Here is a 72,089-nt window from a genome sequence, read left to right as displayed (position 1 = left end):
CCACTGTTGGAAACCCGAGATAGAAAAATTATGCAGTTTTGTAAAATATGATGTATTGTTGACATATTCAAATTGTTATCGAGAAAGATAGGTGTCCCCACATAGGACCTGGAACTGGGAGTGATAGGGAAGTGGTAGCTCTCTCTTGCTCAATGGACTTTGGGGTCTATCACTATATAGGGGGTGATTCTCACCCTGGCGGGCGGCGGAGGCCGCCCGCCAGAGTTCCCCCCTCCAAAATACCGCTCCGCGGTCGCAAGACCGCTGAGGGTATTTTGGGTTTTGCACTGGGCTGGCGGGCGACCGCCAAAAGGCCACCCGCCAGCCCAGTGCAAAACAGCCTTCCCACTAGGACGCCGGCTCAGAATTGAGCCGGCAGAGTGGGAAGGTGCGACGGGTGCAGTGGCACCCGTCGCGTATTTCAGTGTCTGCAAAGCAGACACTGAAATACAAAGTGGGGCCCTCTTACGGGGGCCCCTGCAGTGCCCATGCCATTGGCATGGGCACTGCAGGGGCCCCCAGGGGCCCCACAACACCCCATACCGCCATCCTGTTCCTGGCGGCTCTCTGCCGCCAGGAACAGGATGGCGGTATGGGGTGTCAGAATGGAGGATTCTACAGGGCAGCGGAAAACCGGCGGGAGACCGCCGGTTTTCCCTTTCTGACCGCGGCTGAACCGCCGCGGTCAGAATGCCCTGCGGGGCACCGCCAGCTTGTTGGCGGTGCTCCCGCAAACCCTGGCCCCGGCGGTCCATGACCGCCGGAGTCAGAATGACCCCCATAGTCTCAATCAGCACCATGTAGAATAACAAGTGTCCCGCTGCTCTGCTTTTGTGAATGTGGGGTGTGTGTGCAAGTGAGCATGAGTGTGTCTGGCGGGCCGGTGAAAGTGCATGCAGCTATTCTTTTATGGTTGTCCAGTGTTGTGCAAAATTTTAGGTGTGCGTGAGGAGTTTGAATTGGCTGCATTTGTGAACAGGGAGGAAGTGGAGTGGAGCTCTCTGAGATGAGTTGAGATATGAGAGCGGCATGGAAGGTTGAGTATGAATGCTCATCCTTTCCCAAAGATATTCAAAGTTGCTCCTGTGCACTAGTGTGCATTACTCTGCTTCAAGAGGGGGGGTCTAGGAGTGGTACATGGGTGTTCCCATGCAGCCATCCATGGGTTTTCATGCAAATCCCTATCTACAAATGTTTGTTGACAGGAATTTGTGCCAAAATCTTACCATTCTGGAGGCAGGCATAACAAGTAGAAATGTTTTCATTTTTTCAACATTTTTCCTTTTTGCCTGCATGCCACATTGTCCAGCACGTATACAAAGCAAGTAAAGTGCTAAAGGATAGTTTTTGTCCTTTAAGAGTCCCCTTCCAGTACAAAAAGTATTCCTTACAGAACTCACACACCCCTGCACAATGGCTCAGGGGTGTGTGCATTGGAGCATAGCAGCGTAAAGTGCGTCAGCGCAGGGAGAGAGGAAAACTCTCTTAGAATATACGGTATATACCGTGCTGTTTTGCGCTCTTCTTTTCATGCATTGCGCTGCCGCACACTTAGCATGAATTACGCTGCTTATATTTTTCGTACATCTGGGCCTATACAACATATGATAATTTGTCTTGCACACTTTCTGCAGGGTGCAGCATATTGAGTACTTTCACAAAACATCTCTTTGGCTCGCTTTTTTCCCGCTCTCATTAATAGTCTGCTGCTGGTTTATGAACTACCACATTGTCTGTACTAAATAAAAACATTAGGGCAGCTTGCCAATAACGGTAGCGAGTCTTATGATCTAAATACAATATATGCCATTGGTTGAATAATATATTACTGCACAGGGACACGGATACAGGCGGCATTTTCAGACACTATTTCATCTAATGTTTGCTAACAACACTTCGCCTGGTACCTCCCCTGACTCCGTGCCAGTTTCGTTATTGAAAATTCTCTCAAGCAACCGGCTCTCTTGAACCGTTTGGCAAATGGTCAAAGAACTATTCGCCTTGTTTAAAAACGTTACACTAAATATTGGAGTGCAAATTAAAGATACAGTCGCACAGTTATACCAAGACTTGTAGGCGGGCTTGATACACACTGTTCACAGTGCATTGTAGGCAATCGTTTATTTTGTTCAGAAAGGTAACTTTACAGGTTGACAAGCTGTGTTAATGGGTAAAATATTTACCCTTTTTGAGACACTCCGCAAAAGGTTATGTAGTTTTCGCCCATTGTTTAAAGCCCCAATGTGTATCTGTCTTTCTTTTGAATTATAGGACACAGTATGTTTTAATGGTTCTATTATTTTAGTGTACATTATGTTCTCCGAGGCCCTCTTCACAAGTTGGGCGGAATAGGGTGGGGTATTTATAGAATGAGTACATACCTTTACCCCAAGATGTGGTATTTACAGCAGGTGGTATATAACTTGTATTGCTAGTTTTTTTTAGCTGGAAAATAAGGCATAACATACAGAATTGGATTATTAACACACGTGTTTTGCCTTTTTGACGAGCCCTTTTCTCCGAATAAATTTCAGCAGGTTTGACTGCTGAATCAATCAGGGGACGATTGTGTAGATGTGATAATTATCACACTACACGTAATTCCCATCACTGTGCAAGCTCTTGTTTGTTGTTGGGATTGGAATTTAGCCATGTAATGAGGGACTAAGTATTATATGGTATTCAAGTAATGTTGTATAAGAAGCACTGGCAAACCAAATATATCTCAGCTCTAAAAGTTTGAGCTACAGACTTTGTCAATGCTTGTTTATAAGCTGCATGCAAATACATGCCTCATGACACATGTAAATGCCTGGTTGACAATGGTGAAATGAGTTGTCTATTAAAGTCTATTAAAGAAATGCAGGATGACCATGTATAATCTATAGAGAGATCTAACATGGAAGATGAGCCTGTGCAAACCAACTTAAAAAAGAAGCAAACAAGTTGTTAAATTGAAATACAAAAAAATCTATGTAAAACACGAAGTAAGACAGAGAGTGAGATAGTGAGAATCGGCAGCGGGATAGGGAGAAATTAGTAAAAGTATAGCATATAGTGATAAAGAAAGAAGAAGGGGGCAAGCAAAGAAACACATGCACGTGCTCTTAAATTGAGTTCTAAATGTTAAAGAACAAATAGTCCCATCAAATCAGCATAGGCAGGATCTGAGAAATACATGCACCTGGGTGCAACAAACACAAGAATAGGAAAGAAAACCAGTGAACCACAAATAGACACTTAAACAAGGAAACAAAAATACCATTAATGAGCAAAGGGTTGACCCACACCCCACGCTTAGTAAATGTATGCTTTCTTAGAAGGCAACTAAAGCAGCCTGTAAGCGACATCTAAAAATGAATCAATATGATCTGAATTATGAAAGGAAAAAAAGGGGGAGGAATGTTTACTGGGGAACTGCATTTGCTCAAGAATTTTGGTTCTACCAGCAAACAAAAATGCAATGTTGCATCCGCGTGGCAACAGAGTCTTTACTATACTCCTTTATAGGAAATTATATCCAAACACAATCTTGCTACATGATGAAGCACAAACTGGTGCAGCAGAAAGGATTCACACACTGACTGGATTTTTTATTAGGTTAAGAAAAAAAGCAACACCACAAAATAAAACGATGGACGGAGAACCCCCAGTCACAGATCTGGGTTTAATCCATTGTCATTTTCACCCCAGTTTAGACCTAGCCATATGTAAATCAGTCTTGACCCCACTCCCGATGAGAACAGTCCAGCCTGAACTGCAAAGACAGGTTCTCCATGGACTGGAAACAAGTATCCTGGGACCGGTTTCAAGGTATCATCCCTCATTAGCCAGGCTAGCTTGAATCCAGCGGCGCATTGAGCAAAGGACCTATGTCACAGCATACCCCAGCCATTTTGGGCGCACATAGCAACAACACAAAATAAAATGATGGATGGAGTGTTGAAACGTTTAAAACACTCACCCCCAGTCAGAGATCTAGGTTTACTCCATAGCTATTTTGTTCACCACGTCCCCCCAGTTTGGACCCACCCATACGCAAATCTGTCTTGACCCTGCTCTCCATAGGGACAGCCCAGCCTGAACTGCCAGGCCAGGTCCTCATGGACTGGAAACAAGTATTCTGGGACCGGTTTCAGAGTATCACCACTCATCAGTCAGCCTAGCTTGAAACCAGTGGTGCAACGAGCAAGGGACTCATGTCTGGGCATATCATAGCCACTTAGGGCGCACATAGCATCACCGCAAAATAAAATGATGGACAGAGTGTTGAAACTTTTCAAACACTCTTTCCCAGTCACAGATCTGGGTTTAAACCACTGTTACTTTAATGACCACATCACTCCAATTTGGACCCAGCCATATGCAAATCAGTCTTGACCTTGCTCGCCATTGGAACAGTCCAGCCCAAACTGCCATGCCATATCCTCCCTTGACACGAAACAAGCATCCTAGGGCCAGTTTCAAGGTATAACCCCTCATCAGCCAGACTAACTTGAATCCTGTGGCTCAATGAGGAAGGGATCGACGTCGGGGCATACACTAGCCACTTAAGGTGCACATTGCAACACCACAAGATGAAATGATGGAAAGAGTGTTGAAACTTTTCAAACACATACCACCCATTCACAGATCTGGATTTAATCCTTTGCTAATTAGCTCACGGTGTCCCACCCCTGATGGGAACAGTCCAGCCTGAACTGCCAAGACAGGTCCCCACTGGACGGGAAAAAAGCATTTTGGGACTGATTTCGGGGTATCAACTCCTTATCAGCAGGCTATCTTGAAGCCAGTGGTGCAACAAGCAAGGGACCCACGTCATATCCTTGCCACATAGGGCACACATAGCAACACTACAAAATACAAGTGTTGGAACTTTTGAAACACTCAATACCATTCACAGATCTGGGTTTAATCTATTGTTATTTCGCTCGCGACGTCACACCAGTTGGGACCCAGCCATATGCAAATCAATCTTGACCCTGCTCCCGATGGGAACAGTCCACCCGAACAGTCATGCAAGGTCGTCCCTGCACCAGAAACAATCACTCTGGGACCTCTTTCAAGGTATAACCCCTCATCAGCCAGACTAAATTGAATCCAGCGGCGCAATGAGCAAGGGATCCACATCTGGGCATACCCTAGTCATTTGAGGTGCACATGGCATCACTACAAAAATAAATGATGGACAGAGTGTTCAAACTTTTTAAAAACTCACCCCCAGTCACAGATCTGGGTTTAATACATTGTTATTTTGCTCACCACATTACCCCAGTTTGCTCCCAGCCATATGCTAATTAGTCTTGACCCTGCTCCAGATGGGAATGGTTCAGCCTGAACTGCCAAGACAGGTGCTCCAAGAACTGGAAACAAGCATCCTCAGACTGGTTTCAGCGTAACACCTCCTCATCAACCAGGATAGTTTGATCCAGTGGTGCAGAAGCAAGGGACCCATGTGTGGGCGTACCCTAGCCACTTAGGGCACACATAGCAGCACCACAAAATAAAATGATGGACAAAGTGTTGAAACTTTTCAAAAACTCCCCCCAGTCAGAGATCTGGGTTTAATCCATCATTATTTTCCTCACTACATTACCCCAGTATGGGCTCAGCCATAGGCAAATCAGGCTTGACCCTGCTCCCCATTGGAACAGTTCAGCCTGAACTGCCAAGCCAGGTCCTCCCTGGACCAGAAACAAGCATCCTGGGACCTGTTTCAGGGTATCATCCCTCATAAGCCAGGCTAGCTTGATTCCAGAGGCGTAACAAGCAAGGGACCCACACCTGGGCATACCATAGCCACTTAGGGTGCACATTGTAACAACACAAAATAAACTGATGGATAGAGTGTTGAAACTTTTTAAACACTCACCCCAGTCCGAGATCTGGGTTTAATCTATTGTTATTTTGCTTGCCACGTCACTTAGTCTGGACCCAGTCAAAAGCAAGTCAGTCTTGACCCTGCTCCCCATGGGAACAGCCCAGCCCGAATTGCCAAGCAAGGTCTTTCCTGGACTGGAAACAAGCATCCTGCGACCAGTTTCAGGGTATCACCCCTCATCAGCCAGGCTTCCTTGAATCTTGTGGCGCAACGAGCCGGTGACCCACGTATGGGCATGCCATAGCCTCTTAGGACGCACAAAGCAACACCACAAAATAAAATGATGGACGAAGTGTTGACACTTTTCAAACACTCATCCCCAGTCACAGATCTGGGTTTCATCCATGGTTATTTTGCTCACCCCATCATTCCAGTTTGGACCCAGCCATATGCAAATCAGTCATGACCCTGCTCACCATGAGAACAGTCCAACCCGAACTGCCATGCTAGGTCCTTCCTGCACCGGATACAAGCATCCTGGGACCGATTTCAAGGTATCACCCCTCATCATCCAGACTTCCTTGAATCCCGTGGCACAATGAGCAAGGGATCCACATCTGGGCATACCCTAGTCATTTGGGGTGCACATGGCATCACCACAAAATAAAATGATGGACAGAGTGTTCAAACGTCTCAAAAACTCACCCCTAGTCACAGGTCTGGGTTTAATCCAGTGGTATTTTGCTCACCACATCACCCCAGTTTGGACCCAGCCATATACAAATCAGTCTTGACCCTGCTCCTGATGTGAACAGTCCAGCCTGAACTGCCAAGCCAGGTCCTCCAATGACCGGAAACATGCGTCCTGAGACCAGTTTCAGGATATTACCCCCTCATTAGCCAGGCTAGCTTGAATCCAGAGGTGCAAAAAGCAAGAGACCCACCCTTGGGCATACCCTAGCTACTTACGGTGCACATAGTAACAACACAAAATAAACTGATGAAAGAAGTGTTGAAACTTTAAAAACACTCACCCCCAGTCCAAGATCTGAGTTTAATCTATTGTTATTTTGCTTGCCACGTCACTCGGTCTGGACCCAGTCAAAAGCAAGTCAGTCTTGACCCTGCTCCCCATGGGAACAGTCCAGCCCGAATTGCCAAGCAAGGTCCTTCCTGAACTGGAAACAAGCATCCTGCGACCAGTTTCAGGGTATCACCCCTCATCAGCCAGGCTACCTTGAATCTTGTGGCGCAATGAGCAGCTGACCCACGTATGGGCATCCCATAGCCTCTTAGGACGCACATAGCAACACCACAAAATAAAATGATGGACGAAGTGTTGACACTTTTCAAACACTCATCCCCAGTCACAGATCTGGGTTTCATCCATGGTTATTTTGCTCGCCCCATCACTCTAGTTTGGACCCAGCAATATGCAAATCAGTCATGACCCTGCTCATCATGAGAACAGTCCAACCCGAACTGCCATGCCAGGTCCTTCCTGGACCGGATACAAGAATCCTGGGACCGATTTCAAGGTATCACCCCTCATCAGCCAAACTACTCAAAAACTCACTCCTAGTCACAGATCTGGGTTTAATCCAGTGGTATTTTGCTCACCACATCGCCCCAATTTGGACCCAGCCATATACAATTCAGTCTTGACCCTGCTCCCAATGTGAACAGTCCAGCCTGAACTGCCAAGCCAGGTCCTCCAATGACTGGAAGCAAGCATCCTGAGACCAGTTTCAGGATATCTCCCCCTCATCAGCCAGGCTAGCTTGAATCCAGAGGCGCAACAAGCAAGGGACCCACACCTGGGCATACCCTAGCCACTTAGGGCACACAAAGCAACAATGCAAAATAAAATGATGGATGGAGTGTTGAAACTTTTAAAACACTCACCCTCAGTCAGAGATCTGGGTTTAATCCATTGTTATTTTGCTCGCCATGTCACCGCAGTTTGGACCCAGCCATATGCAAATCTGCCTTGATCCTGCTCTCCATGGAAACAGTCCAGTCTGAACTGCCAGGCCCTCATGGACCGGAAACAAGTATCCTGGGACTGGTTTCAGGGTATCACCACTCATCAGTCAGGCTAGCTTGAATCCAGTGGTCCAACGAGCAAAAGACTCACGTCTGGGTATACCCCAGCCACTTAGGGTGCACATAGCAACAACACCAGATAAAACGATGGGCGGAGTGTTGAAACTTTTAAAACACTCACCCCCAGTCAGAGATCTGGTTATAATCCAATGTTATTTTGTTCGTCACTTCACCCCGGTCTGGACCCATTCATATGCAAATCATTCTTGACCCTGCGCCCCATAGGAATAGTCGAGCCCAAACTGCAAAGCCAGGTCCTCCCTTAACTGGAAACAAGCATCCTGTGATCAGTTTCAGGGTATCACTCCTCATCAGCCAGGCTAGCTTGAATCCAGTGGCTCAATGAGCAAGAGACCCACATTAGAGCATACCATAGTCACGTAGGGTGCACATAGCAACAGCACCAAATAAAATGAAGGGCGGAGTGTTGAAACTTTTCAAACACTCATTCCCAGTCACAGATCTGGGTTTAAACCATTGAACATTTACTCACCACATCACCTCAATTTGAACCCAGCCATGTGCAAATCAGTCTTGACCCTGCTCCACATGGGAAAAGTCCAGCCCTAACTGCCATGCCAGGTCCTCCCTGGTCCGGAAACAAGCATCCTTGGACCGCTTTCAAGGTATAACCCCCCATCAGCCAGAGTTACTTGAATCCAGTGGTGCAATGAGGAAGGGATCCATTGTCTGGGCATACCCTAGCCACTTAAGTTGTATATGGCAACACCACAAAATAAAATGATGGACAGAGTTTTGAAACTTTTCAAACACACACCCTCCAGTCACAGATCTGGGTTTAATCCATTGCTATTTTGTTCACCATGTCACCCCAGTTTGCACCCAGCTAGATGCTAATTAGTCTTGACCTTGCTCCTGATGGGAACAGTCCAGCCTGTACTGCCAAGCCAGGTCCTCCCTGGGTGAGAAACTAGCATCCAGAGACCGGTTTCAGGGTATCACCGCTCATCAGCCAGGCTAACTTGAAACCAGTAGCACAATGAGCAAAGGACCCAAGTCTAAGCATAGCCTAGCCACTTAGGGCACACATAGCAACAACACAATATAAAATTTTGGACAGAGTATTGAAACGTTTCCAAACACTCACCCACAGGGAGAGGTCTAGGTTTTATCCATTGTTATTTTGCTAGCCACGTCACTCCAGTTTGTACCCAGCCATATGCAAACCAGTCTTATCTCTACTCCCCATTGGAACGGTCCAGCCCAAACTTCCTAGCCAGGTCCTCAATGGACTGGAAAGAAGCATCCTTGGACCGGCTTTAAGGTATTGCCTTCATCAGTCAGTCTAGCTTAAATCCAGTGGCGCAATGAGCAAGGGACCGATGTCTGGGGATACCCGTACCACTTAGGGCACACATAAGAACACCGCAAAAAGAAAATGATGGACGGAGTATTGAAACACTCACACTTAGTCACTGATCTGGGTTTCATAAATTTTTATTTCGCTTGCCACATTATCCCAGTTTGGACTCCATGATATGGAAATCAGTCTTGACCCCGCTCGCTATGAAAACAGTTCCGCCCAAACTGCCAGACCAATTCCTCCTTGGACCAGGAAAAAGCATCCTGGGACTGGATTCAAGGGATCACCCCTCATCGGCCAGGCTAGCTTGAAATCCAGAGGCATAATGAGCAAGGAACCCACGTCTGGGCATACCCTACCCACTTAGGGCACAGATAGCAACACCACAAAATAAAATGATGGATGGAGTATTGAAACTTTTTTTCACTCACTCCCAGTCACAGATCTGGGTTTAATCCATTGTTATTTTGCTCACCTGGTCACTCCAGTTTGGACCCAGCTGTATGAAATCAGTCTTGACCCTGCTCCCGATGGGAACAGTCAAGCCCGAACTGCCAAGTCAGGTCCTCCCTGGACCGGAAACGAGCATTGTGGGACTGATTTCAGGGTATCACCCCTCATTAGCCAGGCTAGTTTAAATCCAGTGATGCAACATGCAAGGGACGTACATTTAGGCATACCTTAGCTCTTTAGAGCGCATACAACACAACACAAAATAAAATTATGGACAGAGTTTTGAAACTTTTCAAACACTCCCCCCCCAGTCAGAGATCGGGTTTAATCCATTGTTAATTTGTTTGCCACGTCACTCAAGTTTGGACCCATCTGTATGCAAATCAGTCTTAACCATTCTCCCAGTAGGAACAGTCCAGCCTGAGCTGTCAAGCCAGGCCCTCCCTGGACCGGAAACATGCATCATGGGACTGGTTTCAAGGTACCACCCCTCATCAGTCAGGTTAGTTTGAATCCAGAGACATAATGAGCTAGGGATTCACATCTGGGCATATCCTAGCCACTTAGGGCACACACAGTCATGGATCTGGGTTTTATCCATTGTTATTTTGCTCACCACGTTATCCGAGTTTAGACCCAGCCATATGCAAATCTGTCTTGGCTCTGCTCCTGATGGGAACAATCCAGCCTGAACTGCCAAGCCAGGTCCTCCTTGGACTGGAAACAAGCATAGTGAGACCGGTTTTAGGGTTTTGCCTCCTCATCAGCCAGGCTAGCTTGAATCCCGTGGTGCTACAATCAAGGGACCCAAATCTGGGCATAACCTATCCACTTAGGGCACACACAGCATCACCACAAAATAAAATGATGGACAGAGTGTTGAAACTTTTCAAACACTCTTTCCCAGTCACAGATCTGGGTTTAAACCACTGTTACTTTACTCACCACATCACTCCAATTTGGACCCAGCCATATGAAAATCAGTCTTGACCTTGCTCGCCATTGGAACAGCCCAGCCCAAACTGCCATGCCATATCCTCCCTTGACACGAAACAAGCATCCTAGGGCCAGTTTCAAGGTATAACCCCTCATCAGCCAGACTAACTTGAATCTTGTGGCTCAATGAGGAAGGGATCAACGTCAGGGCGTACACTAGCCACTTAAGGTGCACATTGCAACACCACAAGATGAAATGATGGAGAGAGTGTTGAAACTTTTCAAACACATACCACCCATTCACAGATCTAGATTTAATCCTTTGCTATTTAGCTCACGGTGTCACCCCAGTTTTCACCCAGATATATGCTAATTACTCTTGACCCTGCTCTTGATGGGAATAGTTCAGCCTGAACTGCCAAGCCAGGTCATCCCTGGACTGTAAACAAGCGTCCTGAGACCAGTTTCAGGGTAACACCTCCTCATCAGCCAGGCTAGCTTGAATCCAGAAGTGCAACAAGCAATGGACCCATGCCTGGGCATACCCTTACCACTTAGGGGGCACATAGCAACGACACAAAATAAAATGATGGATGGAGTGTTGGAACTTTTAAAACACTCACCCCCAGTCAGAGATCTGGGTTTAATCTATTGTTATTTTGCTTGCCACGTCACTCCAGTCTGGACCTAGTCAAAAGCAAGTCACTCTTCACCTGCTTATCATGGGAACAATCCAGCTCGAATTGCCAAGCAAGGTCCTTCCTGGACTGAAAACAAGTATCCCATGTCCAGTTTCAGGGTATCACCCCTCATCAGCCAGGCTAGCTTGAATCTTGTGGTCCAATGAGCAGGTGACCACGTATGGGCATGCCATGGCCACTTAGTATGCACACAGCAACACCACAAAATAAAATGATGAACAAAGTGTTGAAACTTTTCAAACACTCATCCCCAGACACAGATCTGGGTTTCATCAATGGTTATTTCGCTCGCCCTTTCATTCCAGTTTAGACCCAGCCATATGCCAATCAATCTTGACCCTGCTCACCATGGGAACAGTCCAGCCCGAACTGCCATGCCAGGTCCTTCCTGGACTGTAAACAACCATCCTGGAACCGATTTCAAGGTATCACCACTCATCAGCCTGACTACCCTGAATCCAGTGGCACAATGCGCAAGGTATCCACATCTGGGCATACCCTAGTCACTTAAGGCCTCACCATAAAATAAAATGATGGACAGGGTGTTCAAACTTTTCAAAAACTGGCCCACAGTCAGAGATCTGGTTTTAATCCAGTGGTATTTTGCTCACCACATCACCGCAGTTTGTCCCCAGTCATATGCAAATCAGTCTTGACCCTGCTCCCGATGTAAACAGTCCAGCCTGAACTGCCAAGCCAGGTCCTCCAAGGACCGGTAACAAGCCCCCTGAGACCAGTTTCAGGGTATCACCCCCTCATCAGCCAGCCAAACTAGCTTGAACCCAGAGGCGCATCAAGCAAGGGCCCCACACCTGGGCGTACCCTAGCCATTTAGGGTGCATATAGCAACAACACAAAATAAAATGATGGATGGAGTGGTGAAACTTTTAAAACACTCACCCCCAGTCAGAGATCTGGGTTTACTCCATCGTTATTTTGCTTGCCACATCCCCCCAGTTAAGACCCAGCCATATGCAAATCTGTCTTGACCCTGCTCCTGATGGGAACAGTCTAGCATGCACTGCCAAGACAGGTCCCCACTGGACGGGAAAAAAGCATTTTGGGACTGATTTCAGGGTATCAACTCCTTATCAGCAGGCTATCTTGAATCCAGTGGTGCAACAAGCAACGGACCCACGTCATATCCTTGCCACATAGGGCACACATAGCAACACTACAAAATACAATGATGGACAGAGTGTTGGAACTTTTGAAACACTCAATACCATTCACAGATCTGGGTTTAATCTATTGTTATTTTGCTCGCGACGTCACACCAGTTGGGACCCAGCCATATGCAAATCAATCTTGACCCTGCTCCCGATGGGAACAGTCCACCCGAACAGTCATGCAAGGTCCTCCCTGCACCAGAAACAATCACTCTGGGACCTCTTTCAAGGTATAACCCCTCATCAGCCAGACTAAATTGAATCCAGCGGCGCAATGAGCAAGGGATCCACATCTGGGCATACCCTAGTCATTTGAGGTGCACATGGCATCACAACAAAAATAAATGATGGACAGAGTGTTCAAACTTTTTAAAAACTCACCCCCAGTCACAGATCTGGGTTTAATACATTGTTATTTTGCTCACCACATTACCCCAGTTTGCTCCCAGCCATATGCTAATTAGTCTTGACCCTGCTCCCGATGGGAATGGTTCAGCCTGAACTGCCAAGACAGGTGCTCCAAGAACTGGAAACAAGCATCCTCAGACTGGTTTCAGCGTAACACCTCCTCATCAACCAGGATAGTTTGATCCAGTGGTGCAGAAGCAAGGGACCCATGTGTGGGCGTACCCTAGCCACTTAGGGCACACATAGCAGCACCACAAAATAAAATGATGGACAAAGTGTTGAAACTTTTCAAAAACTCCCCCCAGTCAGAGATCTGGGTTTAATCCATCATTATTTTCCTCACTACATTACCCCAGTATGGGCTCAGCCATAGGCAAATCAGGCTTGACCCTGCTCCCCATGGGAACAGTTCAGCCTGAACTGCCAAGCCAGGTCCTCCCTGGACCAGAAACAAGCATCCTGGGACCTGTTTCAGGGTATCATCCCTCATAAGCCAGGCTAGCTTGATTCCAGAGGCGTAACAAGCAAGAGACCCACACCTGGGCATACCATAGCCACTTAGGGTGCACATTGTAACAACACAAAATAAACTGATGGATAGAGTGTTGAAACTTTTAAAACACTCACCCCAGTTCGAGATCTGGGTTTAATCTATTGTTATTTTGCTTGCCACGTCACTTAGTCTGGACCCAGTCAAAAGCAAGTCAGTCTTGACCCTGCTCCCCATGGGAACAGCCCAGCCCGAATTGCCAAGCAAGGTCCTTCCTGAACTGGAAACAAGCATCCTGCGACCAGTTTCAGGGTATCACCCCTCATCAGCCAGGCTACCTTGAATCTTGTGGCGCAATGAGCAGCTGACCCACGTATGGGCATCCCATAGCCTCTTAGGACGCACATAGCAACACCACAAAATAAAATGATGGACGAAGTGTTGACACTTTTCAAACACTCATCCCCAGTCACAGATCTGGGTTTCATCCATGGTTATTTTGCTCGCCCCATCACTCTAGTTTGGACCCAGCCATATGCAAATCAGTCATGACCCTGCTCATCATGAGAACAGTCCAACCCGAACTGCCATGCCAGGTCCTTCCTGGACCGGATACAAGAATCCTGGGACAGATTTCAAGGTATCACCCCTCCTCAGCCAAACTACTCAAAAACCCACTCCTAGTCACAGATCTGGGTTTAATCCAGTGGTATTTTGCTCACCACATCGCCCCAAGTTGGACCCAGCCATATACAATTCAGTCTTGACCCTGCTCCCAATGTGAACAGTCCAGCCTGAACTGCCAAGCCAGGTCCTCCAATGACTGGAAGCAAGCATCCTGAGACCAGTTTCAGGATATCACCCCCTCATCAGCCAGGCTAGCTTGAATCCAGAGGCGCAACAAGCAAGGGACCCACACCTGGGCATACCCTAGCCACTTAGGGCACACAAAGCAACAATACAAAATAAAATGATGGATGGAGTGTTGAAACTTTTAAAACACTCACCCTCAGTCAGAGATCTGGGTTTAATCCATTGTTATTTTGCTCGCCATGTCACCGCAGTTTGGACCCAGCCATATGCAAATCTGCCTTGATCCTGCTCTCCATGGAAACAGTTCAGTCCGAACTGCCAGGCACTCATGGACCGGAAACAAGTATCCTGGGACTGGTTTCAGGGTATCACCACTCATCAGTCAGGCTAGCTTGAATCCAGTGGTCCAACGAGCAAAAGACTCACGTCTGGGCATACCCCAGCGACTTAGGGTGCACATAGCAACAACACCAGATAAAACGATGGGCGGAGTGTTGAAACTTTTAAAACTCTCACCCCCAGTCAGAGATCTGGGTATAATCCAATGTTATTTTGTTCGTCACTTCACCCCGGTCTGGACCCATTCATATGCAAATCATTCTTGACCCTGCGCCCCATGGGAATAGTCGAGCCCAAACTGCAAAGCCAGGTCCTCCCTTAACTGGAAACAAGCATCCTGTGATCAGTTTCAGGGTATCACTCCTCATCAGCCAGGCTAGCTTGAATCCAGTGGCTCAACGAGCAAGAGACCCACATTAGAGCATACCATAGTCACGTAGGGTGCACATAGCAACAGCACCAAATAAAATGAAGGGCGGAGTGTTGAAACTTTTCAAACAGTCATTCCCAGTCACAGATCTGGGTTTAAACCATTGAACATTTACTCACCACATCACCCCAATTTGAACCCAGCCATGTGCAAATCAGTCTTGACCCTGCTCCACATGGGAAAAGTCCAGCCCTAACTGCCATGCCAGGTCCTCCCTGGTCCGGAAACAAGCATCCTTGGACCGCTTTCAAGGTATAACCCCCCATCAGCCAGAGTTACTTGAATCCAGTGGTGCAATGAGGAAGGGATCCATTGTCTGGGCATACCCTAGCCACTTAAGTTGTATATGGCAACATCACAAAATAAAATGATGGACAGAGTTTTGAAACTTTTCAAACACACACCCTCCAGTCACAGATCTGGGTTTAATCCATTGCTATTTTGTTCACCATGTCACCCCAGTTTGCACCCAGCTAGATGCTAATTAGTCTTGACCTTGCTCCTGATGGGAACAGTCCAGCCTGTACTGCCAAGCCAGGTCCTCCCTGGGTGAGAAACAAGCATCCAGAGACCGGTTTCAGGGTATCACCGCTCATCAGCCAGGCTAACTTGAAACCAGTAGCACAATGAGCAAAGGACCCAAGTCTAAGCATAGCCTAGCCACTTAGGGCACACATAGCAACAACACAATATCAAATATTGGACAGAGTATTGAAACGTTTCCAAACACTCACCCACAGGGAGAGGTCTAGGTTTTATCCATTGTTATTTTGCTAGCCACGTCACTCCAGTTTGTACCCAGCCATATGCAAACCAGTCTTATCTCTACTCCCCATTGGAACGGTCCAGCCCAAACTTCCTAGCCAGGTCCTCAATGGACTGGAAAGAAGCATCCTTGGACCGGCTTTAAGGTATTGCCTTCATCAGTCAGTCTAGCTTAAATCCAGTGGCGCAATGAGCAAGGGACCGATGTCTGGGGATACCCGTACCACTTAGGGCACACATAAGAACACCGCAAAAAAAAATGATGGACGGAGTATTGAAACACTCACACTTAGTCACTGATCTGGGTTTCATCAATTTTTATTTCGCTTGCCACATTATCCCAGTTTGGACTCCATGATATGGAAATCAGTCTTGACCCTGCTCGCTATGAAAACAGTTCCGCCCAAACTGCCAGACCAATTCCTCCTTGGACCAGGAAAAAGCATCCTGGGACTGGATTCAAGGGATCACCCCTCATCGGCCAGGCTAGCTTGAAATCCAGAGGCATAATGAGCAAGGAACCCACGTCTGGGCATACCCTACCCACTTAGGGCACAGATAGCAACACCACAAAATAAAATGATGGATGGAGTATTGAAACTTTTTTTCACTCACTCTCAGTCACAGATCTGGGTTTAATCCATTGTTATTTTGCTCACCTGGTCACTCCAGTTTGGACCCAGCTGTATGAAATCAGTCTTGACCCTGCTCCCGATGGGAACAGTCAAGCCCGAACTGCCAAGTCAGGTCCTCCCTGGACCGGAAACGAGCATTGTGGGACTGATTTCAGGGTATCACCCCTCATTAGCCAGGCTAGTTTAAATGCAGTGATGCAACATGCAAGGGACGTACATTTAGGCATACCTTAGCTCTTTAGAGCGCATACAACACAACACAAAATAAAATTATGGACAGAGTTTTTAAACTTTTCAAACACTCCCCCCCAGTCAGAGATCGGGTTTAATCCATCGTTAATTTGTTTGCCACGTCACTCAAGTTTGGACCCATCTGTATGCAAATCAGTCTTAACCATTCTCCCCGTAGGAACAGTCCAGCCTGAGCTGCCAAGCCAGGCCCTCCCTGGACCGGAAACATGCATCATGGGACTGGTTTCAAGGTACCACCCCTCATCAGTCAGGTTAGTTTGAATCCAGAGACATAATGAGCTAGGGATTCACATCTGGGCATATCCTAGCCACTTAGGGCACACACAGTCATGGATCTGGGTTTTATCCATTGTTATTTTGCTCACCACGTTATCCGAGTTTAGACCCAGCCATATGCAAATCTGTCTTGGCTCTGCTCCTGATGGGAACAGTCCAGCCTGAACTGCCAAGCCAGGTCCTCCTTGGACTGGAAACAAGCATAGTGAGACCGGTTTTAGGGTTTCACCTCCTCATCAGCCAGGCTAGCTTGAATCCAGTGGTGCTACAATCAAGGGACCCAAATCTGGGCATAACCTATCCACTTAGGGCACACATAGCAACACCACAAAATAAAACGATGGACAGAGTGTTAAAACTTTTCAAACACTCACCCCTAGTCAGAGATCTGGGTTTAATGCACCATTATTTTGCTTACCACGTCACATTAGTTTGGACCTGCCCATATGGAAATCAGTCTTAAACCTGTTCCCGATGGGAACTGTCCAGCCTGAACGGCCAAGCCAGGGTCCGTCTGGACTGGAAACAAGCATTCTGGGACCAGTTTCAAGGTATTAACCCCTTATCATCCATGCTGGCTTGAATACAGTGGTGCAACAAGCAAAGGACTCACGTCTGGGCATACCCTAGCCACTTAGGGCACACATAGCAACACTACAAAAAATGATAGACAGAGTGTTGGAACTTTTCAAATCCTCAATGCCAGTCGCAGATCTAGTTTTAATCCATTGTTATTTTGCTTGCCACGTCACCCAGTTGGGACCCAGCCATATGCAAATCAGTCTTGATTCTGCTCCCCATGGTAACAGTCCAGCCAGAACTGCCAAGCCAGGTCCTCCCTGGACTGGAACGAAGCATAATTGGACCAGTTTTAGGGTATCACCCCACATCAGTCAGGATAGCTTGAATGCAGTGGCTCAATGAGCAAGGGACCCATGTCTGGACATATCCTCACCACTTAGGGCACACGTAGCAACACCACAAAATAAAATGATGGCTGGAGTATTGAAGCTTTTCAAACACTCACTCTGTCACTGATCTGGGTTCAACCCATCTTCATTTTGCTTGCTACATCACCCCAGTTTGGACCCTGCCACATGGAAATCAGCCATGTACCTGCTCCACATGAGAACTGTTCCATCCAAACTGCTGTACCAGGTCCTCCCTGCACCCCGCATGGTGAGCAAAAGAACGATGGATTAAACCCAGATCTATGACTGGGGGTGAGTGCTTGACAATGTTCAGCATTCCGTCCATCACTTGTTGTTTTTGCTTTGTCGCCCTAAGTGGGAAGGGTATGCCCAGACGTGGGTCCCGTGCTTCCCATGCCACTGGATTCAAGCTAGCCTGGCTGATGAGGGGTGAAACCCCGAAACCGGTCCCAGGATGCTTGTTTCCGGTCCAGTGAGGACCTGGCTTGGCATTTCGGTCTGGACTGTTCCCATGGGGAACAGGGTCAAGACTGATTTGCATATGGCTGGGTCCAAACTGGGGTGGCATGGTGAGCAAAAGAACGATGGATTAAACCCAGATGTATGACTGGGGGTGAGTGCTTGACAATGTTCAGCATTCCGTCCATCACTTGTTGTTTTTGCTTTGTCGCCCTAAGTGGGAAGGGTATGCCCAGACGTGGGTCCCGTGTTTCCCATGCCACTGGATTCAAGCTAGCCTGGCTGATGAGGGGTGAAACCCCGAAACCGGTCCCAGGATGCTTGTTTCCGGTCCAGTGAGGACCTGGCTTGGCATTTCGGTCTGGACTGTTCCCATGGGGAACAGGGTCAAGACTGATTTGCATATGGCTGGGTCCAAACTGGGGTGGCATGGTGAGCAAAAGAACGATGGATTAAACCCAGATCTATGACTGGGGGTGAGTGCTTGACAATGTTCAGCATTCCGTCCATCACTTGTTGTTTTTGCTTTGTCGCCCTAAGTGGGAAGGGTATGCCCAGACGTGGGTCCCGTGCTTCCCATGCCACTGGATTCAAGCTAGCCTGGCTGATGAGGGGTGAAACCCCGAAACCGGTCCCAGGATGCTTGTTTCCGGTCCAGTGAGGACCTGGCTTGGCATTTCGGTCTGGACTGTTCCCATGGGGAACAGGGTCAAGACTGATTTGCATATGGCTGGGTCCAAACTGGGGTGGCATGGTGAGCAAAAGAACGATGGATTAAACCCAGATCTATGACTGGGGGTGAGTGCTTGACAATGTTCAGCATTCCGTCCATCACTTGTTGTTTTTGCTTTGTCGCCCTAAGTGGGAAGGGTATGCCCAGACGCGGGTCCCGTGCTTCCCATGCCACTGGATTCAAGCTAGCCTGGCTGATGAGGGGTGAAACCCCGAAACCGGCCCCAGGATGCTTGTTTCCGGTCCAGTGAGGACCTGGCTTGGCATTTCGGTCTGGACTGTTCCCATGGGGAACAGGGTCAAGACTGATTTGCATATGGCTGGGTCCAAACTGGGGTGGCATGGTGAGCAAAAGAACGATGGATTAAACCCAGATCTATGACTGGGGGTGAGTGCTTGACAATGTTCAGCATTCCGTCCATCACTTGTTGTTTTTGCCAGGTCCTCCCTGGACCAGAAACAAGCATCCTGGGACCGGTTTCAAGGTATCACACCTCATCAGCCAGGTTAGCTTGAATCCACTGGTGCAACAAGGAAGGGCCCCTCATCTGAGCATACCCTAGCACTTAGGGCACACATAGCAACACCACAAAATAAAATGATGGATGGAGTGTTGACATTTTTCAAACACTCAACCCTAGGCACAGATCTGAGTTTAATCCATTGTTTTTTTGCTCGCCACATTACCCCAGTGACAGTGCGAGAAAACAGTGTTTGCTAGCAAACAGTGTCTGGCTAGGGCACTGGCACCAAAATATGGGTACGAGTAGGGAGCCAGGCGCTACTTAGATATTTTCATAGCCTATGGAAGGAATCTATTTGGTGTCTGACACACAGAATTGCGGTCACAAACATGTATAGTGTTTATAGGTTGTTCAGAATTCAACAATACTCAGAGCCATAAACCAAACTGTGGCTTACAACAGTGGTTTCCACACTGTGGTTCGGGGATCCCTGGGGGTCCCGAAGTCTCCTCAGGAGGTGTGCAACTGCTTAGAAAATTGAATAATATTAACAGATTAGGTCCCCAGCTTTCAGTAATGATTCAGTGGGTGTCCCTGAGTTCCAGTAATGATAAAGTGGGGGTCCACAGAAGTCAAAAGGTTGGGAACCACTGGCTTACAGTGTTTTCCCACTTTGTACTGACCATGCATCACTTATTATTTAAACTTCCAAATAATATAACTTAATTTTGAATCAAAAATAAATACCCAAGAATCTAAGTTTAGGAATACAACATCTTTTGAACCATTCAGAACTTTGGATTACCTGCAATGCCGGGTGATTGCAGACACTAGCATATAACAGGAAACCAAAATATCTGGCAATGTATTGGATAATAACAAGTTTAATAATGATTATGTGTTCCCACACTTCTCTCCATTACAATAAGACCAAACAAGTGTAAATGGTCCTGTCATCTAGGGCAAGGAAGGCCCAATCTCACAACCATGGAGTACTCAAGAAAGACTCCTGAAATTAGTTAGTTTTTTCGGATGTGGGTAGCTAGAGTATTTTGGTGTGGGGGGGAACAGAACCAAGGGAACTATTCCAACCCCATACTCTTCTGAAACAATAGACCTAGGGGAGTCCAGGGAGGTGTGGCTTGTATAGATGCTAACAGTTTTTCATATCCAGAATACCTTGAAAACCTAAAGTTTTGATTAAAAAAACAGAATATCCTCACATTTCTTTAATATAAAGTTCAGAAATTTGTGATGAACAACAGGAATCCCACCATCCTGTGCTCGCACATGTCTACCAATAAAAGCAGTACCTCAAATGTACAGACAGGACTACTGTAATAGAAAACAACAGGCCAAAACTGCCACTATGTGACGTCAGTGCAATGTTGATTTGGTCTTCATAGAGTCAAAGATATGTCCAATTCCTCTCATGTGAAATAGGCACATGTGGATTTCCATTTTTACTAGGAAAAGTGATGGAATATTGGATAGTCGGACTTTCATCATTTGCCATAAGTTCTTGGGTTTTCTGTCACAGAAAGAAAAATTGTATTTCTTTTAACCATCCTCTGACATTTGGAGGGCATTCTGAGTAATCATATGCGCCTAGATTTGTAGAAGCCACATCAACCTCGATTCAACCTTTTAGAAATATCTCAAGAGCTTAGTTTTCTTTGGATGCTGGCCGACTCCGGGTCCAAATGTTTTAGACATTCATTTTGGAGTCTAGACTGTGTATCTCTGCTAAAACTAATTGAAAACCCGCATTTGTCTGGTACCCTACACTTAGGAAATCATAGGGAACATAGATTTGGGTAGGGACATCTTTCTGTGTGGGAAAGACTGAAGGGAATTACTATGTTCTGGGAAAAGAAATCTGAAAATCTGCTAAACTTTATGTTCAAAGAATTGTCCTATATAGCTACTCAGGGAATGTGGGATGTCTGGCACTCAGCGACAGAAAGCTTAGGATGTGTAGATGTTAAATATATACAATTGGTTTTCATGCAGCCCATGAATGATACATGTGGCCAAAAAACACAAGTACCATAAGCCAACAGTTTCCTTTCAGCTGCTTTTCAAATTTGTCGAATGCACTGTGGCCACTTTATCAGCCTGTGGGTATCTCATCCATTAAAAAAAAAAAAAAAAAAAAAATGTGATAAACGTCATGTTCTACCAGCCAGCAAGTTCACGCAAGGAGGACTTGGCTTGCATAAATAGATAATTTTGGTTGTACTGAATTAGAAAATATACAGGGGCAGATTTAATTTAAGAGCCCCTACCGCCACCTTAGCGCTACTATAGTGCAATTTTTTTTACGCTATGGCGGCTCTAAAGTGGCATTTTCCCTGTGCCATATTTGCAAAGTGTCTCAATACATGCATTGTGCCACTTTGTAAACCCTTGTGTGCCACATTATGCCTGCACCAGGCATAATGTATGCAAGGGGGGCCTTCCCCCGTTAGGGGGGCCGAAAAAATGGCACAAGGAAATCTATGAGATTTCCTTGCGCCATTTTCTTCGGCACTTTTAACGCCTGCTCAGAGCAGGCATTAAAAGGGGTGTTAAGGGGCACAAGGAAAATGGCACTGCACTAGGCGCAGCACCACTTTTCTTAAATCTGCCCCATAGTTTTATACTTTCATTTTAGTCTTGATTCTGATATCTCCTATCAAATTAACCACCCACTATAACAGTGATTCTGCCACAATTTAGTGGGCTGTGGTAATATTACAGCCTTAGAACCAGCTGTAGCGGGCTCTACCAGCTATTAAAAGCCTGCTCCGCGTTAAATGCCCGAGCCGAAGGCGAGGGCATTTAACAAGGGAAAGGGCCTTTAATAGCCGGTAGAGCCCGCTACGGCGGGTTCTAAGGCTATTAGAACATTCTGCCACTCAGGGAAGAATGTTCTATTAAATAAAACAAATTGCGCACGGAGCCCGAGGGGATTAAAATCCCCTCGGGCTCCGTGAGGCTTTGTTCACAGCTGTTGCTATGAACAAAGCGAACATTGGAATGTTGGCGCTGCTGGCTTTTACCGGCCAGTAAAAGCCTGCAGCACTCCATTGTTTTCAATGGAGCTGCCAACGTTCTAATGTTCTAATAAATAGTACATTATATTTTCAGACCGCAAAGAGATACAGATGTGGAGTTTGCACCAAAACGTAGCCTTGAATATGCTGAAAAACCATAAAGTTTGTATTGGTGCACAAAGAGACCAGCGCTGTAAAGGTGTTTAAACAAAATTCCACCGCCTATTTTTAGAAAGTTCTGGCACTGAGGGACTAGTCTTTATTTGTTAAAGTATACTGTATTGGTCCAGAAGGGTATTTTCCTAAACAATTTTAAGCTATTGATTTTGAGGAGCAGACTCAGTGTAGGAAAGCTGAAAGATGCAGCATTGGAGTGTCATTCAGTCCAGACTGAAAATGTGGTAGTAAGATGTGTGCATCATTGGGAACTCACATTTGTTGACACCACATTGAAAGTGACAATTCCTTTGGTGAAAATCCTTTGGTGCAAGATCCACATGAGTAACACCTTCATAAGCACAAATGACACCTAAGCGCACAAAGATATTTAGGTGCAAAGTTTGCAGGAGTGTGGTTTCACAGTGAGGTGCAAATTCACTCAATACGGTGAGAAAATGCAGTATTGAGATATCATATTATGTTCAAAAGGCATTAAATACATATCAGTGAAAAATCACCATTAGCGCAACATCAGTATGAATGTGCAAAACTCTTAGGACACAGGTCAAATTAAGATGCACGGAGCTTTTTTCTTGTCGCAAACGGCCCGATTTGCAGAATTGTCCCGTTTGCGACAAGAAAAAAGCATTTTGGTATGTACAAATACTATTTTGTGATTCGGTAATCTATTTACGTAATCGCAAAATAGGTTTGCGAGTCACAGTTAGAAAGGGGTGTAACCTTCCTAATTGCGAGTTGCAGTGCGAAGTATGATTGTTTTGTGACTGTGAATGCGGCCACAAAACAATCGCAGTTAGCACCAATTTCAAATTGGTGCTAACCCATTCATCCCCATAGGACCCTTTCCCCTTTGTGAATGGTAGCGAAAATATTTTATTGGAGCAGGCAGTGGTCACACGGATCACTGCCTGCTCTGAAAAAATGAAAAGAAAACTTTTCATTTTTGTTTTTGAAATGAACCCCGTTTTCCTCTAAGGAAAACAGGCTGCATTTAAAAAAAAAAAAAGTTTTATTTAAAAACAGTCACAGACATGGTGGTCTGCTGTCCCCAGCAGGCCCCCATCACTGTGAGTGCAGCCATTGCCAATGGGGTCGCAAATTGCGACCTACCTCATGCTTATTAATGAGGTAGGTCATTTGTGACCCCATTGGGAAGTACACTGTTGTACATATGGTTTTGCGGCTCGCACATAAGTCACAATTTGCAAGTCGCAAAACTCTGGGTCGTACATCAGGCCCTAAGCTCTAAAATCACCAGTGGTGCAAAATAAACTGCATTATGATAGTAAAATGTAGGAGCAAAATCAAATTTAAGATTCAAAATCAGCTGTGGTGTGGAAACATTTTTAGGATCATTGATCATTTAGAGTCTGATCTGGACGGGAGTCTGATCGCCCAATGAATCCTCCATCCTCTTCATTTACTGAAAGCCAGCAACATAAAGCGCTGCTTTGGTTGCAGAGGTAATGGTTTTTTAAAAGAGAATTCTTGAGAAACGGGTGACCCAATTTGGAAGCGATTTGCAAAGTGCGACAGTGAGACGCACATGAAGGAGTACATCTATGTAGCAGTAGCTTGAGTGCCTCCCACACAGCGGCTGATGCAATCGTCATTTGTGTAAATGCACAATTTACAAAGGCCACCCCCCTGTCCCGTGCTTACAAGTAGAGTTCATCAGGGTCAGCTATGTAAGAGGCCAGGCGTTGATAGCCTTTCAAGTGCATCCTGATAGACATTTTGATGCAGGGGCATAAAGTGCTCTCAACTACCAGTTCAACTCTACTATTCAAGTGCTCTTCAGATCTCCTAAGCAAAGTTGAGTCCAAATGCAGAGCACTGAGGGGTCAGCTTTGGTTACGGGGAGCTTCATTCTTAAAAGATGTCAGACATTTGCAGCATCGGGTTTCTGACCTCACATGGGCGTAGATCTGGAGAATTATTGGAATTTGCAACCATTTTCCAGGTAACAATAGAAAAGCTGCAACTGTCACAGATTTCCAGGCCTACTCATGGGAAACGTTTCTGAATTCCATTCTGAATGAGAGAATATACTCGCTTATTATGCATGCAAAAAGAAACGTGAAAACCACTAGATCGTCCTGATCCTTTTATTTGTTTTGTTTGTGCGTGTAGTAATTAGAGGTGAAGACGTGGCATATTTTTATTTTTGTTATATACATATGTTAAATAAATATAATTTTGCCCATACCAGCTTTGCATTGTAAGTGTAAATAATATATACATACAAGGCCAATCCACTGGTCCGTCATTCCATGCCCGATAAATTAAGTACCATTACATTATGGTAAGACTTATTATTTATAGCGCTTAAAAAATGTCGAAAGTACACTGTATCAAAATTAAAGTTTTTTTTATAAATGGACACCGAATCGTACCAAGAGGACTGCAGTGTTTTGGACTTGCAGAGCCTTCTCGTTCATGCATTAGTGCAGCAGTATCTTCTAACCAGATGACATTTTCATAATAGCTATTTCTTCCTATCCCTGCATCTCTCACGCATAGTTGTGTAGCAGAAGCTGAGACAAGCATACACTAACGGGCGATTTACTGCAACATTTGTCTAAAGATAGCTATAAAGATGTCAGACTGTTTGTGTAACTGAAATGTGTACTCCTTTCGGCTCTCACACATTGGAGCCTCACCATCCATACACCAAAAACCTGGAAACAAACAAAAATCTAACATCCTTTCAAAGAAGGTAAATTAAGTAACACACACATTGGATTATAGCAACATCTGTCCATCACAGCGCTTTGAGACCTTAAAATGAATTACCAAACGCAATATACCAACATGTTTAATTGTAGTATTACTATTATCTTGATTTTCATCAATACAAATAATAAAAATATAGAGATATATTAGGGGGACTGTGAATAGCTCACGCCACACACTCTGCATAACCCTCCTCCTCCAGCCCAAATTAAAAAGTAAAAAACTTGGGCCCATATTTATACTTTTTTAGCGCTGCATTTGCGTAATTTTATAACACAAAAGCGGTGCAAACTTGCAAAATACAATTGTATTTTGTAAGTTTGCGACGTTTTTGCATCAAAAAGCGGCGCAAGTGCAGTGCTAAAAAAGTATAAATATGGGTCTTGATCTTCTGTCACCCACCAGCCTCAGTGCAATCCCACCCCCTCCCAGCACAAAACTGAGCTACGCTGAGGGCAAAGAGCCAGCACCCTGTGGACTGAGGTGGGCGTAACTCACATAATTTTCTGTTGTGAAAATACTTGAAATTACAGCAAAATTATGCAAGATTACACCAAATTACGCTAGGCCAGAACCCAGCAGTTAGCACGATGCTTTCAGTGCAAAATGCACCCTGATGTCCCAGAAAATAGTGCTTAATGCAACAGAACATGAACAGCAGCATCCAGCAGCCACGCATGATCGCTAAGGTCCCTGCTTCTGTGCTCCTGCAGTAGTTTTTTTGCCCCAAATGACTCGTTATCACATGAGTGGGTGTAATCACATAATTTTCAGTAATTCTGCATCGCAAAAGTAACGCAGAGTTACCAAAATTACTCCAGCCTAATGAAAGATTTGACCAGGCCTAGACAGTAGCTCTGTGAGAGATGCATATCAGCTTGGCTCAATTATCCCTCTCAGCACATGTCTGAGACCTGACCTGACACAGGAGAATGCCGTTTGAGCAGGTAAAGCACTGCTCATGTTCTTCAATGTTTTTTATGTCTAATGAGATCTGGGAAACGGGGTTGAGGCTGCCAAACACCATTCCACTGCCAAGCTCAGATCTCTGGAGACCAAGGGTGAGCGAAGGGATAAAGGGGAAGTGAGCTCTGCCCCTGTTGATGTAAAAACACCTCCAGATAGGAATAAGCTCACAATCTAATAGAACAGCCAGGCTGCTGTTGTGCCTGAGAAGAATCCATATCATTTGCAGTGCATGGACTCGTCACCCCTCCCCATGCACTTCCATAGAAAGCACTCCTTAGAAATCCCATTGACCCTCGTTTGATCTGTTCCTGCCACAGGCACTAGGCCCAACCACACAAGTGGGGTAATGTTTTATCAGAAAAAGTGGCGGAACATTGGGTGGTTGGAATCTTGTGTGCAAGTAAACTACCTGATTTTATGAAAGTTTGAGGTTTGCATGGCATTATGGGTATAACAACTTTGTGGGATTCAAGCAAGGTACAACACACTGGACTCTGCCGGGTGTCTAGTTTTCACAAATGTTAACCAGTGGTAAGGTGTTTGTGCTCTCTCCTAGACACACAATACATTTGGTCTGTACCTAATTGGCACATTCAATTTACTTATAAGTCCCTAGTAAATGGTAAAACATGTACCCATATAAATTAAATTCTACTAGTGGCTCTGCAGCACTCATTGTGCACCCACTAAAGTATCACTGTGAAAATGTCTCAGGCCTATAACTACAGTCTGTAGTAAAGTTTTAAACTGTTATTGTCACAGTAGGGCCTGGAGGCTCAGAGGACAGGGTGCATGGTATTTAAAAGGAAGAAAATGTGTGTTTAGGTCTGAATTGTCTGGACAATGAAAAATCCCCAAAGTCGTTTTTTACTGTGGTAAGACTATTTTTCACATAGACCAACAAAGGGCTACACTTAAAAAGTGATAACCCCCATTTGGGAACATACAGAGAAATGCTTCTTCGGGTTTTGAGTTGTAATTTAAAATTCTCTTTAATGGTAAAGTCAGATTTTCAGTTAGTATTCTTAAAATGCTACTTTTAGAAATTGTGCATTTTTCTGCCTTTCTGATCCTGTCCAGGGTCACATGGCTGTGGTATTTTCTGTATTCCTTCCAGATTTGGTTTCAGAAAGGCCTTGGGTGTGTGGCAGGATGTTCTTTCCCGAGCAGGATGTCACTGACTGCTGCACACAGCCATTCCTGAGTTTCTAAGGGTTGTTTCTTGTCCTCTAAGGGATGCCTTCCCTGCCATTGACAAATGCAGCTCACACCTAGGCCTGTACACCCTTTTGTACTATAGAATGTTTGGTGCCAAACCAGGAAAGGGGAAAGGTTTGGGGGGAAGGTTAGACAAAGGGGGAATCCCCAACCACATTCTGGCATCAGTTATAATAATGGCACCTTCAGAACCTCTCATCACAAGACTCTTGGACCACTGGAAAATTCAGAAGCCTTACTGTTTGAAGAAGGAAGACTGGATGTGCTTGCCTGAGCCCAGGCTTCCTAGAAGTGACTCTTGGGGCCAGTTGCTCTACCTCCTGATTGAGCTACCAGGATATAACAAGCTTCCAGAGGCCTTCCTTCAACTGCCCAGTTGGACCACCAGGACCTTCCTAGGATCCGCTGCCGACCTCTGCTGGAGTGATTCCGAAATCTAGGAGGTTCCCCCAGGTCATGAACCCTTGTCTGGCATCTAAGTATTCTCCTCCTGAGCTCCAGGTAATAATGTAGAAGTTTTGGTCTTCTTGCACCAGACATGGACTGCTCACACCAAGAAGTGACCGTCCACAATACTCAACAATGTGAAACTCCAGGGACGACCTGCTCTTTGCGGCAACCACCAGCGACATCAACAACTGCTGTGTCTTCCACCAAAGGGAAGCTCCAGTGATGACCTGCATTTAAGGCCAAACAGTGACTGCCCACATTGATTGCTAACATCATGCTCCAGGGGAGACTGACTCTTCGTGCCAACAATGTCCTCCTTATGGCTTCCACCAATGTGAAGTTCTAGTTAAGACCCCTTGGGTGGACTTAGATTTTCAGAAGATAAACCCCTGACTGTGGCAAACCTGGTTCCCTGCATCTGACGAGCGCTTCATCACGGTTGACCTGCACTGGTGACTTTGACTCAGTCCAGTGTGAACAGATACTTATGAGTTGTGCTTTGTGCTTTTTGTCACTATTTTCACCTAGAACATAAAAAAAAACCTCAGAACTCCCATTTTAGTTTTTGGATGTTTGTTGTTTTGGTGTTATTTTATTTATTACATTTTACTCTATTTTTTTTTTAACTGGTTTAGGATTTTCTTTGTGTTGTGTTTTCACCTTATTAGTGTCTGACCGGTACATAAATACTTTACACATTGCCTCTAAGTTAAGCCTGACTGGTTTGGTGCAAAGCTACTAGAGGGTCAAGAATGGGTTTATTTGGTTATTTTCTTGGTTCAACCTGCCAAGGATTGTGTTTATTATTTGTATGGGGCTCTCAGCCCTCCAAAATAATAACCCAATCTCTTACAATACCCATTTTTCATTCATATTGTTTAACCATATGAATTTCTGTATAGTCAGTGCTCAATGAAAAAAAAAATCATTATAAGGTGCAGCTCAGTGTTGGCTCTGGTCATCACATGTATATGGGGAATCTACAAACCCTATATATGACTGTGACCAGAAAGGTCTGTTGGACATAATGTTATATTGTTTTTGTTTATCAGCCATCGTTGCACGAATTCACAGATGAAAATGTAGTCACAAATGGCTGTTTTTCATACTAATAATCATTATCGTTTTATTTCAACAGTTCGGGCCTCATTACGAGTTTGGCGGTCTTAACCACCTAACGTGTGCTTGTGGTCGGACCGCCACACTCCTGGCAGGCTGACCACCAGATTACAATCCTGGTGGTCGGACCGGCAAGAGACCACCACCACCACTAGGGTCATCGATCCTGATGGGGTGGCGGTGGTCCAAGTCGTGGTCAGCCATGGCGGTGCCCACAGCAACACCGCTATGCTGTTCACAACTTCACTTTCTGCCAGCATTTCCATGGCGGTGAAAGTGCCATGGAAAGGCTTGCAGAAAGCCAGTGCTGCCCCCTCCCTGTCAGCAACCTCAGAATGCGCACTGTCTGCTGTGCAGACAGTGCGCATTCCGAGGATGCTGGTGTGCGCCAGCATTGGCCTTGGTACTTTAAGGGAGCCGAGGCCAATGCTGTCACACTGTTTCTGCCAGGCTGACTGGTCGAAATGTCATAATACGGTGTTTCCGCCAGTCAGCCCAGTGGAAAAATCATAATACGATGGCGGTGAGCCGCATCCCTGCTGGCTTGGCGGTCCGACGGTCGTGGAGGCCAAACCCATGATGAAACCCTTGGTTTTTCTGGGATACCTTGAAGGATCTGAACTAATGGCCCTGGTATGTGGACTTTCTGCCACATTTATTTTTCTGACGGCCATTTTGCCGCCTGCACTGCAGGACCTAATTAAACAGTGCTGCACTTGAGGGTGGTGAGATGTTCATGGGCAATGTGGGCAGTGGAACAGGGACATAGGGATGCACCCCCATAAAAAAAACACATTCTCTGCGGGCCACACACCAGGGTTGAAAGTGTGTTGGTGTTTACCGTGGTGGTGAAATGTCAGCTAATCAAATGATCGCTTGCTCAATCCACAATTTGACTACTTTTCAAAAATTCTTTTAAAAAAATGGGGATCAAGGTGAATTGAAACCGCACCTTCTTCCTTTATTATATATATACAATTTATGGCACTTTTCGGTGCACGGGTCGTGAGGGCCAACCCCCTAGACCTCAAATAGCCATGGGCTCATAACATTGAAAAGGAGACCCAGCACATCGAAGTGTCCATTGATATGCACAAAATTATCACATTTCTTTAAAAATCACATAATTCAGTAGAGTTCTGATGAAAACTTTTTGTTCTTTATTTATCCACAATGACAATATCTAATCCATCATAGCCAACGCGTTTCGTCCAAACGGACTTCTTCAGGGCTATAAAACATATACAAATACATAAAATATCAATCAATATAATATTCTATATACATCCTCCACCCATATTAAATATAAAATGCTGTGAAAAGATAAAAATCATCAATAATTACCATCATGGTAATTTTTTATTTTATTAGAGAAATTAAACTAATGACTTAACTTATAGAAAAATATAAATAGAGGGAAAAAGGCTAAAATATTTTTTTTTTTTTTTTTTTTAAATTAATTGCAATAATTTCCAACATTGTCAGTTTTTTATTTATTTCTTCATTTCCTTCACCCTCACTTCCTCCAAAACTACCTATGTCATCTTACTATGTATTTTATTTTATTTTAAACTCTTCATTTTTAGATATATAGATTTTTTTATTAAAAAAATATATATATATCTCAAATGTTGTAAAATATTTTTGTAAACAAATGTGTTTATTAATATAGCAATTGCATATATGTTACTTCCTACTAAGAGATAAACTTTATCCTCCACATTTAACTTAATTTTGGTTATCAATTAGTTTTAATTACAAACAACTCCAAATTTCAAAGATTTATTTTGTATTCTTCTGATTCTCATCTTTCAATCTTTCCAACACTATTCCATTTCCATTGGAAGTAAGGCTACTATCATTTTTTTATTGTCAATTGATCATCTACTAGGACAAAATAAAGATGGTACACACTATTACAGAAGAAACATCAACCCATACCTCATAATTGCAGTATGTAACGCGCTCCACGGCAGAATGCCATCCGATCTCCTGACAATGAAACCGATTGTGTTCTCACACATCGTTTTTATACTTGCACTAACCATTTCCACTTGAAGCAAACTGAAACACTTCCTTTTGAGATGTGTAACGGTGGCGGCCATTTTGAAATGGCACTTGGACCACACTTTTATATAAGCTTTGCACTGACGATTTCATATATATTATCATTTGGTCGCCCACCAAAACAAAATAGACTGTGCCTACAATAACACATGGCAAAAATGACAATTATTACACCAGAAACACTGATCCATACCTCACACTTGCAGCATATAATACACTCACCATGCTAATAAAATCTCATTTTTTAGCATGTGATGATGGCAGCCATTTTGAAGAAGCACCTTTTGCCATATATTTATATGAACTCTACATTAACGGGTTAAATATATGTTGTTATTTTAAAAAATGTATAGCTTTCTGGAATCACCCATCGATTATGCACCTGTTTCCACCACAAGCTTAGAGTAGGCTGAACCAACAAACATTAGGAAAACCAGATTGCCTCTTTGAAGAATGCAAAAACAGTTGAAAAAAACTGTTTTTGATACAACTTTTATATCCCCAGAATGCGGGGAAAAAAAGAAACACGTTTGACATGGGTACCTTATGTAAAAAAAAACTTTATGACGGTGTAAGCGCAAAGTACACTAAGTCAAAATAAGGGCTTCACATTCTGGGGAAGAGAGGCTTAGCAGCCAAGGGTTTAAAGCAAGGTTTGAGTCTACATATGGTAGGACCTGGCTGTTAGAAAGAGTTTTATTTTGCATGCTAAGAATGCATGCATTTGGAGACTTTTGGCATGAGTTGGGCTTCAGGAAGATTTGTTATTTTAAGTATTTTTAGGCATTGGTAAAGTATAATAGAGTCTAGTAGATTGTACCATGGCTTCTGTCAGCTGTGCCACCCTTCCATTGTGCTATTTGCCTTTGCTTCTTGAGACAGGGTGCTGCTGTTGAGTTCCACTATGGTTGGTATCTGTGGCATGATCGGTGGAGGAGACCAACTCAAGTACCTTTAAAATACTCCATAAGTGTAGCTAGCTTTGTTTCATTATGTTGGTTTAAGAGGATTCCTTTAGCATGTCATAATGTTTAGTGGCTTAAGTTACAAGGATGTATGCTGAAACCATTAGCTTTTTTATTTCATGTGCACAGTTTAGGATAATTTCATATTCTATACTCAGGGTTGATTTCTGACGGTTCCTCCATCTGCTCTGGTTAAAATGATAGTAGCACTCCTGACTTGCAGCGTATATATAGATTTAAAGTATGATTGACACCATTGCCTGCTTGAAATATATGGTGATTATTTGTGGGTTATAGTTGTGAGCTTCCTGTTTTATATGTGGTAACATTTCATTGTAAGTTGTACTTTGTTAGTTAGCAGTGCATTTAGTAAATTGATATTGTATTTTGATATTGACCATGTATTGTTTTTAGATGGCTGAATGGTAGAGGGCACAACTTAAAAGTTCCATAGGTCAACCATGTCTTACATTGCATTACGGTTAGTAAATTGCCATTGGTAGCATCAATGATAATTCTTTTATTTTTATTGAGGTTATCATCTAATTAACATATATATTTTTGTTTGTTTAGTTGGGGTAGTTCTATTTGTTTATATTATCTATGTGCTACTGGTGTTTCCTTCACTTTCCTTTGTGTTCTGGCAATTAACCTTTTTTAGGTATTGTATGCCAGGGAGTGTGTCTGTGGACTGCTAAGGAGCATTTGGTATGATATTTTAAGTATTGTTCCAGTTGGTTTTCATGAGCTTGTGCTGGCTTCTTTCAGGTCCTATAACATATTTCTAAATTCTCTTTCAGTATTGTCAATGGAATGGTTATGTTGTCTAACACTTTCTACTATTTTAGTGGTATCCCTGCCATAACCTGCAATCAAATAATGTTTGGTGCATTTCCACTGTGTTTTCTAATTGTTGGTGCTCTCCTTTCTATAAGCGTATCTTCTACAATTTAATAGCAGCTACCCTTTTTGGGATTTGATGTATTTTGTTGTTTTTTACATTTTCTCTGTGGATTTTAATGTATAAGAAATGTAGAATATTTTTTTTTAAAGTAATATGTTATTAAACTTAATATTACATTTGTACATTGAAGCTGCACATTTTAACTTACATTCTCAAGGTTTTCTTTACTCTGTTATAGTTGTTGGTTTTTGTTTTGCAGGTCTGTTTGATGTAGGTTTTTGGCAACATTTTCAACTGATGACTTGAACAATTTCTTAGTTGTCTCAGTCTATTTTTTAATCATTTTATAATTTCAATTTTGGTTAGGAATTGTTTGTTTTTATTCATTTTTACATATGTTAAAGTGTTCATCTTACTTTAATTTTAGTTGTGTGCTTTAGTTTCAATACTTACTTTCAAGGTGGCCTTTTTGTATTTTGAGTAAGCTGGTGTCTGTGCCTTTGCTTTCTTTTTCTTTTAGCGTTTTATTTCTTATTTGACAGGGTGCATCGGAAATAAATGCTTAGGATAGATTTAATTATTTGCTATCTAAGCAGTGTTTTATTGTTTCATTTAGCTGGCATTTATTGTGAAACTTACTTTGTTTGCAGTATCCAATGGCTCTTTGAAGCAAAATAGTCTTCTTTTGAAGAGTTGCAATCTAGTGGAGGGACGCTGTTCTGCTGTAATTGTTATTCAGGATGCATTTTTTGTGCATTTTTAGAGCTTTTTCATACTGTTTTGTTAATTGGAGAAGTATTCGTACTTGTTAACTTATTTAAGATTAATTTGATAGTTTGTATGGATGCAAGTTCGAATTTTTTTTCTACATTTATTGTAAACACTAATGTTTTCATTATATATTTATTGCACATTAGTTTTGTTTTGACATATTTTTATAAGTGTATACATATTACAGATAATGTTGTTTTATTTAGAATTATGTCGATTTTTCAATGTTCAATATTTTGGTTGTTGTGATTCTTATTCTGTTTCTTTAATTGTAAAGCTTTGGTGATTTTTGGCATATCTTTATTTTTGTTTTCAATATTATTGTACTTTTGACATTGTTTATCAATATTTATGTCAGCGCACCTAGGGAAACCTACCAAACCTGTGCATTTCTGAAAACTAGAGACCTAGGGGAATCCAAGGAGGGGTGACTTGTGGGGCGCGGACCAGGTTCTGTTACCCAGAATCCTTTGCAAACCTCAAAATTTGGCTAAAAAAACACATGTTCCTCACATTTCTGTGGCAAAAAGTTCTCGAATCTGAGAGGAGCCACACATTTCCTTCCACCCAGCGTTCCCCCAAGTCTCCCGATAAAAATGATACCTCACTTGTGTGGGTAGGCCTAGCGTCTGCGACAGGAAACGCCCCAAAGCGCAACGTGGACACATCCAAATTTTTGGAAGAAAACAGAGGTGTTTTTTGCGAAGTGCCTACCTGTAGATTTTGGCCTCTAGCTCAGCCGGCACCTAGGGAAACCTACCAAACCTGTGCATTTCTGAAAACTAGAGACCTAGGGGAATCCAAGGAGGGGTGACTTGCAGGGCTCGGACCAGGTTTTGTTACCCAGAATCCTTTGCAAACCTCAAAATTTGGCTAAAAAAACACATGTTCCTCACATTTCTGTGGCAGAAAGTTCGCAAATCTGAGAGGAGCCACGAATTTCCTTACACCCAGCCTTCCCCCAAGTCTCCCGATAAAAATGATACCTCACTTGTGTGGGTAGGCCTAGCGCCCGCGACAGGAAACGCCCCAAAGCGCAACATGGACACATCCAAATTTTTGGAAGAAAACAGAGGTGTTTTTTGCGAAGTGCCTACCTGTAGATTTTGGCCTCTAGCTCAGCCGGCACCTAGGGAAACCTACCAAACCTGTGCATTTCTGAAAACTAGAGACGTAGGGGAATCCAAGGAGGGGTGACTTGCGGGGCTCGGACCAGGTTCTGTTACCCAGAATCCTTTGCAAACCTCAACATTTGGCTAAAAAAACACATGTTCCTCACATTTCTGTGGCAGAAAGTTCTGGAATCTGAGAGGAGCCACAAATTTCCTTCAACCCAGCCTTCCCCCAAGTCTCCCGATAAAAATGATACCTCACTTGTGTGGGTAGGCCTAGCGCCCGCGACAGGAAACGCCCCAAAGCGCAACGTGGACACATCCAAATTTTTGGAAGAAAACAGAGGTGTTTTTTGCGAAGTGCCTACCTGTAGATTTTGGCATCTAGCTCAGCCGGCACCTGGGGAAACCTACCAAACCTGTGCATTTCTGAAAACTAGAGACCTAGGGGAATCCAAGGAGGGGTGACTTGCGGGGCTCGGACCAGGTTCTGTTACCCAGAATCCTTTGCAAACCTCAAAATTTGGCTAAAAAAACACATGTTCCTCACATTTCTGTGGCAGAAAGTTCGCGAATCTGAGAGGAGCCACGAATTTCCTTCCACCCAGCCTTCCCCCAAGTCTCCCGATAAAAATGAGACCTCACTTGTGTGGGTAGGCCTAGCGCCTGCGACAGGAAACGCCCCAAAGCGCAACGTGGACACATCCAAATTTTTGGAAGAAAACAGAGGTGTTTTTTGCGAAGTGCCTACCTGTAGATTTTGGCCTCTAGCTCAGCCGGCACCTAGGGAAACCTACCAAACCTGTGCATTTCTGAAAACTAGAGACCTAGGGGAATCCAAGGAGGGGTGACTTGCGGGGCTCGAACCAGGTTCTGTTACCCAGAATCCTTTGCAAACCTCAAAATTTGGCTAAAAAAAACACATGTTCCTCACATTTCTGTGGCAGAAAGTTCGCAAATCTGAGAGGAGCCACGAATTTCCTTCCACCCAGCGTTCCCCCAAGTCTCCCGATAAAAATGATACCTCACTTGTGTGGGTAGGCCTAGCGCCCGCGACAGGAAACGCCCCAAAGCGCAACATGGACACATCCAAATGTTTGGAAGAAAACAGAGGTGTTTTTTGCGAAGTGCCTACCTGTAGATTTTGGCCTCTAGCTCAGCCGGCACCTAGGGAAACCTACCAAACCTGTGCATTTCTGAAAACTAGAGACCTAGGGGAATCCAAGGAGGGGTGACTTGTGGGGCTCGGACCAGGTTCTGTTACCCAGAATCCTTTGCAAACATCAAAATTTGGCTAAAAAAACACATGTTCCTCACATTTCTGTGGCAGAAAGTTCTGGAATCTGAGAGGAGCCACAAATTTCCTTCAACCCAGCCTTCCCCCAAGTCTCCCGATAAAAATGATACCTCACTTGTGTGGGTAGGCCTAGCGCCCGCGACAGGAAACGCCCCAAAGCGCAACGTGGACACATCCAAATTTTTGGAAGAAAACAGAGGTGTTTTTTGCGAAGTGCCTACCTGTAGATTTTGGCCTCTAGCTCAGCCGGCACCTAAGGAAACCTACCAAACCTGTGCATTTCTGAAAACTAGAGACCTAGGGGAATCCAAAGAGGGGTGACTTGTGGGGCTCGGACCAGGTTCTGTTACCCAGAATCCTTTGCAAACCTCAAAATTTGGGTAAAAAAAAACACATGTTCCTCACATTTCTGTGGCAGAAAGTTCGGGAATCTGAGAGGAGCCACAAATTTCCTTCCACCCAGCGTTCCCCCAAGTCTCCCGATAAAAATGATACCTTACTTGTGTGGGTAGGCCTAGCGCCCGCGACAGGAAACGCCCCAAAGCGCAACGTGGACACATCCAAATTTTTGGAAGAAAACAGAGGTGTTTTTTGCGAAGTGCCTACCTGTAGATTTTGGCCTCTAGCTCAGCCGGCACCTAGGGAAACCTACCAAACCTGTGCATTTCTGAAAACTAGAGACCTAGGGGAATCCAAGGAGGGGTGACTTGTGGGGCTCGGACCAGGTTCTGTTACCCAGAATCCTTTGCAAACATCAAAATTTGGCTAAAAAAACACATGTTCCTCACATTTCTGTGGCAGAAAGTTCTGGAATCTGAGAGGAGCCACAAATTTCCTTCAACCCAGCCTTCCCCCAAGTCTCCCGATAAAAATGATACCTCACTTGTGTGGGTAGGCCTAGCGCCCGCGACAGGAAACGCCCCAAAGCGCAACGTGGACACATCCAAATTTTTGGAAGAAAACAGAGGTGTTTTTTGCGAAGTGCCTACCTGTAGATTTTGGCCTCTAGCTCAGCCGGCACCTAAGGAAACCTACCAAACCTGTTCATTTCTGAAAACTAGAGACCTAGGGGAATCCAAAGAGGGGTGACTTGTGGGGCTCGGACCAGGTTCTGTTACCCAGAATCCTTTGCAAACCTCAAAATTTGGGTAAAAAAAAACACATGTTCCTCACATTTCTGTGGCAGAAAGTTCGGGAATCTGAGAGGAGCCACAAATTTCCTTCCACCCAGCGTTCCCCCAAGTCTCCCGATAAAAATGATACCTTACTTGTGTGGGTAGGCCTAGCGCCCGCGACAGGAAACGCCCCAAAGCGCAACGTGGACACATCCAAATTTTTGGAAGAAAACAGAGGTGTTTTTTGCGAAGTGCCTACCTGTAGATTTTGGCCTCTAGCTCAGCCGGCACCTAGGGAAACCTACCAAACCTGTGCATTTCTGAAAACTAGAGACCTAGGGGAATCCATGGAGGGGTGACTTGCGGGGCTCGGACCAGGTTCTGTTACCGAGAATCCTTTGCAAACCTCAAAATTTGGGTAAAAAAAACACATGTTCCTCACATTTCTGTGGCAGAAAGTTCGGGAATCTGAGAGGAGCGACAAATTTCCTTCCACCCAGCGTTCCCCCAAGTCTCCCGATAAAAATGATACCTTACTTGTGTGGGTAGGCCTAGCGCCCGCGACAGGAAACGCCCCAAAGCGCAAAGTGGACACATCCCAATTTTTGGAAGAAAACAGAGGTGTTTTTTGCGAAGTGCCTAACTGTAGATTTTGGCCTCTAGCTCAGCCGGCACCTAGGGAAACCTACCAAACCTGTGCATTTCTGAAAACTAGAGACCTAGGGGAATCCAAGGAGGGGTGAGTTGCGGGGCTCGGACCAGGTTCTGTTACCCAGAATCCTTTGCAAACCTCAAAATTTGGGTAAAAAAAACACATGTTCCTCACATTTCTGTGGCAGAAAGTTCGGGAATCTGAGAGGAGCCACAAATTTCCTTCCACCCAGCGTTCCCCCAAGTCTCCCGATAAAAATGATACCTTACTTGTGTGGGTAGGCCTAGCGCTCGCGACAGGAAACGGCCCAAAGGTCAACGTGGACACATCCAAATTTTTGGAAGAAAACAGAGGTGTTTTTTGCGAAGTGCCTACCTGTAGATTTTGGCCTCTAGCTCAGCCGGCACCTAGGGAAACCTACCAAACCTGTGCATTTCTGAAAACTAGAGACCTAGGGGAATCCAAGGAGGGGTGACTTGCGGGGCTCGGACCAGGTTATGTTACCCAGAATCCTTTGCAAACCTCAAAATTTGGCTAAAAAAACACATGTTCCTCACATTTCTGTGGCAAAAAGTTCTGGAATCTGAGAGGAGCCACAAATTTCCTTCCACCCAGCGTTCCCCCAAGTCTCCCGATAAAAATGATACCTCACTTGTGTGGGTAGGCCTAGCGCCTGCGACAGGAAACGCCCCAAAGCGCAACGTGGACACATCCAAATTTTTGGAAGAAAACAGAGGTGTTTTTTGCGAAGTGCCTACCTGTTGATTTTGGCCTCTAGCTCAGCCGGCACCTAGGGAAACCTACCGAACCTGTGCATTTCTGAAAACTAGAGACCTAGGGGAATCCAAGGAGGGGTGACTTGTGGGGCTCGGACCAGGTTCTGTTACCCAGAATCCTTTGCAAACATCAAAATTTGGCTAAAAAAACACATGTTCCTCACATTTCTGTGGCAGAAAGTTCTGGAATCTGAGAGGAGCCACTAATTTCCTTCCACCCAGCCTTCCCCCAAGTCTCCCGATAAAAATGATACCTCACTTGTGTGGGTAGGCCTAGCGCCCGCGACAGGAAACGCCCCAAAGCGCAACGTGGACACATCCAAATTTTTGGAAGAAAACAGAGGGGTTTTTTGCGAAGTGCCTACCTGTAGATTTTGGCATCTAGCTCAGCCGGCACCTAGGGAAACCTACCAAACCTGTGCATTTCTGAAAACTAGAGACCTAGGGGAATCCAAGGAGGGGTGACTTGTGGTGCTCGGACCAGGTTCTGTTACCCAGAATCCTTTGCAAACCTCAAAATTTGGCTAAAAAAACACATGTTCCTCACATTTCTGTGGCAGAAAGTTCTGGAATCTGAGAGGAGCCACACATTGCCTTCCACCCAGCCTTCCCCCAAGTCTCCCGATAAAAATGATACCTCACTTGTGTGGGTAGGCGTAGCGCCCGCGACAGGAAACGCCCCAAAGCGCAACGTGGACACATCCAAATTTTTGGAAGAAAACAGAGGTGTTTTTTGCGAAGTGCCTACCTGTAGATTTTGGCATCTAGCTCAGCCGGCACCTAGGGAAACCTACCAAACCTGTGCATTTCTGAAAACTAGAGACCTAGGGGAATCCAAGGAGGGGTGACTTGCGGGGCTCGGACCAGGTTCTGTTACCCAGAATCCTTTGCAAACCTCAAAATTTGGGTAAAAAAAACACATTTTCCTCACATTTCTGTGGCAGAAAGTTCGGGAATCTGAGAGGAGCCACAAATTTCCTTCCACCCAGCGTTCCCCCAAGTCTCCCGATAAAAATGATACCTTACTTGTGTGGGTAGGCCTAGCGCCCGCGACAGGAAACGCCCCAAAGCGCAACGTGGACACATCCAAATTTTTGGAAGAAAACAGAGGTGTTTTTTGCGAAGTGCCTACCTGTAGATTTTGGCCTCTAGCTCAGCCGGCACCTAGGGAAACCTACCAAACCTGTGCATTTCTGAAAACTAGAGACCTAGGGGAATCCAAGGAGGGGTGACTTGCGGGGCTCGGACCAGGTTCTGTTACCGAGAATCCTTTGCAAACCTCAAAATTTGGGTAAAAAAAACACATGTTCCTCACATTTCTGTGGCAGAAAGTTCGGGAATCTGAGAGGAGCCACAAATTTCCTTCCACCCAGCGTTCCCCCAAGTCTCCCGATAAAAATGATACCTTACTTGTGTGGGTAGGCCTAGCGCCCGCGACAGGAAACGCCCCAAAGCGCAAAGTGGACACATCCAAATTTTTGGAAGAAAACAGAGGTGTTTTTTGCGAAGTGCCTAACTGTAGATTTTGGCCTCTAGCTCAGCCGGCACCTAGGGAAACCTACCAAACCTGTGCATTTCTGAAAACTAGAGACCTAGGGGAATCCAAGGAGGGGTGACTTGCGGGGCTCGGACCAGGTTCTGTTACCCAGAATCCTTTGCAAACCTCAAAATTTGGGTAAAAAAAACACATGTTCCTCACATTTCTGTGGCAGAAAGTTCGGGAATCTGAGAGGAGCCACAAATTTCCTTCCACCCAGCGTTCCCCCCAGTCTCCCGATAAAAATGATACCTTACTTGTGTGGGTAGGCCTAGCGCTCGCGACAGGAAACGCCCCAAAGCGCAACGTGGACACATCCAAATTTTTGGAAGAAAACAGAGGTGTTTTTTGCGAAGTGCCTACCTGTAGATTTTGGCCTCTAGCTCAGCCGGCACCTAGGGAAACCTACCAAACCTGTGCATTTCTGAAAACTAGAGACCTAGGGGAATCCAAGGAGGGGTGACTTGCGGGGCTCGGACCAGGTTCTGTTACCCAGAATCCTTTGCATACCTCAAAATTTGGCTAAAAAAACACATGTTCCTCACATTTCTGTGGCAAAAAGTTCTGGAATCTGAGAGGAGCCACAAATTTCCTTCCACCCATCGTTCCCCCAAGTCTCCCGATAAAAATGATACCTCACTTGTGTGGGTAGGCCTAGCGCCTGCGACAGGAAACGCCCCAAAGCGCAACGTGGACACATCCAAATTTTTGGAAGAAAACAGAGGTGTTTTTTGCGAAGTGCCTACCTGTTGATTTTGGCCTCTAGCTCAGCCGGCACCTAGGGAAACCTACCGAACCTGTGCATGTCTGAAAACTAGAGACCTAGGGGAATCCAAGGAGGGGTGACTTGTGGGGCTCGGACCAGGTTCTGTTACCCAGAATCCTTTGCAAATATCAAAATTTGGCTAAAAAAACACATGTTCCTCACATTTCTGTGGCAGAAAGTTCTGGAATCTGAGAGGAGCCACTAATTTCCTTCCACCCAGCCTTCCCCCAAGTCTCCCGATAAAAATGATACCTCACTTGTGTGGGTAGGCCTAGCGCCCGCGACAGGAAACGCCCCAAAGCGCAACGTGGACACATCCAAATTTTTGGAAGAAAACAGAGGTGTTTTTTGCGAAGTGCCTACCTGTAGATTTTGGCATCTAGCTCAGCCGGCACCTAGGGAAACCTACCAAACCTGTGCATTTCTGAAAACTAGAGACCTAGGGGAATCCAAGGAGGGGTCACTTGTGGTGCTCGGACCAGGTTCTGTTACCCAGAATCCTTTGCAAACCTCAAAATTTGGCTAAAAAAACACATGTTCCTCACATTTCTGTGGCAGAAAGTTCTGGAATCTGAGAGGAGCCACACATTGCCTTCCACCCAGCCTTCTCCCAAGTCTCCCGATAAAAATGATACCTCACTTGTGTGGGTAGGCGTAGCGCCCGCGACAGGAAACGCCCCAAAGCGCAACGTGGACACATCCAAATTTTTGGAAGAAAACAGAGGTGTTTTTTGCGAAGTGCCTACCTGTAGATTTTGGCATCTAGCTCAGCCGGCACCTAGGGAAACCTACCAAACCTGTGCATTTCTGAAAACTAGAGAACTAGGGGAATCCAAGGAGGGGTGACTTGCGGGGTTCGGACCAGGTTCTGTTACCCAGAATCCTTTGCAAACCTCAAAATTTGGCTAAAAAAACACATGTTCCTAACATTTCTGTGGCAGAAAGTCCTGGAATCTGAGAGGAGCCACAAATTTCCTTCCACCCAGCGTTCCCCCAAGTCTCCCGATAAAAATGATACCTCACTTGTGTGGGTAGGCCTAGCGCCCGCGACAGGAAACGCCCCAAAGCGCAACGTGGACACATCCAAATTTTTGGAAGAAAACAGAGGTGTTTTTTGTGAAGTGCCTACCTGTAGATTTTGGCCTCTAGCTCAGCCGGCACCTAGGGAAACCTACCAAACCTGTGCATTTCTGTAAACTAGAGACCTAGGGGAATCCAAGGAGGGGTGACTTGTGGGGCTCGGACCAGGTTTTGTTACCCAGAATCCTTTGCAAACCTCAAAATTTGGCTAAAAACACACATGTTCCTCACATTTCTGTGGCAGAAAGTTCTGGAATCTGAGAGGAGCCACAAATTTCCTTCCACCCAGCGTTCCCCCAAGTCTCCTGATAAAAATGATACCTCACTTGTGTGGGTAGGCCTAGCGCCCGCGACAGGAAAGCACAAGCACAAAGCACAACGTGGACACATCCAAATTTTTGGAAGAAAACAGAGGTGTTTTTTGCGAAGTGCCTACCTGTAGATTTTAGCCTCTAGCTCAGCAGGCACCTAGGGAAACCTACAAAACCTGTGCATTTCTGAAAACTAGAGACCTAGGAGAATCCAAGGAGGGGTGACTTGCGGGGCTCGGACCAGGTTCTGTTACCCAGAATCCTTTGGAAACCTCAAAATTTGGCTAAAAAAACAAATGCTCCTCACATTTCTGTGGCAGAAAGTTCGGGAATCTGAGACGAGCCACAAATTTCCTTCCACCCAGCGTTCCCCCAAGTCTCCCGATAAAAATGATACCTTACTTGTGTGGGTAGGCCTAGCGCCCGCGACAGGAAACGCCCCAAAGCGCAACGTGGACACATCCAAATTTTTGGAAGAAAACAGAGGTGTTTTTTGCGAAGTGCCTACCTGTAGATTTTGGCCTCTAGCTCAGCCGGCACCTAGGGAAACCTACCAAACCTGTGCATTTCTGAAAACTAGAGACCTAGGGGAATCCAAGGAGGGGTGACTTGCGGGGCTCGGACCAGGTTCTGTTACCCAGAATCCTTTGCAAACCTCAAAATTTGGCTAAAAAAACACATGTTCCTCACATTTCTGTGGCAGAAAGTTCGCAAATCTGAGAGGAGCCACGAATTTCCTTCCACCCAGCGTTCCCCCAAGTCTCCCGATAAAAATGATACCTCACTTGTGTGGGTAGGCCTAGCGCCCGCGACAGGAAACGCCCCAAAGCGCAACATGGACACATCCAAATTTTTGGAAGAAAACAGAGGTGTTTTTTACGAAGTGCCTACCTGTAGATTTTGGCCTCTAGCTCAGCCGTCACCTAGGGAAACCTACCAAACCTGTGCATTTCTGAAAACTAGAGACCTAGGGGAATCCAAGGAGGGGTGACTTGTGGGGCTCGGACCAGGTTCTGTTACCCAGAATCCTTTGCAAACATCAAAATTTGGCTAAAAAAACACATGTTCCTCACATTTCTGTGGCAGAAAGTTCTGGAATCTGAGAGGAGCCACAAATTTCCTTCAACCCAGCCTTCCCCTAAGTCTCCCGATAAAAATGATACCTCACTTGTGTGGGTAGGCCTAGCGCCCGCGACAGGAAACGCCCCAAAGCGCAACGTGGACACATCCAAATTTTTGGAAGAAAACAGAGGTGTTTTTTGCGAAGTGCCTACCTGTAGATTTTGGCCTCTAGCTCAGCCGGCACCTAGGGAAACCTACCAAACCTGTGCATTTCTGAAAACTAGAGACCTAGGGGAATCCAAGGAGGGGTGACTTGCGGGGCTCGGACCAGGTTCTGTTACCCAGAATCCTTTGCAAACCTCAAAATTTGGGTAAAAAAAACACATGTTCCTCACATTTCTGTGGCAGAAAGTTCGGGAATCTGAGAGGAGCCACAAATTTCCTTCCACCCAGCGTTCCCCCAAGTCTCCCGATAAAAATGATACCTTACTTGTGTGGTTAGGCCTAGCGCCCGCGACAGGAAACGCCCCAAAGCGCAACATGGACACATCCAAATTTTTGGAAGAAAACAGAGGTGTTTTTTGCGAAGTGCCTACCTGTAGATTTTGGCCTCTAGCTCAGCCGGCACCTAGGGAAACCTACCAAACCTGTGCATTTCTGAAAACTAGAGACCTAGGGGAATCCAAGGAGGGGTGAGTTGCGGGGCTCGGACCAGGTTCTGTTACCCAGAATCCTTTGCAAACCTCAAAATTTGGGTAAAAAAAACACATGTTCCTCACATTTCTGTGGCAGAAAGTTCGGGAATCTGAGAGGAGCCACAAATTTCCTTCCACCCAGCGTTCCCCCAAGTCTCCCGATAAAAATGATACCTTACTTGTGTGGGTAGGCCTAGCGCCCGCGACAGGAAACGCCCCAAAGCGCAACGTGGACACATCCAAATTTTTTGAAGAAAACAGAGGTGTTTTTTGCTAAGTGCCTACCTGTAGATTTTGGCCTCTAGCTCAGCCGGCACCTAGGGAAACCTACCAAACCTGTGCATTTCTGTAAACTAGAGACCTAGGGGAATCCAAGGAGGGGTGACTTGTGGGGCTCGGACCAGGTTTTGTTACCCAGAATCCTTTGCAAACCTCAAAATTTGGCTAAAAACACACATGTTCCTCACATTTCTGTGGCAGAAAGTTCGCAAATCTGAGAGGAGCCGTGAATTTCCTTCCACCCAGCGTTCCCCCAGGTCTCCCGATAAAAATGATACCTCACTTGTGTGGGTAGGCCTAGCGCCCGCGACAGGAAACGCCTCAAAGCGCAACATGGACACATCCAAATTTTTGGAAGAAAAATGAGGTGTTTTTTGCGAAGTGCCTACCTGTAGATTTTGGCCTCTAGCTCAGCCGGCACCTAGGGAAACCTACCAAACCTGTGCATTTCTGAAAACTAGAGACCTAGGGGAATCCAAGGAGGGGTGACTTGTGGGGCTCGGACCAGGTTCTGTTACCCAGAATCCTTTGCAAACATCAAAATTTGGCTAAAAAAACACATGTTCCTCACATTTCTGTGGCAGAAAGTTCTGGAATCTGAGAGGAGCCACACATTTCCTTCAACCCAGCCTTCCCCCAAGTCTCCCGATAAAAATGATACCTCACTTGTGTGGGTAGGCCTAGCGCCCGCGACAGGAAGCGTCCCAAAGCGCAACGTGGACACATCCAAATTTTTGGAAGAAAACAGAGGTGTTTTTTGCGAAGTGCCTACCTGTAGATTTTGGCCTCTAGCTCAGCCGGCACCTAGGGAAACCTACCAAACCTGTGCATTTCTGAAAACTAGAGACCTAGGGGAATCCAAGGAGGGGTGACTTGCGGGGCTCGGACCAGGTTCTGTTACCCAGAATCCTTTGCAAACCTCAAAATTTGGGTAAAAAAAACACATGTTCCTCACATTTCTGTGGCAGAAAGTTCGGGAATCTGAGAGGAGCCACAAATTTCCTTCCACCCAGCGTTCCCCCAAGTCTCCCGATAAAAATGATACCTTACTTGTGTGGGTAGGCCTAGCGCCCGCGACAGGAAACGCCCCAAAGCGCATCGTGGACACATCCAAATTTTTGGAAGGAAACAGAGGTGTTTTTTGCGAAGTGCCTACCTGTAGATTTTGGCCTCTAGCTCAGCCGGCACCTAGGGAAACCTACCAAACCTGTGCATTTCTGAAAACTAGAGACCTAGGGGAATCCAAGGAGGGGTGACTTGCGGGGCTCGGACCAGGTTCTGTTACCCAGAATCCTTTGCAAACCTCAAAATTTGGGTAAAAAAACACATGTTCCTCACATTTCTGTGGCAGAAAGTTCGGGAATCTGAGAGGAGCCACAAATTTCCTTCCACCCAGCGTTCCCCCAAGTCTCCCGATAAAAATGATACCTTACTTGTGTGGGTAGGCCTAGCGCCCGCGACAGGAAACGCCCCAAAGCGCAACGTGGACACATCCAAATTTTTTGAAGAAAACAGAGGTGTTTTTTGCGAAGTGCCTACCTGTAGATTTTGGCCTCTAGCTCAGCCGGCACCTAGGGAAACCTACCAAACCTGTGCATTTCTGAAAACTAGAGACCTAGGGGAATCCAAGGAGGGGTGACTTGCGGGGCTCGGACCAGGTTCTGTTACCCAGAATCCTTTGCAAACCTCAAAATTTGGCTAAAAAAACACATGTACCTCACATTTCTGTGGCAAAAAGTTCTGGAATCTGAGAGGAGCCACAAATTTCCTTCCACCCAGCGTTCCCCCAAGTCTCCCGATAAAAATGATACCTCACTTGTGTGGGTAGGCCTAGCGCCTGCGACAGGAAACGCCCCAAAGCGCAACGTGGACACATCCAAATTTTTGGAAGAAAACAGAGGTGTTTTTTGCGAAGTGCCTACCTGTTGATTTTGGCCTCTAGCTCAGCCGGCACCTAGGGAAACCTACCAAACCTGTGCATTTCTGAAAACTAGAGACCTAGGGGAATCCAAGGAGGGGTGACTTGTGGGGCTCGGACCAGGTTCTGTTACCCAGAATCCTTTGCAAACATCAAAATTTGGCTAAAAAAACACAAGTTCCTCACATTTCTGTGGCAGAAAGTTCTGGAATCTGAGAGGAGCCACTAATTTCCTTCCACCCAGCCTTCCCCCAAGTCTCCCGATAAAAATGATACCTCACTTGTGTGGGTAGGCCTAGCGCCCGCGACAGGAAACGCCCCAAAGTGCAACGTGGACACATCCAAATTATTGGAAGAAAACAGAGGTGTTTTTTGCGAAGTGCCTACCTGTAGATTTTGGCATCTAGCTCAGCCGGCACCTAGGGAAACCTACCAAACCTGTGCATTTCTGAAAACTAGAGACCTAGGGGAATCCAAGGAGGGGTGACTTGTGGTGCTCGGACCAGGTTCTGTTACCCAGAATCCTTTGCAAACCTCAAAATTTGGCTAAAAAAACACATGTTCCTCACATTTCTGTGGCAGAAAGTTCGGGAATCTGAGAGGAGCCACACATTTCCTTCCACCCAGCCTTCCCCCAAGTCTCCCGATAAAAATGATACCTCACTTGTGTGGGTAGGCCTAGCGCCCGCGACAGGAAACGCCCCAAAGCGCAACGCGGACACATCCAAATTTTTGGAAGAAAACAGAGGTGTTTTTTGCGAAGTGCCTACCTGTAGATTTTGGCATCTAGCTCAGCCGGCACCTAGGGAAACCTACCAAACCTGTGCATTTCTGAAAACTAGAGACCTAGGGGAATCCAAGGAGGGGTGACTTGCGGGGCTCGGACCAGGTTCTGTTACCCAGAATCCTTTGCAAACCTCAAAATTTGGCTAAAAACACATGTTCCTCACATTTCTGTGGCAGAAAGTCCTGGAATCTGAGAGGAGCCACAAATTTCCTTCCACCCAGCGTTCCCCCAAGTCTCCCGATAAAAATGATACCTCACATGTGTGGGTAGGCCTAGCGCCCGCGACAGGAAACGCCTCAAAGCGCAACATGGACACATCCAAATTTTTGGAAGAAAAATGAGGTGTTTTTTGCGAAGTGCCTACCTGTAGATTTTGGCCTCTAGCTCAGCCGGCACCTAGGGAAACCTACCAAACCTGTGCATTTCTGAAAACTAGAGACCTAGGGGAATCCAAGGAGGGGTGACTTGTGGGGCTCGGACCAGGTTCTGTTACCCAGAATCCTTTGCAAACATCAAAATTTGGCTAAAAAAACACATGTTCCTCACATTTCTGTGGCAGAAAGTTCTGGAATCTGAGAGGAGCCACACATTTCCTTCAACCCAGCCTTCCCCCAAGTCTCCCGATAAAAATGATACCTCACTTGTGTGGGTAGGCCTAGCGCCCGCGACAGGAAGCGTCCCAAAGCGCAACGTGGACACATCCAAATTTTTGGAAGAAAACAGAGGTGTTTTTTGCGAAGTGCCTACCTGTAGATTTTGGCCTCTAGCTCAGCCGGCACCTAGGGAAACCTACCAAACCTGTGCATTTCTGAAAACTAGAGACCTAGGGGAATCCAAGGAGGGGTGACTTGCGGGGCTCGGACCAGGTTCTGTTACCCAGAATCCTTTGCAAACCTCAAAATTTGGGTAAAAAAAACACATGTTCCTCACATTTCTGTGGCAGAAAGTTCGGGAATCTGAGAGGAGCCACAAATTTCCTTCCACCCAGCGTTCCCCCAAGTCTCCCGATAAAAATGATACCTTACTTGTGTGGGTAGGCCTAGCGCCCGCGACAGGAAACGCCCCAAAGCGCATCGTGGACACATCCAAATTTTTGGAAGGAAACAGAGGTGTTTTTTGCGAAGTGCCTACCTGTAGATTTTGGCCTCTAGCTCAGCCGGCACCTAGGGAAACCTACCAAACCTGTGCATTTCTGAAAACTAGAGACCTAGGGGAATCCAAGGAGGGGTGACTTGCGGGGCTCGGACCAGGTTCTGTTACCCAGAATCCTTTGCAAACCTCAAAATTTGGGTAAAAAAACACATGTTCCTCACATTTCTGTGGCAGAAAGTTCGGGAATCTGAGAGGAGCCACAAATTTCCTTCCACCCAGCGTTCCCCCAAGTCTCCCGATAAAAATGATACCTTACTTGTGTGGGTAGGCCTAGCGCCCGCGACAGGAAACGCCCCAAAGCGCAACGTGGACACATCCAAATTTTTTGAAGAAAACAGAGGTGTTTTTTGCGAAGTGCCTACCTGTAGATTTTGGCCTCTAGCTCAGCCGGCACCTAGGGAAACCTACCAAACCTGTGCATTTCTGAAAACTAGAGACCTAGGGGAATCCAAGGAGGGGTGACTTGCGGGGCTCGGACCAGGTTCTGTTACCCAGAATCCTTTGCAAACCTCAAAATTTGGCTAAAAAAACACATGTACCTCACATTTCTGTGGCAAAAAGTTCTGGAATCTGAGAGGAGCCACAAATTTCCTTCCACCCAGCGTTCCCCCAAGTCTCCCGATAAAAATGATACCTCACTTGTGTGGGTAGGCCTAGCGCCTGCGACAGGAAACGCCCCAAAGCGCAACGTGGACACATCCAAATTTTTGGAAGAAAACAGAGGTGTTTTTTGCGAAGTGCCTACCTGTTGATTTTGGCCTCTAGCTCAGCCGGCACCTAGGGAAACCTACCAAACCTGTGCATTTCTGAAAACTAGAGACCTAGGGGAATCCAAGGAGGGGTGACTTGTGGGGCTCGGACCAGGTTCTGTTACCCAGAATCCTTTGCAAACATCAAAATTTGGCTAAAAAAACACAAGTTCCTCACATTTCTGTGGCAGAAAGTTCTGGAATCTGAGAGGAGCCACTAATTTCCTTCCACCCAGCCTTCCCCCAAGTCTCCCGATAAAAATGATACCTCACTTGTGTGGGTAGGCCTAGCGCCCGCGACAGGAAACGCCCCAAAGTGCAACGTGGACACATCCAAATTATTGGAAGAAAACAGAGGTGTTTTTTGCGAAGTGCCTACCTGTAGATTTTGGCATCTAGCTCAGCCGGCACCTAGGGAAACCTACCAAACCTGTGCATTTCTGAAAACTAGAGACCTAGGGGAATCCAAGGAGGGGTGACTTGTGGTGCTCGGACCAGGTTCTGTTACCCAGAATCCTTTGCAAACCTCAAAATTTGGCTAAAAAAACACATGTTCCTCACATTTCTGTGGCAGAAAGTTCGGGAATCTGAGAGGAGCCACACATTTCCTTCCACCCAGCCTTCCCCCAAGTCTCCCGATAAAAATGATACCTCACTTGTGTGGGTAGGCCTAGCGCCCGCGACAGGAAACGCCCCAAAGCGCAACGTGGACACATCCAAATTTTTGGAAGAAAACAGAGGTGTTTTTTGCGAAGTGCCTACCTGTAGATTTTGGCATCTAGCTCAGCCGGCACCTAGGGAAACCTACCAAACCTGTGCATTTCTGAAAACTAGAGACCTAGGGGAATCCAAGGAGGGGTGACTTGCGGGGCTCGGACCAGGTTCTGTTACCCAGAATCCTTTGCAAACCTCAAAATTTGGCTAAAAACACATGTTCCTCACATTTCTGTGGCAGAAAGTCCTGGAATCTGAGAGGAGCCACAAATTTCCTTCCACCCAGCGTTCCCCCAAGTCTCCCGATAAAAATGATACCTCACATGTGTGGGTAGGCCTAGCGCCCGCGACAGGAAACGCCCCAAAGCGCAACATGGACACATCCAAATTTTTGGAAGAAAACAGACGTGTTTTTTGCGAAGTGCCTACCTGTAGATTTTGGCCTCTAGCTCAGCCGGCACCTAGGGAAACCTACCAAACCTGTGCATTTCTGTAAACTAGAGACCTAGGGGAATCCAAGGAGGGGTGACTTGTGGGGCTCGGACCAGGTTTTGTTACCCAGAATCCTTTGCAAACCTCAAAATTTGGCTAAAAACACACATGTTCCTCACATTTCTGTGGCAGAAAGTTCTGGAATCTGAGAGGAGCCACAAATTTCCTTCCACCCAGCGTTCCCCCAAGTCTCCTGATAAAAATAATACCTCACTTGTGTGGGTAGGCCTAGCGCCCGCGACAGGAAAGCACAAGCACAAAGCACAACGTGGACACATCCAAATTTTTGGAAGAAAACAGAGGTGTTTTTTGCGAAGTGCCTACCTGTAGATTTTAGCCTCTAGCTCAGCCGGCACCTAGGGAAACCTACCAAACCTGTGCATTTCTGAAAACTAGAGACCTAGGGGAATCCAAGGAGGGGTGACTTGCGGGGCTCGGACCAGGTTCTGTTACCCAGAATCCTTTGCAAACCTCAAAATTTGGGTAAAAAAAACACATGTTCCTCACATTTCTGTGGCAAAAAGTTCTGGAATCTGAGAGGAGCCACACATTTCCTTCCACCCAGCGTTCCCCCAAGTCTCCCGATAAAAATGATACCTCACTTGTGTGGGTAGGCCTAGCGCCTGCGACAGGAAACGCCCCAAAGCGCAACGTGGACACATCCAAATTTTTGGAAGAAAACAGAGGTGTTTTTTGCGAAGTGCCTACCTGTTGATTTTGGCCTCTAGCTCAGCCGGCACCTAGGGAAACCTACCAAACCTGTGCATTTCTGAAAACTAGAGACCTAGGGGAATCCAAGGAGGGGTGACTTGTGGGGCTCGGACCAGGTTCTGTTACCCAGAATCCTTTGCAAACATCAAAATTTGGCTAAAAAAACACATGTTCCTCACATTTCTGTGGCAGAAAGTTCTGGAATCTGAGAGGAGCCACTAATTTCCTTCCACCCAGCCTTCCCCCAAGTCTCCCGATAAAAATGATACCTCTCTTGTGTGGGTAGGCCTAGCGCCCGCGACAGGAAACGCCCCAAAGCGCAACGTGGACACATCCACATTTTTGGAAGAAAACAGAGGTGTTTTTTGCGAAGTGCCTACCTGTAGATTTTGGCATCTAGCTCAGCCGGCACCTAGGGAAACCTACCAAACCTGTGCATTTCTGAAAACTAGAGACCTAGGGGAATCCAAGGAGGGGTGACTTGTGGTGCTCGGACCAGGTTCTGTTACCCAGAATCCTTTGCAAACCTCAAAATTTGGCTAAAAAAACACATGTTCCTCACATTTCTGTGGCAGAAAGTTCTGGAATCTGAGAGGAGCCACACATTTCCTTCCACCCAGCCTTCCCCCAAGTCTCCCGATAAAAATGATACCTCACTTGTGTGGGTAGGCCTAGCGCCCGCGACAGGAAACGCCCCAAAGCGCAACGTGGACACATCCACATTTTTGGAAGAAAACAGAGGTGTTTTTTGCGAAGTGCCTACCTGTAGATTTTGGCATCTAGCTCAGCCGGCACCTAGGGAAACCTACCAAACCTGTGCATTTCTGAAAACTAGAGACCTAGGGGAATCCAAGGAGGGGTGACTTGCGGGGCTCGGACCAGGTTCTGTTACCCAGAATCCTTTGCAAACCTCAAAATTTGGCTAAAAAAACACATGTTCCTCACATTTCTGTGGCAGAAAGTCCTGGAATCTGAGAGGAGCCACAAATTTCCTTCCACCCAGCGTTCCCCCAAGTCTCCTGATAAAAATGATACCTCACTTGTGTGGGTAGGCCTAGCGCCCGCGACAGGAAAGCACAAGCACAAAGCACAACGTGGACACATCCAAATTTTTGGAAGAAAACAGAGGTGTTTTTTGCGAAGTGCCTACCTGTAGATTTTGGCCTCTAGCTCAGCCGGCACCTAGGGAAACCTACCAAACCTGTGCATTTCTGTAAACTAGAGACCTAGGGGAATCCAAGGAGGGGTGACTTGTGGGGCTCGGACCAGGTTTTGTTACCCAGAATCCTTTGCAAACCTCAAAATTTGGCTAAAAACACACATGTTCCTCACATTTCTGTGGCAGAAAGTTCGCAAATCTGAGAGGAGCCATGAATTTCCTTCCACCCAGCGTTCCCCCAGGTCTCCCGATAAAAATGATACCTCACTTGTGTGGGTAGGCCTAACGCCCGCGACAGGAAACGCCTCAAAGCGCAACATGGACACATCCAAATTTTTGGAAGAAAAATGAGGTGTTTTTTGCGAAGTGCCTACCTGTAGATTTTGGCCTCTAGCTCAGCCGGCACCTAGGGAAACCTACCAAACCTGTGCATTTCTGAAAACTAGAGACCTAGGGGAATCCAAGGAGGGGTGACTTGTGGGGCTCGGACCAGGTTCTGTTACCCAGAATCCTTTGCAAACATCAAAATTTGGCTAAAAAAACACATGTTCCTCACATTTCTGTGGCAGAAAGTTCTGGAATCTGAGAGGAGCCACACATTTCCTTCAACCCAGCCTTCCCCCAAGTCTCCCGATAAAAATGATACCTCACTTGTGTGGGTAGGCCTAGCGCCCGCGACAGGAAACGTCCCAAAGCGCAACGTGGACACATCCAAATTTTTGGAAGAAAACAGAGGTGTTTTTTGCGAAGTGCCTACCTGTAGATTTTGGCCTCTAGCTCAGCCGGCAGCTAGGGAAACCTACCAAACCTGTGCATTTCTGAAAACTAGAGACCTAGGGGAATCCAAGGAGGGGTGACTTGCGGGGCTCGGACCAGGTTCTGTTACCCAGAATCCTTTGCAAACCTCAAAATTTGGGTAAAAAAAACACATGTTCCTCACATTTCTGTGGCAGAAAGTTCGGGAATCTGAGAGGAGCCACAAATTTCCTTCCACCCAGCGTTCCCCCAAGTCTCCCGATAAAAATGATACCTTACTTGTGTGGGTAGGCCTAGCGCCCGCGACAGGAAACGCCCCAAAGCGCATCGTGGACACATCCAAATTTTTGGAAGGAAACAGAGGTGTTTTTTGCGAAGTGCCTACCTGTAGATTTTGGCCTCTAGCTCAGCCGGCACCTAGGGAAACCTACCAAACCTGTGCATTTCTGAAAACTAGAGACCTAGGGGAATCCAAGGAGGGGTGACTTGCGGGGCTCGGACCAGGTTCTGTTACCCAGAATCCTTTGCAAACCTCAAAATTTGGCTAAAAAAACACATGTTCCTCACATTTCTGTGGCAAAAAGTTCTGGAATCTGAGAGGAGCCACAAATTTCCTTCCACCCAGCGTTCCCCCAAGTCTCCCGATAAAAATGATACCTCACTTGTGTGGGTAGGCCTAGCGCCTGCGACAGGAAACGCCCCAAAGCGCAACGTGGACACATCAAAATTTTTGGAAGAAAACAGAGGTGTTTTTTGCGAAGTGCCTACCTGTAGATTTTGGCCTCTAGCTCAGCCGGCACCTAGGGAAACCTACCAAACCTGTGCATTTCTGAAAACTAGAGACCTAGGGGAATCCAAGGAGGGGTGACTTGAGGGGCTCGGACCAGGTTCTGTTACCCAGAATCCTTTGCAAACCTCAAAATTTGGGTAAAAAAAACACATGTTCCTCACATTTCTGTGGCAGAAAGTTCGGGAATCTGAGAGGAGCCACAAATTTCCTTCCACCCAGCGTTCCCCCAAGTCTCCCGATAAAAATGATACCTTACTTGTGTGGGTAGGCCTAGCGCCCGCGACAGGAAACGCCCCAAAGCGCAACGTGGACACATCCACATTTTTTGAAGAAAACAGAGGTGTTTTTTGCGAAGTGCCTACCTGTAGATTTTGGCCTCTAGCTCAGCCGGCACCTAGGGAAACCTACCAAACCTGTGCATTTCTGTAAACTAGAGACCTAGGGGAATCCAAGGAGGGGTGACTTGTGGGGCTCGGACCAGGTTTTGTTACCCAGAATCCTTTGCAAACCTCAAAATTTGGCTAAAAACACACATGTTCCTCACATTTCTGTGGCAGAAAGTTCGCAAATCTGAGAGGAGCCATGAATTTCCTTCCACCCAGCGTTCCCCCAGGTCTCCCGATAAAAATGATACCTCACTTGTGTGGGTAGGCCTAGCGCCCGCGACAGGAAACGCCTCAAAGCGCAACATGGACACATCCAAATTTTTGGAAGAAAAATTAGGTGTTTTTTGCGAAGTGCCTACCTGTAGATTTTGGCCTCTAGCTCAGCCGGCACCTAGGGAAACCTACCAAACCTGTGCATTTCTGAAAACTAGAGACCTAGGGGAATCCAAGGAGGGGTGACTTGTGGGGCTCGGACCAGGTTCTGTTACCCAGAATCCTTTGCAAACATCAAAATTTGGCTAAAAAAACACATGTTCCTCACATTTCTGTGGCAGAAAGTTCTGGAATCTGAGAGGAGCCACACATTTCCTTCAACCCAGCCTTCCCCCAAGTCTCCCGATAAAAATGATACCTTACTTGTGTGGGTAGGCCTAGCGCCCGCGACAGGAAACGCCCCAAAGCGCATCGTGGACACATCCAAATTTTTGGAAGGAAACAGAGGTGTTTTTTGCGAAGTGCCTACCTGTAGATTTTGGCCTCTAGCTCAGCCGGCACCTAGGGAAACCTACCAAACCTGTGCATTTCTGAAAACTAGAGACCTAGGGGAATCCAAGGAGGGGTGACTTGCGGGGCTCGGACCAGGTTCTGTTACCCAGAATCCTTTGCAAACCTCAAAATTTGGGTAAAAAAACACATGTTCCTCACATTTCTGTGGCAGAAAGTTCGGGAATCTGAGAGGAGCCACAAATTTCCTTCCACCCAGCGTTCCCCCAAGTCTCCCGATAAAAATGATACCTTACTTGTGTGGGTAGGCCTAGCGCCCGCGACAGGAAACGCCCCAAAGCGCAACGTGGACACATCCAAATTTTTGGAAGAAAACAGAGGTGTTTTTTGCGAAGTGCCTACCTGTAGATTTTGGCCTCTAGCTCAGCCGGCACCTAGGGAAACCTACCAAACCTGTGCATTTCTGAAAACTAGAGACCTAGGGGAATCCAAGGAGGCGTGACTTGCGGGGCTCGGACCAGGTTCTGTTACACAGAATCCTTTGCAAACCTCAAAATTTGGCTAAAAAAACACATGTTCCTCACATTTCTGTGGCAAAAAGTTCTGGAATCTGAGAGGAGCCACAAATTTCCTTCCACCCAGCGTTCCCCCAAGTCTCCCGATAAAAATGATACCTCACTTGTGTGGGTAGGCCTAGCGCCTGCGACAGGAAACGCCCCAAAGCGCAACGTGGACACATCCAAATTTTTGGAAGAAAACAGAGGTGTTTTTTGCGAAGTGCCTACCTGTTGATTTTGGCCTCTAGCTCAGCCGGCACCTAGGGAAACCTACCAAACCTGTGCATTTCTGAAAACTAGAGACCTAGGGGAATCCAAGGAGGGGTGACTTGTGGGGCTCGGACCAGGTTCTGTTACCCAGAATCCTTTGCAAACATCAAAATTTGGCTAAAAAAACACAAGTTCCTCACATTTCTGTGGCAGAAAGTTCTGGAATCTGAGAGGAGCCACTAATTTCCTTCCACCCAGCCTTCCCCCAAGTCTCCCGATAAAAATGATACCTCACTTGTGTGGGTAGGCCTAGCGCCCGCGACAGGAAACGCCCCAAAGTGCAACGTGGACACATCCAAATTTTTGGAAGAAAACAGAGGTGTTTTTTGCGAAGTGCCTACCTGTAGATTTTGGCATCTAGCTCAGCCGGCACCTAGGGAAACCTACCAAACCTGTGCATTTCTGAAAACTAGAGACCTAGGGGAATCCAAGGAGGGGTGACTTGTGGTGCTCGGACCAGGTTCTGTTACCCAGAATCCTTTGCAAACCTCAAAATTTGGCTAAAAAAACACATGTTCCTCACATTTCTGTGGCAGAAAGTTCGGGAATCTGAGAGGAGCCACACATTTCCTTCCACCCAGCCTTCCCCCAAGTCTCCCGATAAAAATGATACCTCACTTGTGTGGGTAGGCCTAGCGCCCGCGACAGGAAACGCCCCAAAGCGCAACGTGGACACATCCAAATTTTTGGAAGAAAACAGAGGTGTTTTTTGCGAAGTGCCTACCTGTAGATTTTGGCATCTAGCTCAGCCGGCACCTAGGGAAACCTACCAAACCTGTGCATTTCTGAAAACTAGAGACCTAGGGGAATCCAAGGAGGGGTGACTTGCGGGGCTCGGACCAGGTTCTGTTACCCAGAATCCTTTGCAAACCTCAAAATTTGGCTAAAAAAACACATGTTCCTCACATTTCTGTGGCAGAAAGTCCTGGAATCTGAGAGGAGCCACAAATTTCCTTCCACCCAGCGTTCCCCCAAGTCTCCCGATAAAAATGATACCTCACATGTGTGGGTAGGCCTAGCGCCCGCGACAGGAAACGCCCCAAAGCGCAACATGGACACATCCAAATTTTTGGAAGAAAACAGACGTGTTTTTTGCGAAGTGCCTACCTGTAGATTTTGGCCTCTAGCTCAGCCGGCACCTAGGGAAACCTACCAAACCTGTGCATTTCTGTAAACTAGAGACCTAGGGGAATCCAAGGAGGGGTGACTTGTGGGGCTCGGACCAGGTTTTGTTACCCAGAATCCTTTGCAAACCTCAAAATTTGGCTAAAAACACACATGTTCCTCACATTTCTGTGGCAGAAAGTTCTGGAATCTGAGAGGAGCCACAAATTTCCTTCCACCCAGCGTTCCCCCAAGTCTCCTGATAAAAATGATACCTCACTTGTGTGGGTAGGCCTAGCGCCCGCGACAGGAAAGCACAAGCACAAAGCACAACGTGGACACATCCAAATTTTTGGAAGAAAACAGAGGTGTTTTTTGCGAAGTGCCTACCTGTAGATTTTAGCCTCTAGCTCAGCCGGCACCTAGGGAAACCTACCAAACCTGTGCATTTCTGAAAACTAGAGACCTAGGGGAATCCAAGGAGGGGTGACTTGTGGGGCTCGGACCAGGTTCTGTTACCCAGAATCCTTTGCAAACCTCAAAATTTGGGTAAAAAAAAACACATGTTCCTCACATTTCTGTGGCAAAAAGTTCTGGAATCTGAGAGGAGCCACACATTTCCTTCCACCCAGCGTTCCCCCAAGTCTCCCGATAAAAATGATACCTCACTTGTGTGGGTAGGCCTAGCGCCTGCGACAGGAAACGCCCCAAAGCGCAACGTGGACACATCCAAATTTTTGGAAGAAAACAGAGGTGTTTTTTGCGAAGTGCCTACCTGTTGATTTTGGCCTCTAGGTCAGCCGGCACCTAGGGAAACCTACCAAACCTGTGCATTTCTGAAAACTAGAGACCTAGGGGAATCCAAGGAGGGGTGACTGTGGGGCACGGACCAGGTTCTGTTACCCAGAATCCTTTGCAAACATCAAAATTTGGCTAAAAAAACACATGTTCCTCACATTTCTGTGGCAGAAAGTTCTGGAATCTGAGAGGAGCCACTAATTTCCTTCCACCCAGCCTTCCCCCAAGTCTCCCGATAAAAATGATACCTCTCTTGTGTGGGTAGGCCTAGCGCCCGCGACAGGAAACGCCCCAAAGCGCAACGTGGACACATCCAAATTTTTGGAAGAAAACAGAGGTGTTTTTTGCGAAGTGCCTACCTGTAGATTTTGGCATCTAGCTCAGCCGGCACCTAGGGAAACCTACCAAACCTGTGCATTTCTGAAAACTAGAGACCTAGGGGAATCCAAGGAGGGGTGACTTGTGGTGCTCGGACCAGGTTCTGTTACCCAGAATCCTTTGCAAACCTCAAAATTTGGCTAAAAAAACACATGTTCCTCACATTTCTGTGGCAGAAAGTTCTGGAATCTGAGAGGAGCCACACATTTCCTTCCACCCAGCCTTCCCCCAAGTCTCCCGATAAAAATGATACCTCACTTGTGTGGGTAGGCCTAGCGCCCGCGACAGGAAACGCCCCAAAGCGCAACGTGGACACATCCAAATTTTTGGAAGAAAACAGAGGTGTTTTTTGCGAAGTGCCTACCTGTAGATTTTGGCATCTAGCTCAGCCGGCACCTAGGGAAACCTACCAAACCTGTGCATTTCTGAAAACTAGAGACCTAGGGGAATCCAAGGAGGGGTGACTTGCGGGGCTCGGACCAGGTTCTGTTACCCAGAATCCTTTGCAAACCTCAAAATTTGGCTAAAAAAACACATGTTCCTCACATTTCTGTGGCAGAAAGTCCTGGAATCTGAGAGGAGCCACAAATTTCCTTCCACCCAGCGTTCCCCCAAGTCTCCCGATAAAAATGATACCTCACTTGTGTGGGTAGGCCTAGCGCCCGCGACAGGAAACGCCCCAAAGCGCAACGTGGACACATCCAAATTTTTGGAAGAAAACAGAGGTGTTTTTTGCGAAGTGCCTACCTGTAGATTTTGGCCTCTAGCTCAGCCGGCACCTAGGGAAACCTACCAAACCTGTGCATTTCTGTAAACTAGAGACCTAGGGGAATCCAAGGAGGGGTGACTTGTGGGGCTCGGACCAGGTTTTGTTACCCAGAATCCTTTGCAAACCTCAAAATTTGGCTAAAAACACACATGTTCCTCACATTTCTGTGGCAGAAAGTTCTGGAATCTGAGAGGAGCCACAAATTTCCTTCCACCCAGCGTTCCCCCAAGTCTCCTGATAAAAATGATACCTCACTTGTGTGGGTAGGCCTAGCGCCCGCGACAGGAAAGCACAAGCACAAAGCACAACGTGGACACATCCAAATTTTTGGAAGAAAACAGAGGTGTTTTTTGCGAAGTGCCTACCTGTAGATTTTAGCCTCTAGCTCAGCAGGCACCTAGGGAAACCTACCAAACCTGTGCATTTCTGAAAACTAGAGACCTAGGAGAATCCAAGGAGGGGTGACTTGCGGGGCTCGGACCAGGTTCTGTTACCCAGAATCCTTTGGAAACCTCAAAATTTGGCTAAAAAAACACATGCTCCTCACATTTCTGTGGCAGAAAGTTCGGGAATCTGAGAGGAGCCACAAATTTCCTTCCACCCAGCGTTCCCCCAAGTCTCCCGATAAAAATGATACCTTACTTGTGTGGGTAGGCCTAGCGCCCGCGACAGGAAACGCCCCAAAGCGCAACGTGGACACATCCAAATTTTTGGAAGAAAACAGAGGTGTTTTTTGCGAAGTGCCTACCTGTAGATTTTGGCCTCTAGCTCAGCCGGCACCTAGGGAAACCTACCAAACCTGTGCATTTCTGAAAACTAGAGACCTAGGGGAATCCAAGGAGGGGTGACTTGCGGGGCTCGGACCAGGTTCTGTTACCCAGAATCCTTTGCAAACCTCAAAATTTGGGTAAAAAAAACACATGTTCCTCACATTTCTGTGGCAAAAAGTTCTGGAATCTGAGAGGAGCCACACATTTCCTTCCACCCAGCGTTCCCCCAAGTCTCCCGATAAAAATGATACCTCACTTGTGTGGGTAGGCCTAGCGCCTGCGACAGGAAACGCCCCAAAGCGCAACGTGGACACATCCAAAATTTTGGAAGAAAACAGAGGTGTTTTTTGCGAAGTGCCTACCTGTTGATTTTGGCCTCTAGCTCAGCCGGCACCTAGGGAAACCTACCAAACCTGTGCATTTCTGAAAACTAGAGACCTTGGGGAATCCAAGGAGGGGTGACTTGTGGGGCTCGGACCAGGTTCTGTTACCCAGAATCCTTTGCAAACATCAAAATTTGGCTAAAAAAACACATGTTCCTCACATTTCTGTGGCAGAAAGTTCTGGAATCTGAGAGGAGCCACTAATTTCCTTCCACCCAGCCTTCCCCCAAGTCTCCCGATAAAAATGATACCTCACTTGTGTGGGTAGGCCTAGCGCCCGCGACAGGAAACGCCCCAAAGCGCAACGTGGACACATCCAAATTTTTGGAAGAAAACAGAGGTGTTTTTTGCGAAGTGCCTACCTGTAGATTTTGGCATCTAGCTCAGCCGGCACCTAGGGAAACCTACCAAACCTGTGCATTTCTGAAAACTAGAGACCTAGGGGAATCCAAGGAGGGGTGACATGTGGTGCTCGGACCAGGTTCTGTTACCCAGAATCCTTTGCAAACCTCAAAATTTGGCTAAAAAAACACATGTTCCTCACATTTCTGTGGCAGAAAGTTCTGGAATCTGAGAGGAGCCACACATTTCCTTCCACCCAGCCTTCCCCCAAGTCTCCCGATAAAAATGATACCTCACTTGTGTGGGTAGGCCTAGCGCCCGCGACAGGAAACGCCCCAAAGCGCAACGTGGACACATCCAAATTTTTGGAAGAAAACAGAGGTGTTTTTTGCGAAGTGCCTACCTGTAGATTTTGGCATCTAGCTCAGCCGGCACCTAGGGAAACCTACCAAACCTGTGCATTTCTGAAAACTAGAGACCTAGGGGAATCCAAGGAGGGGTGACTTGCGGGGCTCGGACCAGGTTCTGTTACCCAGAATCCTTTGCAAACCTCAAAATTTGGCTAAAAAAACACATGTTCCTCACATTTCTGTGGCAGAAAGTCCTGGAATCTGAGAGGAGCCACAAATTTCCTTCCACCCAGCGTTCCCCCAAGTCTCCCGATAAAAATGATACCTCACTTGTGTGGGTAGGCCTAGCGCCCGCGACAGGAAACGCCCCAAAGCGCAACGTGGACACATCCAAATTTTTGGAAGAAAACAGAGGTGTTTTTTGCGAAGTGCCTACCTGTAGATTTTGGCCTCTAGCTCAGCCGGCACCTAGGGAAACCTACCAAACCTGTGCATTTCTGTAAACTAGAGACCTAGGGGAATCCAAGGAGGGGTGACTTGTGGGGCTCGGACCAGGTTTTGTTACCCAGAATCCTTTGCAAACCTCAAAATTTGGCTAAAAACACACATGTTCCTCACATTTCTGTGGCAGAAAGTTCTGGAATCTGAGAGGAGCCACAAATTTCCTTCCACCCAGCGTTCCCCCAAGTCTCCTGATAAAAATGATACCTCACTTGTGTGGGTAGGCCTAGCGCCCACGACAGGAAAGCACAAGCACAAAGCACAACGTGGACACATCCAAATTTTTGGAAGAAAACAGAGGTGTTTTTTGCGAAGTGCCTACCTGTAGATTTTAGCCTCTAGCTCAGCAGGCACCTAGGGAAACCTACCAAACCTGTGCATTTCTGAAAACTAGAGACCTAGGAGAATCCAAGGAGGGGTGACTTGCGGGGCTCGGACCAGGTTCTGTTACCCAGAATCCTTTGGAAACCTCAAAATTTGGCTAAAAAAACACATGCTCCTCACATTTCTGTGGCAGAAAGTTCGGGAATCTGAGAGGAGCCACAAATTTCCTTCCACCCAGCGTTCCCCCAAGTCTCCCGATAAAAATGATACCTTACTTGTGTGGGTAGGCCTAGCGCCCGCGACAGGAAACGCCCCAAAGCGCAACGTGGACACATCCAAATTTTTGGAAGAAAACAGAGGTGTTTTTTGCGAAGTGCCTACCTGTAGATTTTGGCCTCTAGCTCAGCCGGCACCTAGGGAAACCTACCAAACCTGTGCATTTCTGAAAACTAGAGACCTAGGGGAATCCAAGGAGGGGTGACTTGCGGGGCTCGGACCAGGTTCTGTTACCCAGAATCCTTTGCAAACCTCAAAATTTGGGTAAAAAAAACACATGTTCCTCACATTTCTGTGGCAAAAAGTTCTGGAATCTGAGAGGAGCCACACATGTCCTTCCACCCAGCGTTCCCCCAAGTCTCCCGATAAAAATGATACCTCACTTGTGTGGGTAGGCCTAGCGCCTGCGACAGGAAACGCCCCAAAGCGCAACGTGGACACATCCAAATTTTTGGAAGAAAACAGAGGTGTTTTTTGCGAAGTGCCTACCTGTTGATTTTGGCCTCTAGCTCAGCTGGCACCTAGGGAAACCTACCAAACCTGTGCATTTCTGAAAACTAGAGACCTAGGGGAATCCAAGGAGGGGTGACTTGTGGGACTCGGACCAGGTTCTGTTACCCAGAATCCTTTGCAAACATCAAAATTTGGCTAAAAAAACACATGTTCCTCACATTTCTGTGGCAGAAAGTTCTGGAATCTGAGAGGAGCCACTAATTTCCTTCCACCCAGCCTTCCCCCAAGTCTCCCGATAAAAATGATACCTCACTTGTGTGGGTAGGCCTAGCGCCCGCAACAGGAAACGCCCCAAAGCGCAACGTGGACACATCCAAATTTTTGGAAGAAAACAGAGGTGTTTTTTGCGAAGTGCCTACCTGTAGATTTTGGCATCTAGCTCAGCCGGCACCTAGGGAAACCTACCAAACCTGTGCATTTCTGAAAACTAGAGACCTAGGGGAATCCAAGGAGGGGTGACTTGTGGTGCTCGGACCAGGTTCTGTTACCCAGAATCCTTTGCAAACCTCAAAATTTGGCTAAAAAAACACATGTTCCTCACATTTCTGTGGCAGAAAGTTCTGGAATCTGAGAGGAGCCACACATTTCCTTCCACCCAGCCTTCCCCCAAGTCTCCCGATAAAAATGATACCTCACTTGTGTGGGTAGGCCTAGCGCCCGCGACAGGAAACGCCCCAAAGCGCAACGTGGACACATCCAAATTTTTGGAAGAAAACAGAGGTGTTTTTTGCGAAGTGCCTACCTGTAGATTTTGGCATCTAGCTCAGCCGGCACCTAGGGAAACCTACCAAACCTGTGCATTTCTGAAAACTAGAGACCTAGGGGAATCCAAGGAGGGGTGACTTGCGGGGCTCGGACCAGGTTCTGTTACCCAGAATCCTTTGCAAACCTCAAAATTTGGCTAAAAAAACACATGTTCCTCACATTTCTGTGGCAGAAAGTCCTGGAATCTGAGAGGAGCCACAAATTTCCTTCCACCCAGCGTTCCCCCAAGTCTCCCGATAAAAATGATACCTCACTTGTGTGGGTAGGCCTAGCGCCCGCGACAGGAAACGCCCCAAAGCGCAACGTGGACACATCCAAATTTTTGGTAGAAAACAGAGGTGTTTTTTGCGATGTGCCTACCTGTATATTTTGGCCTCTAGCTCAGCCGGCACCTAGGGAAACCTACCAAACCTGTGCATTTCTGAAAACTAGAGACCTAGGGGAATCCAAGGAGGGGTGACTTGTGGGGCTCGGAGCAGGTTCTGTTACCCAGAATCCTTTGCAAACATCAAAATTTGGCTAAAAAAACACATGTTCCTCACATTTCTGTGGCAGAAAGTTCTGGAATCTGAGAGGAGCCACTAATTTCCTTCCACCCAGCCTTCCCCCAAGTCTCCCGATAAAAATGATACCTCACTTGTGTGGGTAGGCCTAGCGCCCGCGACAGGAAACGCCCCAAAGCGCAACGTGGACACATCCAAATTTTTGGAAGAAAACAGAGGTGTTTTTTGCGAAGTGCCTACCTGTAGATTTTGGCATCTAGCTCAGCCGGCACCTAGGGAAACCTACCAAACCTGTGCATTTCTGAAAACTAGAGACCTAGGGGAATCCAAGGAGGGGTGACTTGTGGTGCTCGGACCAGGTTCTGTTACCCAGAATCCTTTGCAAACCTCAAAATTTGGCTAAAAAAACACATGTTCCTCACATTTCTGTGGCAGAAAGTTCTGGAATCTGAGAGGAGCCACACATTTCCTTCCACCCAGCCTTCCCCCAAGTCTCCCGATAAAAATGATACCTCACTTGTGTGGGTAGGCCTAGCGCCCGCGACAGGAAACGCCCCAAAGCGCAACGTGGACACATCCAAATTTTGGGAAGAAAACAGAGGTGTTTTTTGCGAAGTGCCTACCTGTAGATTTTGGCCTCTAGCTCAGCCGGCACCTAGGGAAACCTACCAAACCTGTGCATTTCTGAAAACTAGAGACCTAGGGGAATCCAAGGAGGGGTGACTTGCGGGGCTCGGACCAGGTTCTGTTACCCAGAATCCTTTGCAAACCTCAAAATTTGGCTAAAAAAACACATGTTCCTCACATTTCTGTGGCAAAAAGTTCTGGAATCTGAGAGGGGCCACAAATTTCCTTCCACCCAGCGTTCCCCCAAGTCTCCCGATAAAAATGATACCTCACTTGTGTGGGTAGGCCTAGCGCCTGCGACAGGAACGCCCCAAAGCGCAACGTGGACACATCAAAATTTTTGGAAGAAAACAGAGGTGTTTTTTGCGAAGTGCCTACCTGTAGATTTTGGCCTCTAGCTCAGCCGGCACCTAGGGAAACCTACCAAACCTGTGCATTTCTGAAAACTAGAGACCTAGGGGAATCCAAGGAGGGGTGACTTGCGGGGCTCGGACCAGGTTCTGTTACCCAGAATCCTTTGCAAACCTCAAAATTTGGGTAAAAAAAAACACATGTTCCTCACATTTCTGTGGCAAAAAGTTCTGTAATCTGAGAGGAGCCACACATTTCCTTCCACCCAGCGTTCCCCCAAGTCTCCCGATAAAAATGATACCTCACTTGTGTGGGTAGGCCTAGCGCCTGCGACAGGAAACGCCCCAAAGCGCAACGTGGACACATCCAAAATTTTGGAAGAAAACAGAGGTGTTTTTTGCGAAGTGCCTACCTGTTGATTTTGGCCTCTAGCTCAGCCGGCACCTAGGGAAACCTACCAAACCTGTGCATTTCTGAAAACTAGAGACCTTGGGGAATCCAAGGAGGGGTGACTTGTGGGGCTCGGACCAGGTTCTGTTACCCAGAATCCTTTGCAAACCTCAAAATTTGGCTAAAAAAACACATGTTCCTCACATTTCTGTGGCAGAAAGTCCTGGAATCTGAGAGGAGCCACAAATTTCCTTCCACCCAGCGTTCCCCCAAGTCTCCCGATAAAAATGATACCTCACTTGTGTGGGTAGGCCTAGCGCCCGCGACAGGAAACGCCCCAAAGCGCAACGTGGACACATCCAAATTTTTGGAAGAAAACAGAGGTGTTTTTTGCGAAGTGCCTACCTGTATATTTTGGCCTCTAGCTCAGCCGGCACCTAGGGAAACCTACCAAACCTGTGCATTTCTGAAAACTAGAGACCTAGGGGAATCCAAGGAGGGGTGACTTGTGGGGCTCGGAGCAGGTTCTGTTACCCAGAATCCTTTGCAAACATCAAAATTTGGCTAAAAAAACACATGTTCCTCACATTTCTGTGGCAGAAAGTTCTGGAATCTGAGAGGAGCCACTAATTTCCTTCCACCCAAGCCTTCCCCCAAGTCTCCCGATAAAAATGATACCTCACTTGTGTGGGTAGGCCTAGCGCCCGCGACAGGAAACGCCCCAAAGCGCAACGTGGACACATCCAAATTTTTGGAAGAAAACAGAGGTGTTTTTTGCGAAGTGCCTACCTGTAGATTTTGGCATCTAGCTCAGCCGGCACCTAGGGAAAACCTACCAAACCTGTGCATTTCTGAAAACTAGAGACCTAGGGGAATCCAAGGAGGGGTGACTTGTGGTGCTCGGACCAGGTTCTGTTACCGAATCCTTTGCAAACCTCAAAATTTGGCTAAAAAAACACATGTTCCTCACATTTCTGTGGCAGAAAGTTCTGGAATCTGAGAGGAGCCACACATTTCCTTCCACCCAGCCTTCCCCCAAGTCTCCCGATAAAAATGATACCTCACTTGTGTGGGTAGGCCTAGCGCCCGCGACAGGAAACGCCCCAAAGCGCAACGTGGACACATCCAAATTTTGGGAAGAAAACAGAGGTGTTTTTTGCGAAGTGCCTACCTGTAGATTTTGGCCTCTAGCTCAGCCGGCACCTAGGGAAACCTACCAAACCTGTGCATTTCTGAAAACTAGAGACCTAGGGGAATCCAAGGAGGGGTGACTTGCGGGGCTCGGACCAGGTTCTGTTACCCAGAATCCTTTGCAAACCTCAAAATTTGGCTAAAAAAACACATGTTCCTCACATTTCTGTGGCAAAAAGTTCTGGAATCTGAGAGGGGCCACAAATTTCCTTCCACCCAGCGTTCCCCCAAGTCTCCCGATAAAAATGATACCTCACTTGTGTGGGTAGGCCTAGCGCCTGCGACAGGAAACGCCCCAAAGCGCAACGTGGACACATCAAAATTTTTGGAAGAAAACAGAGGTGTTTTTTGCGAAGTGCCTACCTGTAGATTTTGGCCTCTAGCTCAGCCGGCACCTAGGGAAACCTACCAAACCTGTGCATTTCTGAAAACTAGAGACCTAGGGGAATCCAAGGAGGGGTGACTTGAGGGGCTCAGACCAGGTTCTGTTACCCAGAATCCTTTGCAAACCTCAAAATTTGGGTAAAAAAAACACATGTTCCTCACATTTCTGTGGCAGAAAGTTCGGGAATCTGAGAGGAGCCACAAATTTCCTTCCACCCAGCGTTCCCCCAAGTCTCCCGATAAAAATTATACCTTACTTGTGTGGGTAGGCCTAGCGCCCGCGACAGGAAACGCCCCAAAGCGCAACGTGGACACATCCAAATTTTTTGAAGAAAACAGAGGTGTTTTTTGCGAAGTGCCTACCTGTAGATTTTGGCCTCTAGCTCAGCCGGGCACCTAGGGAAACCTACCAAACCTGTGCATTTCTGTAAACTAGAGACCTAGGGGAATCCAAGGAGGGTTGACTTGTGGGGCTCGGACCAGGTTTTGTTACCCAGAATCCTTTGCAAACCTCAAAATTTGGCTAAAAACACACATGTTCCTCACATTTCTGTGGCAGAAAGTTCGCAAATCTGAGAGGAGCCATGAATTTCCTTCCACCCAGCGTTCCCCCAGGTCTCCCGATAAAAATGATACCTCACTTGTGTGGGTAGGCCTAGCGCCAGCGACAGGAAACGCCTCAAAGCGCAACATGGACACATCCAAATTTTTGGAAGAAAAATTAGGTGTTTTTTGCGAAGTGCCTACCTGTAGATTTTGGCCTCTAGCTCAGCCGGCACCTAGGGAAACCTACCAAACCTGTGCATTTCTGAAAACTAGAGACCTAGGGGAATCCAAGGAGGGGTGACTTGTGGGGCTCGGACCAGGTTCTGTTACCCAGAATCCTTTGCAAACATCAAAATTTGGCTAAAAAAACACATGTTCCTCACATTTCTGTGGCAGAAAGTTCTGGAATCTGAGAGGAGCCACACATTTCCTTCAACCCAGCCTTCCCCCAAGTCTCCCGATAAAAATGATACCTCACTTGTGTGGGTAGGCCTAGCGCCCGCGACAGGAAGCGTCCCAAAGCGCAACGTGGACACATCCAAATTTTTGGAAGAAAACAGAGGTGTTTTTTGCGAAGTGCCTACCTGTAGATTTTGGCCTCTAGCTCAGCCGGCACCTAGGGAAACCTACCAAACCTGTGCATTTCTGAAAACTAGAGACCTAGGGGAATCCAAGGAGGGGTGACTTGCGGGGCTCGGACCAGGTTCTGTTACCCAGAATCCTTTGCAAACCTCAAAATTTGGGTAAAAAAAACACATGTTCCTCACATTTCTGTGGCAGAAAGTTCGGGAATCTGAGAGGAGCCACAAATTTCCTTCCACCCAGCGTTCCCCCAAGTCTCCCGATAAAAATGATACCTTACTTGTGTGGGTAGGCCTAGCGCCCGCGACAGGAAACGCCCCAAAGCGCATCGTGGACACATCCAAATTTTTGGAAGGAAACAGAGGTGTTTTTTGCGAAGTGCCTACCTGTAGATTTTGGCCTCTAGCTCAGCCGGCACCTAGGGAAACCTACCAAACCTGTGCATTTCTGAAAACTAGAGACCTAGGGGAATCCAAGGAGGGGTGACTTGCGGGGCTCGGACCAAGTTCTGTTACCCAGAATCCTTTGCAAACCTCAAAATTTGGGTAAAAAAACACATGTTCCTCACATTTCTGTGGCAGAAAGTTCGGGAATCTGAGAGGAGCCACAAATTTCCTTCCACCCAGCGTTCCCCCAAGTCTCCCGATAAAAATGATACCTTACTTGTGTGGGTAGGCCTAGCGCCCGCGACAGGAAACGCCCCAAAGCGCAACGTGGACACATCCAAATTTTTTGAAGAAAACAGAGGTGTTTTTTGCGAAGTGCCTACCTGTCGATTTTGGCCTCTAGCTCAGCCGGCACCTAGGGAAACCTACCAAACCTGTGCATTTCTGAAAACTAGAGACCTAGGGGAATCCAAGGAGGGGTGACTTGTGGGGCTCGGACCAGGTTCTGTTACCCAGAATCCTTTGCAAACATCAAAATTTGGCTAAAAAAACACATGTTCCTCACATTTCTGTGGCAGAAAGTTCTGGAATCTGAGAGGAGCCACACATTTCCTTCAACCCAGCCTTCCCCCAAGTCTCCCGATAAAAATGATACCTCACTTGTGTGGGTAGGCCTAGCGCCCGCGACAGGAAACGTCCCAAAGCGCAACGTGGACACATCCAAATTTTTGGAAGAAAACAGAGGTGTTTTTTGCGAAGTGCCTACCTGTAGATTTTGGCCTCTAGCTCAGCCGGCAGCTAGGGAAACCTACCAAACCTGTGCATTTCTGAAAACTAGAGACCTAGGGGAATCCAAGGAGGGGTGACTTGCGGGGCTCGGACCAGGTTCTGTTACCCAGAATCCTTTGCAAACCTCAAAATTTGGGTAAAAAAAACACATGTTCCTCACATTTCTGTGGCAGAAAGTTCGGGAATCTGAGAGGAGCCACAAATTTCCTTCCACCCAGCGTTCCCCCAAGTCTCCCGATAAAAATGATACCTTACTTGTGTGGGTAGGCCTAGCGCCCGCGACAGGAAACGCCCCAAAGCGCATCGTGGACACATCCAAATTTTTGGAAGGAAACAGAGGTGTTTTTTGCGAAGTGCCTACCTGTAGATTTTGGCCTCTAGCTCAGCCGGCACCTAGGGAAACCTACCAAACCTGTGCATTTCTGAAAACTAGAGACCTAGGGGAATCCAAGGAGGGGTGACTTGCGGGGCTCGGACTAGGTTCTGTTACCCAGAATCCTTTGCAAACCTCAAAATTTGGCTAAAAAAACACATGTTCCTCACATTTCTGTGGCAAAAAGTTCTGGAATCTGAGAGGAGCCACAAATTTCCTTCCACCCAGCGTTCCCCCAAGTCTCCCGATAAAAATGATACCTCACTTGTGTGGGTAGGCCTAGCGCCTGCGACAGGAAACGCCCCAAAGCGCAACGTGGACACATCAAAATTTTTGGAAGAAAACAGAGGTGTTTTTTGCGAAGTGCCTACCTGTAGATTTTGGCCTCTAGCTCAGCCGGCACCTAGGGAAACCTACCAAACCTGTGCATTTCTGAAAACTAGAGACCTAGGGGAATCCAAGGAGGGGTGACTTGAGGGGCTCGGACCAGGTTCTGTTACCCAGAATCCTTTGCAAACCTCAAAATTTGGGTAAAAAAAACACATGTTCCTCACATTTCTGTGGCAGAAAGTTCGGGAATCTGAGAGGAGCCACAAATTTCCTTCCACCCAGCGTTCCCCCAAGTCTCCCGATAAAAATGATACCTTACTTGTGTGGGTAGGCCTAGCGCCCGCGACAGGAAACGCCCCAAAGCGCAACGTGGACACATCCAAATTTTTTGAAGAAAACAGAGGTGTTTTTTGCGAAGTGCCTACCTGTAGATTTTGGCCTCTAGCTCAGCCGGCACCTAGGGAAACCTACCAAACCTGTGCATTTCTGTAAACTAGAGACCTAGGGGAATCCAAGGAGGGGTGACTTGTGGGGCTCGGACCAGGTTTTGTTACCCAGAATCCTTTGCAAACCTCAAAATTTGGCTAAAAACACACATGTTCCTCACATTTCTGTGGCAGAAAGTTCGCAAATCTGAGAGGAGCCATGAATTTCCTTCCACCCAGCGTTCCCCCAGGTCTCCCGATAAAAATGATACCTCACTTGTGTGGGTAGGCCTAGCGCCCGCGACAGGAAACGCCTCAAAGCGCAACATGGACACATCCAAATTTTTGGAAGAAAAATTAGGTGTTTTTTGCGAAGTGCCTACCTGTAGATTTTGGCCTCTAGCTCAGCCGGCACCTAGGGAAACCTACCAAACCTGTGCATTTCTGAAAACTAGAGACCTAGGGGAATCCAAGGAGGGGTGACTTGTGGGGCTCGGACCAGGTTCTGTTACCCAGAATCCTTTGCAAACATCAAAATTTGGCTAAAAAAACACATGTTCCTCACATTTCTGTGGCAGAAAGTTCTGGAATCTGAGAGGAGCCACACATTTCCTTCAACCCAGCCTTCCCCCAAGTCTCCCGATAAAAATGATACCTTACTTGTGTGGGTAGGCCTAGCGCCCGCGACAGGAAACGCCCCAAAGCGCATCGTGGACACATCCAAATTTTTGGAAGGAAACAGAGGTGTTTTTTGCGAAGTGCCTACCTGTAGATTTTGGCCTCTAGCTCAGCCGGCACCTAGGGAAACCTACCAAACCTGTGCATTTCTGAAAACTAGAGACCTAGGGGAATCCAAGGAGGGGTGACTTGCGGGGCTCGGACCAGGTTCTGTTACCCAGAATCCTTTGCAAACCTCAAAATTTGGGTAAAAAAACACATGTTCCTCACATTTCTGTGGCAGAAAGTTCGGGAATCTGAGAGGAGCCACAAATTTCCTTCCACCCAGCGTTCCCCCAAGTCTCCCAAAAAAAATGATACCTTACTTGTGTGGGTAGGCCTAGCGCCCGCGACAGGAAACGCCCCAAAGCGCAACGTGGACACATCCAAATTTTTGGAAGAAAACAGAGGTGTTTTTTGCGAAGTGCCTACCTGTAGATTTTGGCCTCTAGCTCAGCCGGCACCTAGGGAAACCTACCAAACCTGTGCATTTCTGTAAACTAGAGACCTAGGGGAATCCAAGGAGGGGTGACTTGTGGGGCTCGGACCAGGTTTTGTTACCCAGAATCCTTTGCAAACCTCAAAATTTGGCTAAAAACACACATGTTCCTCACATTTCTGTGGCAGAAAGTTCGCAAATCTGAGAGGAGCCATGAATTTCCTTCCACCCAGCGTTCCCCCAGGTCTCCCGATAAAAATGATACCTCACTTGTGTGGGTAGGCCTAGCGCCCGCGACAGGAAACGCCTCAAAGCGCAACATGGACACATCCAAATTTTTGGAAGAAAAATTAGGTGTTTTTTGCGAAGTGCCTACCTGTAGATTTTGGCCTCTAGCTCAGCCGGCACCTAGGGAAACCTACCAAACCTGTGCATTTCTGAAAACTAGAGACCTAGGGGAATCCAAGGAGGGGTGACTTGTGGGGCTCGGACCAGGTTCTGTTACCCAGAATCCTTTGCAAACATCAAAATTTGGCTAAAAAAACACATGTTCCTCACATTTCTGTGGCAGAAAGTTCTGGAATCTGAGAGGAGCCACACATTTCCTTCAACCCAGCCTTCCCCCAAGTCTCCCGATAAAAATGATACCTTACTTGTGTGGGTAGGCCTAGCGCCCGCGACAGGAAACGCCCCAAAGCGCATCGTGGACACATCCAAATTTTTGGAAGGAAACAGAGGTGTTTTTTGCGAAGTGCCTACCTGTAGATTTTGGCCTCTAGCTCAGCCGGCACCTAGGGAAACCTACCAAACCTGTGCATTTCTGAAAACTAGAGACCTAGGGGAATCCAAGGAGGGGTGACTTGCGGGGCTCGGACCAGGTTCTGTTACCCAGAATCCTTTGCAAACCTCAAAATTTGGGTAAAAAAACACATGTTCCTCACATTTCTGTGGCAGAAAGTTCGGGAATCTGAGAGGAGCCACAAATTTCCTTCCACCCAGCGTTCCCCCAAGTCTC

The sequence above is a fragment of the Pleurodeles waltl genome, chromosome 12, assembly GCF_031143425.1.
Source record: "Pleurodeles waltl isolate 20211129_DDA chromosome 12, aPleWal1.hap1.20221129, whole genome shotgun sequence".
In the NCBI taxonomy this organism is placed as follows: Eukaryota; Metazoa; Chordata; class Amphibia; order Caudata; family Salamandridae; genus Pleurodeles; species Pleurodeles waltl.
This window is presented reverse-complemented; position numbering follows the sequence as displayed.